The sequence below is a fragment of the Accipiter gentilis genome, chromosome Z (genome assembly GCF_929443795.1).
Source record: "Accipiter gentilis chromosome Z, bAccGen1.1, whole genome shotgun sequence".
Lineage (NCBI taxonomy): Eukaryota > Metazoa > Chordata > Aves > Accipitriformes > Accipitridae > Astur > Astur gentilis.
Genome location: NC_064919.1, coordinates 24,449,435 through 24,521,216, shown reverse-complemented (window position 1 = coordinate 24,521,216; position 71,782 = coordinate 24,449,435). Strand labels below are relative to the sequence as shown.

At 40.8% G+C, this 71,782-nt stretch overlaps 1 protein-coding gene and 1 long non-coding RNA gene across 2 annotated transcripts; one reads left to right on the top strand and one right to left on the bottom strand.

Annotated features, from left to right (window-relative positions):
- Positions 1-15,096: 15,096 nt before the first annotated feature.
- Positions 15,097-22,432, bottom strand: LOC126035859 (uncharacterized). The gene is made up of 3 exons (XR_007505056.1): positions 22,325-22,432; positions 21,639-21,731; positions 15,097-15,483 (listed from the first exon to the last, which is right to left on the bottom strand). It is a non-coding gene; the product is annotated as an uncharacterized LOC126035859 (long non-coding RNA).
- Positions 22,433-22,744: 312 nt separating this feature from the next.
- Positions 22,745-61,322, top strand: YTHDC2 (YTH N6-methyladenosine RNA binding protein C2). Its single transcript, XM_049794877.1, has 30 exons — positions 22,745-23,081; positions 23,486-23,576; positions 28,566-28,762; positions 30,536-30,735; positions 31,345-31,511; positions 33,490-33,592; positions 34,822-34,978; positions 37,788-37,895; positions 39,015-39,163; positions 39,559-39,694; positions 40,049-40,175; positions 41,214-41,279; positions 42,247-42,425; positions 42,600-42,696; positions 42,782-42,869; positions 42,979-43,059; positions 43,992-44,074; positions 45,116-45,221; positions 45,359-45,478; positions 45,834-46,106; positions 46,640-46,766; positions 47,273-47,478; positions 48,012-48,207; positions 49,447-49,556; positions 50,669-50,961; positions 51,392-51,566; positions 52,584-52,787; positions 55,913-56,095; positions 57,309-57,398; positions 57,573-61,322. The coding sequence occupies exons 1-29, from the start codon at positions 22,772-22,774 to the stop codon at positions 57,387-57,389; spliced, it is 4,413 nt and encodes a 1,470-aa protein (XP_049650834.1). The 5' UTR covers positions 22,745-22,771; the 3' UTR covers positions 57,390-57,398; positions 57,573-61,322.
- The last annotated feature ends 10,460 nt before the right edge of the window (positions 61,323-71,782 follow it).

Sequence of the window (71,782 nt, the reverse complement as noted above, 5' to 3'; positions counted from 1 at the left end):
ACTGGCTTGCGCATCCCAAGGATATTCAAAATTCTCAAAAGCTGTTGTAATTAGTCGGAAGGAGAAGAGGGAGGTGAACGGACGGGGGGAGGTATCCCCCCCTAATTTCCCCATGGATTGGGTGTAATTACCAATAAAATCCGACAGAAGGCGCCCAAAGTATGGAAATGATATCACTGCCTCATACAGATACCAGCTTAACCTCATGACCAGTGATGTAATCATTTCATAAGTCGACATTGCCCAGTACAGCAAAATGATAATCCCAATCACTCTCCCAGAGATGAGGTACGCAACTACAGGCAATACATAGAGCATATAAGAGCTTACAAAACGCCACCATGTAAACAAATGAAACAACATTGTGACTAACATCTATATATCTAAGAAATGCGTTTGGCAAATTTGTTTCAACACGCTCTGGCCAGATCTGTCGTTATCTCAACCCTTCGTGCCCCACGTTGGGCGCCAAAAAGGACTGTCGTGGTTTGAACCCAGCCGGTAACAAAGGACCACGCAGCCGCTCGCTCACTCCTCCGCCCCCCTCCGGTGGGATGGGGAGGAGACGGAGGAGAGAAAAGGAAAAGAAACTGGAACCTCGAGGGTTGAGATAAAGGCAGTTTACTGGGACAAACACAAAAGAGATTACAACAACAACAACGGCACTAATGAAAAAAAAGTATACAAAAAGAGTGATGCACAGTGCAACTGCTCACCACCCGGGACCCGACACTCCGCCACTTCCCCCACCGAAAAAACAGAGGCCACCCCCCGCCCGCTCCCCATTTATATACTGGGCAGGATGTCACATGGTATGGAATAGCTCCTTGGCTAGTTCAGGTCAGCTGCCCCGGCTATGCCCCCACCTCCCAGGTTCCTGTAAAAATTAACTCTATCCCAGCTGAACCCAGGACAGGAGCCAGGACGGACCTGTCGATGACTGGTATGTAAGAGGCAGGAGAAGGGTAAGAGCAACCCCTCGCAATTGTGCTTGGTTTATTTTTGCAGCTGCTGAAGGTTGTCAACTGGAGCGATGATTGTATGATGTGAATGTTTGGAAATTTATGTTAAAGATTTTGTGTGGGTGTGTGGAAATGATATGTTGAAATTTATAGGTGTATGCATGTTTGTTAATGTGTGAATGTCTTTACGTATTAATAGGGGTGATTCCCTGCTTTGTATGTGGCCTTGCAACTGGACTATATAATAATTAGCATTCGGCTTGGGTTTTGTTGAAGTGTAAATCTTGTGGGAGAAGGTGGTACTGTACATCTAGCAGATGGAAACCAGACTGCCTTGAGTGTTTCCTCCAAATTCCACACTTATATGATTGGGAAAGAGCTCACTAAGAATCCAAAATAGTGAGATTGGTGTGTAAAGGAAAATTTAATTCCAGAAATTTGGGATGTGTGGGAGGAAAACTGGGGAAGACTATAAAGAAGTGTAAGAAATTATTTGCATGGAAGCTTATGAAAAGGAGAAGCCAAAATCAAACTTAAGAATCATTAGGAGGAGTTATAAAATGGGAAACAATCAAGGGGAAGTATTGAGGAAAAGTCTTCTGGGTTATGTAATTGCCCACTGGAAAGATACTGTTGGGACCAGAGGTGTGGAAAATAAAAAGAACCTTATTAAGTATTGCAATCAATGGTGGTTGTTATATAGGTTAGAAGGTGATGCTAAGTGGCCACTTAATGGGTCAATAGATTATAATACTCTATTACAACTAATGCTGTTTTTAAGGAGAGAAGGAAAATGGGATGAGGTTTCGTATGCAGACATGTTTTTCACCCTCCAAAACCATCCGGAGTGGCAAAGGGACTGTGGAATGGTACCCTCACAGGACCCCATGGTGCTCACAGTTGAGCGAGAAAACAACAAGGAGCTTAGAGGTAAACTGAGGCAGTGTTTTTCGGCATGTAGTATTGGACAAAGATGTACAAAGACAAATAAAATCCGTCAGGTACCAGAACATGATCTAACTGATTTGTTTAGGCCTCCCCCTTGACCACAGGAACAGAATGCAGACTCGGATAGAACTCCAACCCCCTCGGACAGCCCTGTATCTTCCCGAACTAGGAAGAAAACTACCTCAACTGCTTTACAAGCACCTCTCCGAGAGGCGGTGACGCCAGATGGTGGGATGATGTTAATCAAAGTACCCTTTTCTACTGCTGACCTAGGGGAATGGAGAAAGGCTGCAAAAGATTATAGGAGTGATCCAGTAAGTGTAACCAAACATTTCCAATTTATTGTAAAACAGCATAACCCTGACTGGAAGGATATACAGCTATTATTGGATGACTGAGACAGAGAAACAGCTGATTTTAAAAACAGCAGGAAACCTAGCTGAAGATCATTATAAGATTACAGGACAGGACATTAAGGAATATTTCCCTCTCCAAGACCCAAAGTGGGATGTTAATAGATCTGCACATATGGAAAGATTGCAGGGGTATCAGGATTGGATTACAAAAGGAGTGGAGAGGGCAATCCACAAAACTATAAATTGATCAGCTTTATATGCAGTCAAACAGAGTCCTTCCGAGTCTCCATCTGAATTCCTGGATCGATTGAGGGATGTAATGCACCACAGCACACCACTGGATCCTGGGTCAGAGGTAGGAGTACAACAATTGGTCTCCCTGTTTTGGGGTCAATCTACAGGGGATATAAGGCACAAACTTCAGAAATTACGCCCTACAGAGGGTAGGAATTTAGAAATATTATTGGATGAAGCATGGAGAGAGAGTAGGTAGTAACAGAGAAGAAGGATATAGGCAGGGGCAAAGGAAATTAATGGCTGTTATCCAGGAAGAAAGAGGAAGAGGGCCTAGACAAGACTTGCCCTGACTGGGCAAGGATCAATGTGCTTTGTGTAAGAAATTTGTTCATTGGAAAAAGGAATGCCCAAAGAACAAGAAGGAGGATCAGAGGGCTCAAACAGGAAGAACGGTAGCCCATGTGAAGGGAGATTGACGGGAACCTGGGGAATCTACCCTAGCGGATCCACTGGTTATAATTAAGCTAGGGAAAACACAACAAGAGGTAGAATTTTTGGTAGATACGGGGGCAACATACTCAGTTCTGAACCAAGCTTTGATGCCCCTGGGACATGATTATAACATGGTGAAAGGAGCAACTGGCCAAAGTGAAAAGGCATATTTTTGTAAACCTTTAGAATATAAATTTGGAAAAGAGTGGAGCATTCATAAATTTTTATACATGCCCAACTCCCCAAAGGCACTTTTGGGAATGGACTTGTTGGAGCAATTGGGAGCAAAAATTTTATTCGAAAAGGGAGAAATTACTCTGGAGGTAAAAGATCAGCAATATATTCAAATATTGAGCCTAACCTTAACCAGTCTCCTCCTAGAAGGAAACATTAACGAGGACATCTTAAACCAAGTGTACCTGGGGGTATGGGCTACCAATGCACCTGGAAGAGCGAAAAGTGCTCCCCCTGTTGAAGTTAGGATCATGGAAGGCTGAAAGCTGGTAAGAATCAAACAATATCCCCTAAAGAAGGAAGACAGAGAAGGAATCCAGCCAGTGATAGAAAAATTTTTGCAGTTGGGATTACTAAAAGAGTGTGAGTCTGAATTCAATACCCCTATATTACCTGTTCAGAAGCCCAATGGGTCATATCGGGTGGTCCAAGACTTAAGGGCAGTGAATAAGATAACTGAAGATCTTTACCTGGTAGTGGTGAACCCATATACCCTGTTGACTGTATTAACACCTGAATTGACTTGGTTTACTGTTTTAGATTTGAAGGATGCTTTCTGTTGCCTCCCTCTCCCTGAGACCAGCCAAAAATTATTTGCATTTGAATGGGAAAACCCCAAAAGTGGTCGAAGGACCCAGCTCACTTGGACGGTGCTGCCACAAGGATTTAAGAATAGCCCTACCATTTTTGGCAATCAGCTTGCGAAAGACTTAGAATCCTGGGAAACCCCATCTGTGGAGGGAAAGCTGTTGCAGTGTGTGGATGATATCCTGATCGCCACCAAGACAGAGAAAGATTGTATAATATGGATGGTGAGTCTGCTGAATTTCCTGGGACTTCAAGTGTACTGGGTATCCAAGAAGGCGGCACAGGTAATGCAATGCAAAATGAATTATTTGGGATATGAAATTAGTGCGGGACAAAGAACTTTGGGGCAGGCCTGTAAAGAGGCAATATGCCAAACTCAGAGACCTCAGACAGTGAAAGAGTTATGAACTTTTCTGCGAATGATGGGGTGGTGCTGATTGTGGATCTATAATTATGGATTGCTTGTTAAACCACTGTATGCGCTGACAGCCACTGAACAGAAACACCTTGAGTGGAACAAGGAGACCAAACAAGCCTCTGAGCTACTGAAAAAGGCTTTGATGTTGGTCCTGGCCTTAGGACTCCCAGATGTGAGTAAGCCGTTTCTTCTTTACTCCCATGAAAAGTAGGGCATTGCCCTGGGAATATTAGCACAAAACCTGGGCCCATATCAACAGGCAGTTGCCTACCTCTCTAAGCAGTTAGACACGACTGCAAAAGGTTGGCCTGCATGCCTGTGGGTGGTTGCAGCTGTGATACTGAACATACATGAAGCCCGAAAGTTTACTCTGGGCCAGAAAATGACTGTTTTGGTGTCTCATACAGTATCAGCAGTACTGGAAGCAAAGGGTGGACATTGCCTCTCTCCACAAAGATTCCTGAGATATCAAGCTATATTGGTAGAGCAGGATGATGTGGAGAATGTAGTCACTAACGTTGTCAACCCAGCTTCTTTTCTCAGTGGGAACACAGGAGGACCGGTACATCATGACTGTTTGGAAACCATCGAAGCAACATACACAAGCTGCCCAGACCTGAAAGACACCCCCATGGATGTGATGGGTTGACCCTGGCTGAACACCAGGTGCCCACCTAAGCCGTTCTATCACTCCCCCATCCTCAGCTGGATAGGGGAGAGAAAATATAACAAAAGGCTCGCGGGTTGAGATAAGGACAGGAGAGATCATTCACTATTACCGTCACGGGCAAAACAGACTCAGTTTGCAAAATTAACTCAATTTATTACAAATCAACCAAAGCAAGGTAATGAGAAATAAAATGAAATCTCAGAACACCTTCCCACCACCCCTCCGTTCTTCCCAGGCACAACTACCCTCCCGGATTTCACCACCAAGCCCCCCCAGCGGCACAGGGGGACAGGGATGGGGTTTATGGTCATCACATGTTATTTTCTGCTGCTTCACCTCCTCAGGACGAGGGCTGATCACACTCTTCCCCTGCTCCAGCGTGGGGTCCCACCCGCGGGAGACAGTCCTCCACGAACTCCTCCAACGTGGGCCATTCCCACGGGCTGCAGTTCTTCACGAACTGCTCCAGCATGGGTCCATTCCACGGTGTGCAGTCCTTCAGGAGCACACTGCTCCAGCGCGGGTCCCCCACGGGGTCACAAGTCCTGCCAGAAAACCTGCTCCGTGGGCTCCTCTCTCCACAGATCCGCAGGTCCTGCCAGGAGCCTGCTCCAGCGCAGGGTTCCCACGGGGTCACAGCCTCCTTCGGGAACCCACCTGCTCCGGCGTGGGGTCCTCCACGGGCTACAGGTGGAGATCTGCTCCACCGTGGACCTCCCTGGACTGCAAGGGGACAGCCTGCCTCACCAGGGTCTTCACCACGGGCTGCAGGGGAATCTTCGCTCCGGCGCCTGGAGCATCTCCTGCCCCTCCTTCTTCACTGACCTTGGTGTCCGCAGGCTTGTTTCTCTTACCTGTTCTCACTCCTCACTCCGGCGGCAGTTTCTCCCCGTCCCAACTTTTTTTTTCCTTCTTAAAAATGTTATCACAGAGGCGTTACCACTATCACTGATTGGCTCGGCCTTGGCCAGCGGCGGGTCCGTCTTAGAGCCGGCTGGTATGGGCTCGCTCTCTCTTGAACACAGGGGAAGCTTCCAGCAACTTCTTACAGAAGCCACCCCTGTAACCCACCCCCCCCCGCTACCAAAACCTTGCCAAACAAAACCAATACAATGGAAAACGGAGAAACTTGGTTCACAGACGGAAGCAGTTACGTCCTAAATGGTAATCAACATGCGGGATACGTCATCACCACCAGCCAAGAGGTAATAGAATCAGGGGCTTTGCCCACGAACACCTCCACACAGAAGGCAGAAATAATTGCTCTGACCCGTGCCCTGGAATTGGCCCAGGGCAAAGTTGTGAACATTTATACAGACTCAAAATATGCCTTTGGAGTTGTACATGCACATGGAGCAATTTGGAAGGAGAGAGGACTATTGAGTTCTCAAGGGAAAAATACCAAACACGCAGAAGAAATTCTGAAGTTACTGGAAGCTGTCCAGCTCCCTAAGAAAGTAGCAATTATGCATATTAAGGCACACCAGAAAGTGAGCTCAGATTTGGAAAAAGGGAATGAGCTGGCGGACAGAGAGGCAAAACAAGTGGCCAAAACAAAGGTAAAAATAGAAGGGGCTTTAATTCCTGATAGACAAATCTCCCTAAAAGGTAAGCCAGAATATACCAGGGAAGATCAGAAGCTTATTACAGATTTAGAAGGGTCACATAATGAAGAGGAGTGGGCTCATACCCTGCAGGGAAAACTAATCATTCCCTCTTGCTTACTGTGGCATTTGATATGGGAGGAGCATAGGAAAAGACATTGGGGGACAGAGGCTCTGTATAAATATTGGATAAGAGAAATTGTGGCTAGAAATTTATATACCGTGGTGAGACAGGTGAATCAACAATGCAATCTTTGCCTTCAGACTAATCCTAAGAATACCCCCAAACTAGAAATGGGCCAGATTGGAAAAGACAACGGGCCTGGACAACAATGGCAAATTGATTTTACAGAACTTCCAAGAAAAGGGGGGTATCGACATTTATTGGTATTAACTGATACCTTTTCAGGTTGGCCAGAAGCATTCCCAACAAGAACAGCTAAAGCTCGGGAGGTAACTAAAATATTAGTGCAAAAGGTAATACCATGTTTTGGGGTTCCAGCAACCATGTCCTCTGGCAGAGGACCACATTTTGTCTCAAAAATAGTACAACAAATTCACCGCAAATTTGGGTATAGATTAGCAGCTTTATACTCCATATCACCCCAGTTGAGTGGTCAAGTGGAAAAAATGAACCACTTAATCAAACAGCAAATTGTAAAATTGGGACAAGAAGCAAATCTGACATGGCCTCAGTCTCTCCCTTTAGCCCTTTTGCGTATACGAACAAGACCAAGGGTGAGGGAATGACTGAGCCCCTTTGAAATGTTGTATGGACGACCCTATAAAATAGAGAAAGGGGTGTCTGTGCAAGCTGGGGATGAAATTGTGACCTCTTAGATGGTAGCATTGAGTAAGCAGCTCAATAAAATCAGGAAGCATGTGGCTGGGACTCAAGGGAGAGGTTTGGATGGACCTGCACATAATATACAACCTGGGGATTATGTATATATAAAGTCTCTTACAGAAAAGACCCTGGAGCCACAGTGGGAAGGACCATTTCAAGTACTACTCACCTCCTTTACTGCAATCAGAATCAAGGAACAGAACGCTTGGATTCATCACACCAGAGTAAAAAAGACACCCAAAACTCCATGGAAAGTCACCACAAACCCCGATGGACATTTAGTTTTTATGTGGCAATATGGGAAGTTGTGGGGACTCTGTGTAAGGCGTAGGATGAAAACCTGTTTGTCACCGATGCAGCTTATAGTGTTTCCAAAACACAGGGTATTCCTACAGCAAATGGAAAAAGAATAGGTTGCGACGAAAACTCGAGTCCAACAAATATTTTGAAAGAATGCTAGATAGAGAAACAATGCATTAGAAGTACTAGAGTTGGATATAGTAAAAGAATTTACTATTTTCTAGAAAAGGGGGGACTGAGACGGGGAGCCAAAGGAACCTTAGCAGATATAGTAGATGGATGTTGATAGGAACTGTTTAATAATTATCTAGCTTATAGTGAAGTTAAAGAAATTTCAATAGAGGTAGACATGGCCCAAGAGGATGAGAAGTGATGCTTAATGTTTGCATTGTTGAGGCTGGCTGGGGCAGGAGATAGTCCCTGATAAGAAGCAGCAGTCGACCCCACTTTGGGAACTTTGAATTATAATAATATTTTACAGCTGATGTTGTTTTGTAGAAGGCAAAATAAGTGGGATGATATCCCGTAGGTGGATATGTTCTTTGCTTCCAAGAAATGATTATGAAACAAAAAAGAAATGCAAATTGTCAGTATCTGATTCAAACGTGTGAATGAATGACAATATCTCAACTGATAGAGATTGCTTATAAGGTGTATAATAACAAAGAGTTTAAAAAGAAAGAAAAACAAAAAGAGAAACTAAAAGATCAGAAACAAAAGGCTGCTATTTTAGCAGCAGCATTTACTTAAGCACAAACATCCTCCAGGGGAAGGGGTTTCCCGAGAGGACAGGGGTGTGGAAGGGAACAGGGAGGAGGGGAAAACATTGAGAATGGAATCGCTCGCTTTGGGGTTTGACCAATGAGCCATTTGTAAAGAAAGGGGACACTGGAAAAATGGATGTCCAAAGAAAAGACTGACTTGGTCTCCCCCTTCTGCCTCTATCCCTGAGGCTGATTTACTAATGATTGGCACAGAGGATTCTGATTGACGGGGACCAGGGGCTGAGAAGTTTAACTCCCCAGCTGAGCCCCTGGTTCCAGTCAAGCTGGGGAACGAAATTGTTTAGTTTTTGGTAGATACAGGGGCAACTTATTCTGTGTTAAGTAGCTGTAAAGGACCTATGAGTAAGTTCTCTATGTCGGTGGTTGGTGCCACGGGAAAGCGAGAGGTTAGGCCCTTTCTCCAACCTATGATGTGTGAAGTTGGAAATAAAACATTAGCACATGAATTTTTGTATATACTAGAACATTCATTACCTCTATTGGGATGGGACTTACTAAATAAATTGGGAGCACAGATAACTTGAAAAAAACAAAATTCAAGTGCGTATTCCTCAGAGTAAAGCCTGGGGAGCACAAGTTTGTGTTACAGGAACCAATGGAAATCAAGGACATGAAGAATGAACAAGTTGCAATCCCCTCCAAAATAATGGATGCAGTGGTCCCCTCTGTGTGGGCCATGGAGAGGCCTGGAAGAGCTAAATCAGCTGAACCAGTGAAAGTGGAATTAAAACAGGGAGCGAAGCCAGTAAGACATAAACAGTATCCTAAGAAATTGGAAGCTTGCATGGGACTGGAACATACAATAAATAACTTTTTGAAGCATGGACTGCTATGAGAATGCCTATCCAAATATAATACCCTATTCTACCTGTTAAAAAGCCACATTCTCAGGAATATTGTCTAGTACAAGATCTAAGGGCTATTAATCAAACAGAGACTGATGTCCATCCAGTGGTACCAAACTCATACACTCTGCTGAATGCAATAGTCGATTTTAATGTTTATTTTATAGTTCTGGACCTAAAAGATGCCTTTTTCTTTATTCCTCTGGAAGAACAGAGTCAAAACCTGTTTGCTTTTGAGTGGGAGAGTCCTACAATGGGAGGCAAGATGCAGCTATGTTGGACAGTACTTCCCCAAGGATTTAAGAACAGCCCCACCATCTTTGCTAATGTACTGGTGAAGGAACTGGAACAATGGCAAGGTAAGAACTCATTAATTACCTTGCTACAATATATGGATGATATCTTGTTGGGGGCAAGTACTGTTGAGGTGTGTAAAGAAGCAACTATTAGTTTATTGAACTTTTTAGGGCTGGCTGGATATTGAATGTCTCAGAAAAAGGTTCAGACTGCACAGAAAACTGTGACCTATCTTGGTTTTGAAATTTCTCAAGGAGAAAGGAAACTGGGGATTGAGAGGAGGGAAGCGAGCGATTTGTCAGATTGCCCCACCCAAATCAAAAAGAGAGTTAAGAGGATTTCTTGGAATGGCCAGGTGGTGTCGCCATTGGATACCTAACTTTGGATTGATGGCTAAACCTTTGTATGAGGCTAGTAAAGGACCAGGAGAGGTGTTGGAATGGACTCCAGAATGTCGAAAAGGGTTTGACGATATAAAGGTTGCTCTTATGAGGGCCCCTGCACCAGGCCCGTCCAATTTGACAAAGCCGTTTGAGCTTTATGTGCATGAACGAGGGCATCAAGCGATGGGAGTGCTTGGGCAAAATTTAGGGGACTGGAAAAGACCGGTAGCTTACTTTTCAAAACGGCTGGGTAGTGTAAGCTCTGGATGGCCAGGATGCCTTCAGGGCAGTAGCAGCCACAGTGATGATGTTAATCCAGCAGGCACGAAAGTTAACAATGGGACAGAGAATTACTGTTTATGTGCCACATGCAGTTATAGCTGGCTTGGAACAAAAAGGACATCATTGGCTGTCTCTGAGCAGGATGGTACAGTATCAAGCAGTAGTACTTGGACAAGAGGATGTGGTAAGGCGTCATTGTTGCCCTCTCAAGAAGAAGGATTAACACATGATTGTTTACCGACCATCGAGCGAGTATATTCTAGCCGTCCGGATTTAAAGGACTCCCCTCTACCACATCCTGATTGGGAGCTATTCACCGATGGAAGTAGCTTTGTAAATAAAGGGGAACAGAAGGCTGGGTGTGCTGTTGTAACTTGGGAGAAGGAAATAGAAGTGCAACCATTGTCTGTAAATACATCTGCCCAGAAAGCTGAACTGATGGCTTTAACTCAAGCTTTGGAATTATCAGAAGGAAAATGAGTTAACGTATATACTGATTCAAAATATGCCTTTGCTGTGATACTTGCTTGTGGTGCAATTTGGAAAGAAAGAGGATTGTTATGCTCACAAGGGAATCCCATAAAATATGGCAAAGAAATTATGGAACTGCTTGCTGCAGTTAACAAGCCTAAAGAAACAGTAGTTACACATTGCAAAGCCCATCAATCTGGATGTACTGATGTCATTAAAGGAAATAAAAAAGGCTGATGAGGCTGCAAAGAGGGCAGCTTTATGGATAAACATGGCAGCATTAATCCCAGAAAGAGTTTTGAAGATTGAAGTACCTGTATACACTGAAAAGGAAAATAAGCTTGCAGAATTACTAAAATGTAACTAGATTCCAGAAGGAGAGTAGGTAACCTTGAAGGGTCAGTGTATAGTAAGTTTGCCTGTAATGAAGGAGCTAATGGAAAGGACAAGTAAAAGTATGCACATGGGGGTTGAAGCTTTGCCTGAGGCAACCAGATGATAGGCTGTGGGAATTAACATGTTGTTAAAAGCTAAAAGGATTACACAGAAATGTGGCGTTTGTTTAAAGAATAATCCTAAAATTCAGAAAAGTCTCCCGCTAGGAGAGGTAAGAAAAGGTTCTACACCTGGAGATGACTGGCAGATCAATTTTTCTGAGCTACCTAGTTGTAAGGGATATAAATATCTATTGGTGATTGCAGATACTTTTTCAGGATGGCCCGAAACTTTCCTGTGCCACACCAAAAGGGCAAGAGAAGTAGTAAAGGTTTTATTGAAAGAAATAATTCTGAGATTTGGGGTACCAGAGGGATTCTCCTCAGATCGAGGACCACACTTTGTAGCAGAAATAGTCCAAGGGGTATCCAAATTTTTACAAATCAAATGGGACTTGCATACACCATGGAGGCCGCAATCAAGGGGGAAGGTAGAAAGGATCAATCAAACAACGAAGAGACAAATTAGTAAATTGTGTCAGGAAACACACATCAAATGGATTGAAGTTTTACCATTAGCATCATTAAGAATTAGAGTTACTCCAAGGGTCAGAGAAGGGGTTAGCCCTTTTGAGGTCTTGTATGGAAAACCTTAGATAACAAATTTAACAGGAAAAGGCAATCAAGCGTGCCTAAAAGGTGACCAGATACTTTAGTGATTACCTCTTGTCCTTGGCAAGAGTTCCTTCTTCCCTCCACAGGTATATCCAAATAAGAACCCCTGTACCTTTGGATTCGCCTGTGCATTCATTCAAACCAGGAGATCAAGTATATTTGTGAGCTTGGAAAGAAGAGCCACCACGAGCAGAAAAATGGAAAGGACCGTATTTGGTATTGCTGACAGCTCATACCACCGTGAAGCTGGAGGGAATTGACTCATGGATTCACTATACCCGAGTGAAAGCAGCGCCTCCTAAAATGTGGAGAGTTGAGGAAACTGGCTGAAAATACACAGAGATACATGAACTGTACGTGGACTAATATAGAGTCCATCCTGCATTTAGAGTGTACACAAGGGGACGTGTTTTTATATTGTTTTATGGGAATTATTTTAATATTATTTTTGTTCTATTTGTCTACCTTTTTACAACCTAGTAAGGAGAAGAATGTTGTGGTTCGTTTTTCTCACTTTCATGAATCAGGTGAGTCAAGGGAACCAGGAGGGAAATGATAGCCCGTGGGGAAACAGCCTCCATTTGGGGATAATTGTGGAACCAAACCCAGATATTATACAAAGTCCAAAAGGATGACACTTCCACTGGAGTGGAAGAAGTATTTAGATGGTTGACTTCCTGGTTCCCTGATTTAAGTGTACGGGTTAAGAAACTGATAAAAATCTTAATAGTTGCAGTAGTGCTAAACTCTTACATTTAGAACGAGACTTATATGAAGAGTATTCATACAAGTCTCAAAGAGGGGGAAATGCAGTCCTATGTTTGAGTTACGGCCTAACTGCGGTGACACTGCTCAATTTAGGGTTAAACACGATGCATTGTCCTTTAAGGAGGACCATTACTCAATAGTTTCACTATGTAGGCCTGGTTACTTTGTATAAAGATGCAGCCTTTGCCACCAACTACACCCTTGAAGAAGGGACTAAAGACTGATAAAAAGGAAACATCCAGAAGGCATCAAAGGCCAGGTGATTGCCGAAGAAGCATGAACTAGGGGAAGAGTAAAGGCGGCGGGGGGAGATGGCGACCACCGACTCAGTTCAAGACCTGAAGACTTGCACCCCGACTCCTTGAGCATGTGCTGTAGAATAAAAGAACACTGTGCTTTTAATTTGAAGGGGAGAAAACCTTAGCCCAATAGAAACGGTGGCAGATAAGCAACTACCAATAATGATTTGGGGCAAGGACTTTGGAAACTAAGTGGGTGAATCTAAAACTGTGTAAGCTGCTTGCTTGTTTAACTGTAGGGTGAGCTAGCTTTGTGGAATTACCACCTAGCACCCATCTTTGTGCAAATATGAAATAAATAGTGTCTCTCCTCAGTGTGTGACTATTGGGTTCTTGCACACTGGGTGACGAATCTGCTTTTCAGACAACACTTAGGGCTTGTAACTGCTTGATGTTATGGTCAGTGTTCTGGGTGCTGTTACACTTCCCTGTTCTGTGATAGGGTCATCATGGCCACGGGGTTGGCTGGGTGCCTGGGACCTTCAAGGCCAGTAAAGAAGGAGTGGTTGCCCTGGAGCCCAGGAACCTTGAGGCTGGTAGGGAGGGGAAAAAGGAATTTGTTTAGTTTGTCTGCTTGCTTCACAGGACCTTCAGGGCCTGATATCAAGAGGAAAGGAATGAATACGGGACCCCCTTGGTCACCAAGAATGGCCGCTTGCCTTATAAAATGGCATTAGTTATGCTAACCACACTACCAGGGGTCGGGAGCAGGGGGTACCGGTCACACACCCCTATAAAGATGGTGCAATCTAGTGGTCTATTTAACTGAATTAAGCCAATTTGCTATCCACTTTTTTTAGCTGTACTTGGTAGGTAGGCCCTGGACTACACTTCAGTGATGGGACAGCCATGTTCTGCATTTGCCTCAGCCAATAAATAGAAATGGGGCAAGAGGAACAAGTAGCTTCATCTTTCCCCCTTTTTTTTTCCAATATGTGCCAGTATCTCAGGCCACATTTTATAAACACAGTACATTTTAAGAGTTACCAATTACCTAGTTATTCAGACAAGGGTATCGCGACCACAGAAAAATGAGAATATAGCGGGAACAGCTGGGAGGTAGTGCCAAGTCTGGCATGCTTTTGATCTCTCAAAATCCTCGTGTTGTGGTTTAACCCCAGCCAGCAACTAAGTACCACGCAGCCGCTCACTCACTCTCCCCTCGCCCCCAGTGGGATGGGGGAGAAAATCGGGAAAATAAGTAAAACTCGTGGGTTGAGATAAGAACGATTTAATAGAACAGAAAAGAATAAACTAATAATGATAACGATTGCACTAATAAAATGACAACGGTAGTAATAAAAGGATTGGAATGTACAAATGATGCTCAGGGCAATTGCTCACCACCCGCCGACCGACACCCCGCCAGTCCCTGAGCGGCCATTCCCTGCCCCCATTCCCCAGTTCCTATACTAGATGGGACGTCCCATGGTGTGGAATACACCGTTGGCCAGTTTGGGTCAGGTGCCCTGGCTGTGTCCTGTGCCAACTTCTTGTGCCCTGGCTGGGCATGAGAAGCTGAAAAATCCTTGACTATAGTCTAAGCACTACTTAGCAACAACTGAAAACATCAGCGTTATCAACATTCTTGGCATACTGAACTCAAAACATAGCGCCGTTATCAGCTACTATGAAGACAGTTAACTCTATCCCAGCTGAAACCAGGACACCTCAAAATCCCTGAACCCTTTGTGCCTGGCGCACCGTTACTTCTGCCGAACGAAGAAAAGACTTTGTATTCCAAGCAAGCGGTAAATGTCAGGCATTAGGAACACGCTACAAATACTACAGAAAACAGTTTGGGTTTAAAGCAATTAATAAAGTGCAACCGCTTAACGTCCCAAGCTTTTCTTTTGCTTTTTTTTTTACTGCTGTGGAAGCATCACTGTCCGTGGCAGTTTTGCACGCCTGTTTTGTACGCACATGACTCTTCTGTCTGAAAGCAACAAGAATGCACTGCCGTCAGTCGCGACAGCTAAGCGTGACTTGAAAACCGCTGGCTGGCTGATCTGTCCTGCACTGCCAGACTTGATCCTCAGCGCCTCCGGAGCCCAACACATCTTTGCCCACCGGCTGAGCTGCAGCTGGGACTCCTATGGAGAGCGGCCGCTCCCCGGGGGCTGGGGAGCCGGGGGTGGGGGGGGCTGCCTGGGGAGGCACGGCAGGCAGGCGCGTTCGTATCCTGTGACTTGGCACGTGTGTAGCGGGCCAGTACGATGTGGACCCAGGCCCAAGTGTGTACCCCTTGGCCAAACCCGTGCCTCGCCTGCGTAATCTGTGCCCAGCCTATAAAGCAGCCGAGTAAAAATGATTTCCTATGCAAACGTTTTTTTAGTTGGGGAAGTGAACTTAATACGAGTATTTTACTTCCTGCCACATAACTTGCTCACAAAAGGCGTATTTCTGATGTTACTGTAACGTGGATCCATCGGGGGTTAGCTATTTAAATCGCTCCAGCGGCTTAGGCATTCAGACTGAAGATTCTGACATACACAAGGGTCGGAAGCAGTGCCTGTGGTATCAAAGGAGAGATTACCCTTTACTTCCGTAGGCTTCAGATGAGGACCGTCTTCGTTTGTTGGTCTCCACTGTAACAAAATTTAAAGTAACAGACATATAAGGTGAGTTAAAAGAAATATTGTTTCAAAAATCTTCGTGTACAGCAAACTGCATTTGCTACCAACAGAGCCACCATTTACCAGGAAATTGCTAGTTAAATTCTCATCAAAATCCTGATGTCTGGACTCACCGTACTATCCTTCTCACGTTACTTCACTTAGATCCACCTCACATCACAGACCTAGGATTCCAAGCTCCAGCTGCAAATGTAAGTCTTGTGCAGCCTTTACTGTCGAGTTCTTATTGAGCAGAGCTGGCCGAAAAGTCTTAAAATACTGTTTTCAAAAGAAAATAACTTTTCCGGTGAGACAATTTTTTGTGATTTTTTTCTCCTGCTCCAAAATGTGATATGCAAAACAGATATTTTGTCCAAGATTGAAAATAGTTTCACGTAGATAGAATATTAATGCCATTTTTTGAGAAGCCGCCTTTTCAGTCTTCACCTTTATAATGCTCAACCAGCTTGTAAAACTGTTCTGTTTTAAAGAGTGTCCTTTTGCTTGATGATAATGAATCTAAGTGAGAACAGGTTTGCCCCTTTTTCCAAAAATGTCCTAAACCACTCTCCTACTCAATACAGTTTGCTAGGCCTGGATCTTGCATATGGATCCACAATTTGTATCTGCATAGACGACAGAGCACTTAGTTCCTGCATTTCTTTTATGTACATGTAAACAAAGATGTTGAATATTTCCACTGTTGTTTATCAAAGTTTATTTTTTGAATCTCTATCTCTGTTAACAAAATACTACTTTTATTGAAAAAAAGGGGGACACTTGTAAAGATAAATGGGCTTTTTGTAGGCTGTGACTATGAGGTAACCTTGATAACTTCTTATTTCTGCAGACTGCTGATGGCTGCAGTAGTTAAACACCTTCTGTGCTTCAGAAAATTTCTGCAACACAGGTATAACTGTGGTCAAAATGTTTCAGTGAAACAGTATTCTACCAGGAAATGACAATTCAGTGTAAATAAATGTCTCTAGGGAACATACCAGTTCCACTGAATTCCAATTTCGGCAGAGACACAAGCATATGAATGACAGCTACAAAATCCTTCTGCCTTCAGTCTACCCCTCAGCACGTTAAGACAGGGGATCCCTGCAGTTTTCATGCTGCCTTTATGATATGTTCCAGGCATAGTAAAATCTGTTAGTGCAGGATCATTCCACTCTCCCTCCTGCCCTCTATCCTTTGCTCACCCTGGAAACTACAGCTTCTCATTTTAGGAGGGAGGAGTAGTAGAGCGAGTAGCTGGAAGAACTGGGGCATATTCAACCCGGTTGGGAACCCTCCCAGCCCTCATTCTGGATATATTGCTGAACTCTGTAGATGCCTTGGGCTCCACAGGAGGCTGCTGCTCTTTTCCCCTGAAGGTTCAACAACCCAGGCTCTGGACTGCTCTAAATGGGGATCTGAGAGAGGTAGTTCCTCAACGACAAAATAAATTGGAGAACCGTGTAACCTTCAACATCAGTATTTATGGAGTTTCCAAGTTCCACAGGATATTAAAGGAGAAAACTGCAAAGAAGAAAAAGATACTGATGTATAATATTGCTCACCTTTTGCTGCTGCTATGGTAGATTTCTGCCTTAAATTATTGAGCATGCAGGATTTGTGCAGAACTGAAAGTGATTTTGGGTGACAGGTGTTATGGGGTATTCAAGGTAAAGTAAAAATCCCCAGTAAGGTCAGTGGGGGGTCTATACAGACAATATATACTTTGAAACAGCTACGGTGAAACAGATGATGCCCTAACTAAGCCTCTTGTAGCTAATATCCTTTACATTTCAAAGCTAAACCCTAGATACAGCAGAGACAATTGTACTATGTAGTAGTAAGACATACTTAAAAGGGTGATTGTGATAGGGATAGGCAAACCAAAGACAAATATATGATTATTACTAGAGAGAGATTATCTATAAGTAAAGATCATGACATATTCCTGGATTTACAGCTTGGTTTCAAAGCACTAATCTTGAAGGAAAGACCATCAAATAACCCATCAGTGAGGAAACAGTTACATGGCTTCTATTTTGTATCATAAGGTACCATTTTTGACAATGGAAAATATATAAAAAGGAAAGAATATAAAAATGGGCTAATGAAGCCCAAAACAAGCAAAGAAAACTCCTTAAGATCCAACAAAAAGTGCATACCCATCATTAGATTTCATATTGTGAAATCTGTTTGACAAACAGTATCTTATCATAGAAGACAGGGAATTGTGCTACACAATGCAGTTTTATAACTTTTTTCCTAACCAACAAAAAACATATAACAAACAAAACCTAAGCATTTTCCCCTCTCCAAAACAGGGTAGAGGACATAATTTTATTCATAAATTGGAACAGGAGGCAGTGATAAACAGCAATTCTCTCCACTGATCAGAAAAATGTTACTTTACCTTCTAGATTCATATGGTTGTTTTGAATGTTTTATTCAGGGGAAAAAAAAAAAAAAAAAAAAAAAGAAAAAAAGAAAAGAAGCTCCTATTTTGGAACCTAAATAAAATGAAACCTAAGTGAGCCAAAGGATTCAGAAATAGAGGCAAGCTGGGAGTGTGAGTCTGTGAGGATGGCTCCCTGAATTCCTCTGGTTGCCAGGTCCTGGCTCAGAACAACAGTGTGTTTTGTGCATGCAGACACAGCTTCTGTGCCTTTAGACAGACTCAAACGTGAGTAGCCATGGCAGTATTTTTCCAGGACAAAGGCTGCAGACTTAAACTATAGCCTGTCACTTTCTTCTTTACCTTATGGCCAACAAACCTGGATGTTACCAGATGCCCTGCCTCTGAGGCCTCCTACCACCCTTGTCCTGAAACCCTTTGTGAGGCCATGTTTTGGCAGTGAATGAGGGCAGAGAAAAAATTAGTGTAACTTGTAGAAGAGTGGCAATGAAGAAAAGAATTGGTTCCATGAATCCCTAACAGAGGTGTGTGGTTAGATGGATTTTCGAGAGCTAATGAGACACAAACTTAGATCAAAATTTAACCTGGGCTTGATGCATTTTTTAAGTCTTTCCATTATGTAATAAGGACTGTGAGCTCATGCTGCAGCCTTTCTATTTAGTTGAATAGGAGTAGGATTTCTATCTTCTACTCCGTTGCCTATTCTCATTATACTTTGAGGAATTTGGCATCTAAGACTTTCACCCCCTCCTTCATTTTTTGTTTATACTGTTCAAAAGGTTCAAACATTATCTAAGGAAGGACTGAAAGCAGACGGATAGAAGCACACATGTAAATATCTATCTATACACACACTGACACACCATTGCTTAAACTGATCAATAGACTTTTCCCCTTATGCCTCAAAAATAAATAAAAAATAAAGCAAATAAGGGCAATAGAAGAGACAGATGAACAAGAAATTATGTGTCAGTACATAATACAAGGAGTAACATAAATGGGGAGGAGGCGATCAACCATACAGCCTACATCAGCAGCAAAAGTTCTGGGGAACTGGCAGTGTATACAGCTGTGTGCAGTAAAGCAATAGATGCCCATTTGCACCACAGGTAATTTATTAAACAAATACCTCCCATTATAATTTCACATTAGCCATACTTCCCTAAGTATGCGTAAGTATGTATCTCATTTTATGGCATCATTAATAACCGTAACAGCCAATACCTATCTGGATTTCCGAGTTACTATAATGCCTAAAATAAAAACATATCACAATGTCTTTTTTGTAATCAAGGAACTGAAAAAAAAAAGAAATCCCGTGCTCCTTCACTAACTTGCCTTTGCAGAGTAATATTAGCTCATCAGTGATTCTTGCATCCTATTTCAAGAGATAACAAGTCTTACAACACTAAATTCTTCAAAAAAAATTCACAAAAAGACTAATTATTTTGCAGTCAGATCTGACACAGTACACTTACACAGTACCTAATGGATAATTTTGTTTTACAAACTTACTTTGTGGTTCCTTTTCTCTCAGTAGTGGCATCTTTTGTGGAATTTTATAGTATTCACAAGAGAGAAAATATTCTGCAAGGTGAAAGGAAGCCAGCAAAACCTGCTACATAAGTACCTCTGAGAAGGGTAAGATAAAAATGCATAATTGTATTTGAACATGCAGATGTATTTTAGCATAAAACTCTGCTGCCTCTTAATGCTTCTCATAAAAAAAAATATATGGGCATTCAGACATATGGTGATAGAAGGAAATACTTCTTACTCTGGGAGATATTTGTTTTGTGTAAGCCTGAGCCAGAAGGTATTTCTGAGGCCAACCACGAAAAACGATCTTAAAAAGTCTTACGAGTTGTTAATTCTAATAAGAAAATCTACAGCTAGTAATTTTTATTAACAGAAAATGTATAAAGAATATATATAAACCACCATGTGTAAGAACTTGGAAAGAAACAAAGACAAAAGCTGTTCTGTGTGTATGTTTTTCAGAACGATCTGTTGTATGTTCCTGTTGTACTTCTGCATCTAATATGGACCTGAGCTGGAGCTAGAATGCTAGGCTGAGTGAAACTCTGGCTGAATGCAGAAGAGCACTTCCTTTGCTGGTAGACGCGGACCTGTCTGCAAAGGTCTTTTCTCAAAAGCCTGAAGGAAGACATAACTAATGGGAAGCTGGACCTGTGTTACACCACCACGAGACATGCCCTATGCCACGCTAGTGTCAGCACGTTTGGATCCCACGTGCACCAGAAAGTACGTTGCTGCTCCTCCTTCCCAGGGCCATCGCCTGCACATAGGCCAGTTGGAGCTGGAGGGCAACCTCAAAGGCGGTCCAGAATCACCCTTAGTGTTTTTGGAAGTAAATTCACCAAAACAGGAGACCACTTTGCCCAGCTGCCCCAAGACATGGGCTTAAGGCACAATTCTGTCTTCACTTTTTTCCTATGCTCAGTGTGGATTGCAATCAACTAGTTAGCAGGGCACAGCACTTGTTGCAGCATGCAGTATGGGGGTGACAACTCCTTATCAAGAAAATCTTCCTGCTGCTTCACTGTAGCATGGAACTACTCTGTGTTCAGTGGGTTTTGTTACCTAAATGCTGACTCCTCTAATTTGTCTCAGCAGTTTGGGAAGAATGATTCATTGGCTGTTTGAGGTTTTTTTTTAAGGTGTATTTACAGCAAAAATGTATAGCAAGCAGATAGTTTAAATCATGCTCAGTGTGCCAGCACTCCACTCATCTTTACAATGTGTTAAATTCAAACACTATTAGTTTACTGAGTCAGGCTTCCCTTCGTTTTATATTTTATGAGTTCCTGTCTTAAACTCCTGAAGACAGATTAACCTCTAGCATAGTGGTACCAACAGAGTTACATTAGCTGTGAATTCAGGCTGCAACTTTATTTTCCAGCAGGAATATATAAAAATGATTTTTTCTTTCTCCATGTGCATCCTGACTATATGCTTTGAGTCATGTCTTTTTACCTGAGTGACTGCAGCTTCCTGTTTTTTTCACACTTAATAGCATTGGAGAGTCAACCCAGCAATGAAAGAAGCAAGCAATGTATGAAGAAGCTTGTTATGCAGGATGCACTCAGGCTTCATTGCGCTCTTCACGATATAGATGAGACCTAACATAACAGCTAGTTATTATCTCTGTGCGCTGTTGTATACACAAGATTGCAAACTGAGATCAGAATAGGCCCCGAGGAAACCATTTTGCAGAATCACGTGCTTTCCTTGTAGGAAGGCACGATGATGCTGTTAAGACATAGGAATTGGTAAGAGATCTGGGTTCATAATTAAAGATTTCTGATGTGACTCTCTCAAATGAGTTACAATCTATCATTTATTACTGGTGATACTAAGGAAGATAAGAGGATTCCTTATCTTGTTAAACTAAAGGTTTACTTTTTCATAGTAGACGTGATGTGCTCTAACTCGACAGCACTGAATGTCACAGAAACGGCTATAAGGAAACAGCATTAAGTACTTTGGTTGAAAATGTATAGGAAGGTATCTGGATTAAAAAAAAACTGAGAAAGTTTAAAAAACAACCTTACATCAGAGCAAACCTTCAGCTCCAGTGCCACTTCTCAGTGCAGAAATATGCTGAAGTGAGCTTTGTATAGGGCCTTGGCAGAGGTCTCTTAGGAGACATTTTTCAGGCAGCTGCATCAGACAGTGTTTATTTGCTACTTACTCAGTTCTCCGCTTAAGTTCACACGTGAGGAAGTCTGCTCTTCCTCAAAGTATTCTCCTTCTGGCTGAATGCTGTTTCCAAAGTAGCAGCAACCTGCAACAGTTAATCCTGTGTCATGGCCGAGAGTTGGTTTGGTGGTTTTTTTTGGGGTGGTGGGGTGGGGTGGTGGTGTTTGTTTGTTTGTTTGTTTGTTTTTTATATCTTCGGTGCGGCGTCAGCAGGAAAAGACGATCGTTTCAGCCAAAGGCTTATTTACTGACCTAAAGAATGCTCAAGACACCATCAAATCCCCATAATGCTAAATGGCTCAACAATTTGCCTCGGAGTACCACCTTGAAAAATTACTTGCATTTTACAAAATCGAGGGCAAGTAACACTTCACAGTGCAGAGGCCGAGGACTGCAACGATCTCGGCCACCTCCACTGCATGTCACTCAATTCAATTACGTAATTTACGGCCAGACAGGCCCTATCAGTGCTACTTCCCAGTCACTGCCAGCTGTACGCTATTTCAACGATACTTTGCCAGCCTCACGGAAAAAACCCAGGCCCCTTCCGTTCGCAATACCATTTTGTACCTAGCGGACGCCAGCCTGCGGCGTGCACCCCCCCCGCCGTTGCAGAGAGCACTTCTGCCGCCCCCCAGCCGAGGAGGGCAGGTTGCCTTACCCAGCCTTCACGCTCACCCAAGCAACGGCGCTGGCAGCTGCGGCCAACGCGTCACGCCGCCCGCACCACTGACTTGCGCTAAGCGCCCCAAAGGCGTGCGTGGCTGAACACAACCCTGCGGCTGCCTGGGCCCTGGGCCCGGCGCCTCCCCAGCCCCACGAAGAGCCGCCCCCCGCGGGCCTCCGCCACGCCGCTGCCGCCCCCGGCGCTGAGGAGAGGCGCCCAACGGCCGCCGCGGGGGCGGGGCGGGGCGGGGGAAGGCGGCGCGAGCTCGCGCCCTCTCCGCCGCCACGGGAGCCGAGGCGGGGCAGCTCCTCCCACCCCCGCCCCGCCGCGCCCCGCCGCGCCCCGCCTCGCCTCGCCCCGCCCCGCCCCGCGCAGTGACGTCGCGGCGCTGCGGCGGCCCGCTGCCCGCTCCTGCGCCGGCGAGGGCTCCCCACGCCACCGGCACTCGCTGCCGCGCCATGTCGCGGCCCAGTAGCGTCTCGTCGCGGCCCAGTAGCGTCTCGTCGCGGCCCAGTAGCGTCTCGTCGCGGCAGCCTGGCGGGGGCTTGGCCTCGGCCTCCTCCGCGGCCGCGGCCTCGGCCTCCTCCGCCGCGGCCTCCTCCTCCGCGGCCGCGGCCTCGGCCTCCTCCGCCGCCGCCGCGGCCTCCGCCGCCTCCGCCGGCCCCGCGGCGGGCCGCGGCAAGAGGCTGAAGGATATCCGCGTCGACGAGGAGGTGGAGATCGCGGTGAACCTCGCCCTGGAGCGGTTCCGGTACGGAGAGGAGAAAGGTGCGTAGCGGCGGCCCGGCCGCGGGGGAGAAGGGCGCGGGGGGCGCCCCGCCTGGCAGGTGCGCCCGGGCGGGCCCGTGGCGGCGGGGAGCCGGGGCGGCGGCTGTGGGCACCTGGCCTGGGCCGGCGGGGGGAGGCGAGGCCCGGCGTGGGGGGTGGCGGACGTCGAGGCGCGGAGGCTCGCCGCCGGTTCGCCGGCAGAAGCCTCGTCTCTGCCCGAGTGAGGGGGCTTGCTCGCGAGCCCTGCCTGGCTTCCCGCCGTGAAGGTGCGGCCGTGCCGTTAGTCCCGTCGTTGGCGGGAGAGCGTGGTAGGTTTGGGGACCGAGGAACTCGTAACGTCGAGGTGCCGTGTCGAGAATACTGCGCCTCTTGTTGCTATGTTTGCTTTTTTATTGTTGTTCCAGAAATGGAGTTTCCTTCCTCCTTCACTAGCACCGAAAGAGCATTCGTTCACCGGCTGTGTCAGTCTCTCGGACTGGTATCCAAAAGCAAAGGGTAGGTGGGAGTCTGATTTTTATTTATTATTGCCTTTTTTGGGTGCAAGCCGTACTACGGGGTTTCATGACTAGCGCCAAAGTGAGCTGTGTTCCTAGCGTGTCCTGCGCTGTGGCAGGGAATAGGACTGGAGGAAAAGGTTTAAAAAGTAAGGTAAAAATGAGCATCTTTGCGCTTTGCTTTAGGTGCACTTAAACCTGTGACGAGCTTAGTTTGAGGTAGCTTGCCCTCATACTGTTTTGTGGGTGTCATGGCTCCGTAAAAAAGACGTCTCGCCCCAGATCTGTTCTGTTTTTCATGTACTGTTGTGTGCCCAAGGGCTTTTGAATAGAATCTCATACCTTGGCAGATAAAACGTAACCTAGAGTAGCATGTCCGAGAGAGTGCTTTTGTTGAGAAGTGCAGAAGAGGGTTCGTATGCAGGTACGGTGATGTTTCTTTCTCTTACGCTGCTCTGATCTTCTGAAGAGAAAACCCGTGTTCTTTGATGTGATGAGCTTGCATGAAAGCTGAGAATGGGGCTCCCCTGGGAGTGAGTTCAGGTGGCAAATCAACAGGAAAGGGAAAGATACAGGAAAAATGCAGATACGTGGAGTAACGTGTGTGTGTGTGTGGACTGTGTGAACAGCATTTGCTGTTCCTCACTTTTGGTGATACTTCACGAGTCTTGCAAAAATATTGTAAAATGCTGGTTCTCTGATCTATACTTAATTAGGGAGTAAGTGCTATTCAGCACTGATTGTGTTGACTGTGTAGCTTGGTTTCAGCAGATCTTACTCAAGTATAGTGCTGTTCAAGTGACGTTATTCTTCCAGTGTTGTTCCAGCTGTGTAGCTCATTTTTGCTACATTTATTTGCCTGAGACAATAAATTTGTTTGAGCTTGCGGACCTTTGCATCATAGTTTGTGAACATGGAGTGTTAGAAAGCCTTGTCAGATGTCCGCAACTGGTTAGCGGGAACATGCTTGTGTTGTACGGTGCCTGCTCTAAACTGTAACTGGTATGCCTGCTCGAATCCTTGTTGATTCTTTGTAGAGCTTTGCAAGTCTCTCTGAGCAGCTCCCCAGTAGATTCTGTGGTATTTTTGGTCGTTGTTTTCGTAGAACCATGGAATATCTCAGGTTGGAAGAGACCCGTAAGGATCATCGAGTCCAACTCCCTGCTCCCTGCAGGACTACCTAAAACTAAACCATAGGACTAAGAGCATCATCCAGACGCTCCTTGCACTCGGACAGGCTCGGTGCAGTGACCGCTTCCCCGGGGAGCTGTTCCAGTGACAGACCACCCTCTCAGTGAAGAACCTTTTCCTAATGACCAATCTGAATTCCCCTGATGCAGCTTCATTCCATCTCCTCGTATCCTATCGCTGGTCGCCAGAGAGGGGAGATCAGCACCTCCCTTCTGCTAACCCCCCCCCCCGCCCCGGCGTTGAGGACGTTGTAGACTGTGATGAGGTCATCCCTCAGGCTTCTCTTCTCCAGGCTGAACAAGCCAGGTGACCTCAGCCGCTCCTCCTGTCTTGCCCTCGAGGCCTTTCTCCATCTTGGTCGCCCTCCTCTGGACACTGATAATCTTAATGTCCTTCTGATATTGCAGCACCCCAAACTGCACACAGGAGTCGAGGTGGGGCGGCCCCAGTGCAGTGTAGAGTGGGACAATCACCTCCCTCGACCCCCTGTTTTTGTTTTGTGGTGGTGGTTTTTTTTTTTAAATGTGGAGTGTTCATGGTGACATGAAGCTTGGAGAATAGTTGAACTGAAATTTAAATAGATGAGAAAAAGGAAATATTGAGCTGGGAAGACCTAAACTGTATCTTTTTTTTTTAAACTATAATAATGCATTGCACATTAAAGAAACATACATTTCCTTTTAAAATAAATTCAAATGTTCTACTCATGTTTAGTCTCTGCAGGTTTCTTCAGTATTTATGCTTGTAATAACTTTTGAAATGGTTGGTCTTTAAAAGTGTCTTGGTTTAACCCCAGCCAGCAATTAAGCACCACGCAGCCACTCGCTCACATCCCCTTCACTCCCCAGTGGAATGGGGGAGAGAATCGTGACAAGAAGTATAACTCATGGGTTGAGATAAGAACGGTTTAATAGAACAGAAAAGAAGAAACTAATAGTGATAATGATAACACTAATAAAATGACAATAGTAGTAATAAAAGGATTGGAATAAACAAGTGATGCACGATGCAATTGCTTAGCACCTGCTGACCGATGCCCAGTCAGTTCCTGAGCAGCGATCCCCCCCTAGGCCAACTCCCCCCAGTTTATATACTGGGCATGACATCACATGGTATGGAATACCCCTTTGGCCAGTTTGGGTCAGCTGCTCTGGCTGTGTCCCCTCCCAACTTCTTGTGTGCCTCCAGCCTTCTTGCTGGCTGGGCGTCAGAAGCTGAAAAATCCTTGACTTTAGACGAAACGTTATTTAGCAACAACTGAAAGCATCAGTGTGTTATCAACATTCTTCTCATATTTTACTCAAAAATATAGCACTGTACCAGCTGCTAGGAAGACAATTAACTCTATCCCAGCTGAAACCAGGACAAAAAGCTTGATCATGATTGGCTTTCATAACTTATTTTTTTCGCTAGGGTATAATTTTGATGTTGCTATTCATTACTGTATCTGCACTTGTTGCACAGAGTAGAAAAATAAGGGAAGCTATTGCTTGGGCACCGTAGGACAATATTTTGTGTCTTTGGTTTTTTCCTTTGAGTTAAGCTATCTTATGTTGAATACTTACAGAAAACTTACTATAAACTCTTCATAGCTATTATGTTTTCCTCTAGACATTATCAGTGTACTGTGTCAGGTCTGGCTGGGCTTGAGTTGCTGTGCTCTGTACTTGTAGCTGGTAACACTTGTGTTTGATAACACACCAGCACTTGGGCTTCTGCTGAGCACTGCTCGTACAACATCAGGGTTGTCTTTCCAGCTCCTCCCTACCCCCCCCAATTAGGAGCGTTGCCAGCAGGTTGAGGGAGGTGATCCTTCCCCTTTACTCAGCACTGGTGAGGGTACGCCTGGAGTGCTGTGTCCAGTGCTGGGATCACCAGTAGCAGAGAGATGTGGATGTACTGGAGAGAGTTCAGTGAAGGACCAAGAAGATGATGCAGGAACTGAAGCGTCTCTCCTATGAGGACAGGCTGAGAGAACTGGGGCTGTTCAGCCTGGAGAACACAAGGATCGGGATGGATCTTATCAGTGTATATCAACACCTGCAGGGAGGGTGCCAACAGGACGGAGCCAGGCTCTTGTCAGTGGTGCCCCGTGACAGGACCAGCGGCAGTGGGCACAGACTGCAACACAGGAGGTTCCCTCTCAACATCAGAAAACACTTTTTCAATGTCAGGGTGACCGCGTTCTGGCACAGGTTGCCCAGGGAGGTGGTGGAGTCTCTTTCCTTCAAGATATTCAGAAGCTGTCTGGACAAGGTCCTGGGCAACCAGCTCTAGGTGCCCCTGCTTTGTGTAGGGGTTTGGACTAGATGACCTCCAGAGGTCCCTTCCAGTCCCAGTGGTTCTGTGATTTTGTGGTTCTAAGTAGCTCAGATACAAACTAGTGAAGACTGGGAGCATAGTCATGGAAAGCATTGCAGTTTGTTTTTCCAATTCTGCCAACCTTTCCCTTTCCCTGGACGTTCACATTCAAGTACTGTTCCAGCTTCAGAATTTTTGCTGTTCTGAAACGTTGCATTGACCAGGAGCTGAACCCAAGCCAACAACTTAGAAAGCAGCCATGTGGTGGTGGGTTGGCCTTGGCCAACTGCCAGGTGCCCAGCCAGCTTGGTCTGTCACTCCCCCTCCTCAACAGGACGTGGGGAGAAAATAGCATGGGGTCTCTCTCACAGACGGAAGTTCCTTTAGGATAAATGTGCTCCACTGAGGTCTCTTCTGTGGGTTTCGGGGGAATCTCTCCTCCAGCACTTGGAGCACCTCCTCCCCCCTCCTGCTTCACTGACGTTGGTATCTGCAGGGCTGTTTCTCAGATTTTTCTCAGTCCTCCCTCGCAGCTGCTGTGCAGCGTTTTTTCTGTTTCTTAAATACATTATTACAGAGTCACCACCGTCGTGACTGAGAGGCTCAGCTGTGCCCTGTGGTGGGTCTGCTGGAGCGGGCTGTGTCCCATACAGGGCAGCCCGGGCCTCTCCTCACAGAGGCTGCCCTGCCAGCACCTGGGTACCTGCACCCCGTTCATACAGACCACGATAGCACCCCTGCCAGGGACAGGGTGCTGGGCTTGTAGGGTGACCTTCCGTTCTTATCCTGAGAAGTAGTTTTCGAAGTGTTGAGATGTCATTGTAGCCCAGGCACAGGATAGTTCAGTTTCAAACCTATATACAACAGCTCTTCGCGTTTCAGTATCAGACTTCAGTCTGAGAACAAATGCGGTGTTATGATTAAGTGTTTTGGCTCTAATTCTACATTGTAAATCTTTGAAAATGAACATCCCGGGAATCTTAATTTGTTTTAAAGGATTTTATTAAGGCTTGGAATATCACTAGAAGGCTTCTTGTTTGTCTGTTGTGTCTATTTGTTGATTTTTAACCTCTAACTCCCTTGAATTACTCTAGAAATCAGGTTTGTGTCATACCTCTCAGTATTGATTGAGTGATTGATTGATGGAGCTGGCTGTCTTTTGGGAAGCAAATGCCGTGATAGACCTTCAACAGAAAGGTAGCATAACAGCGTTACATTATCGAGGCCTAACTGTAAAGTCGTGCTCAGTGTACTCATCCAAAGTCTGCAGTGCTGCACTACAGTGTGTGAATGTGGTGGTTTGATGGTGGATGTTGTGGATGCTTCTGCTATTTTGGTGTGTGTTATGCTACATAGGACATTATTAGCAATTTTCTAGTTATGACATTATATTTGACAGTAATCTGACGGCCATCTTGAAAAAATTATGGTCAAAGTTGATTACATAGAGGTAAATAAGTTACTTATTCCTAAAATACATTTTTCTTTTTTCTTCCAGGAAAGGAGCAAATCGATACCTGACTGTAAGGAAGAAGGATGTATCAGAACCAACACATGCAGTAATGACTTGCAGCTTGGCTCCCAGTACGAAACATACCATTCGGAGTTTAATTCAGAGATTTCCTGTCACAAATAAAGAACGAACAGAACTTCTGCCAAAGACGGAGCGAGGAAATGCATGTGCTGTTGAATCTGGTATGTTCAGTGTGTCTTCTGATATGAACTTGTCAATCAACACTGCTTAAAAACCCCAAACAATCCAACCACAAAACAAAACCCTTTCTTTTCTGTCTCCTCTCCTGTCCCAGCTGACACCCTCCCCCCCAAAACAAACCCATTAATTTTCTGGTCTTTTAATTGTTAATATAGGGGGGGTTTATAACTAGTGTCATAAGAAACTTAGGCAGTCATGTCACCCACATTCCAATGCCTGCCTTGCACCAAGTTACTTTTGAATCTTCAAGCTAGTTCCAGCCAAGTTTATTTGGAAGCACTTTTCTGAAATGTGAGCTCCTACAATTTCCATGAGGTGAGATTGAAAAGAGAAGTGTTACCATGACTGCTGTATGAGAACACCCTTATGAGAAAATGAGGTTGGCTGTTCTGCTTATAGAAATTCACGTTCTTGGTAAGATAAGTTTATCTTTTGTTTCGTTGTCTTCTAAAATAGATCTGGTCCCTAAGACTACTCTCTGGATTTCTTGATTTCTAGAATATGAAAGAGTTTACTGGAGTACAAACTTCTGATATATTGTGTTTTTTTTTTTTAAACAGTGCTGTCAACAAGATTATTGCTTTAACAGTTATGAGTGTAAGAGTTAAGTTGTGTTTCTGTGCACAAAGCTGGGTGTAGTGCACAGAAAACACTTGTACCAGTATGCCTTGTTTCATTGGATATTCCTGATTTATGATAGTTCATGCTTTAAGTGCTTCCTTTGCTAGTTTTCTTTTTCAGTTGTTTCAGTTGTTTAATAGGATTGTTTAATGAACAGAGGGCAACTGTAATAAAAGTACTGAAAAGCAATTCCTTGGGAATGTAGGGCATATAAACTAATGAATAGTGTAAAATTTATCTTTCTTCACTTCTCCAGAATGGTTTTTGGCTCTTTTAATTTGTGTCTGTCTTGGTAAGACGGTGCTTGTAATTTAATATATTAATCTGATTATCACATTAAATACGTATAATTGAATTTACAGCAAGTTTTTCATTGTTCTGGAAAATAATTATTGAGGAATTATAGAATAGCACTTACTGAAACTGAAGTAGTGTCCTCTGAAGATGTGCAGGTTCTTTGGCTACTTATGCATTGCTTTCTAATACATCACACTGCACTGTGCTGTATGGGTCCAGGGGTCTAGGTACAGCATGGTTCAGTTTGTGTGATTTAAGACAAATCTTACAGACTAGAGCATTAGGTTATGTAAGACTGTCTGAAAGGAGGTCATAAAAGATCAGAGAGGATGAGAAAGAAGGTGGATGAATCACAGTAGAGGTACCTTTTTCTCAGAAGACCTGCTTGTCAGTTTGGAATAACTTAAAGGTTTAACCGTACAGTGAATATTTCTAGACAAACTGTGGAGGTGTGAATGTGCGGACATGATACAAAGGCCAAGCAAATACGCCAGGCTGCTTTTCTGGGATTTAGTTTCTATTCTGTTTTTGCTCTTCGTGACCTTTTTTGGCTTTGAGCAGTGCAGTGGGATGGTCTGTTTTTGTTCAAAATATCCATTCTGTTTTTGTTCAAAATATCCATGAAAGTAGTAACTCATTTGAACAATATTTATTTCAAGCACCCTAACAGGATGCATTACTATGAATATGGCTTTTAAACGTGTGATGGGTTTGTCACTTTATCTATAGGGATGCATATAAAGTTAGGAATGTTCATTTTTACGTATGATTTTAAATAAATTTTTTAGTATTAGTTTTCTTTTGTATCTAAGTAAATTGTTAACTTCTCTTCACAGAAAACAGAGATGTGAACAAGGCAAGTGGACGGCTTAACAATGGTATCCCCCAGGTTCCAGTGAAAAGAGGGGAATCGGAGTTTGATTCCTTCAGGCAATCCCTACCAGTTTTTGAGAAACAGGAAGAAATTATCAAAATAATAAAGGACAATAAAGTTGTTTTGGTTGTAGGAGAGACTGGATCAGGAAAAACTACTCAAGTAAGTTTATTTAATGAAATAAAAAAGATAACAGTATTTATAAAAAACACGCCAAATTTGTAATACTTGTGTAGTAAGGGATTTCTTTATGCTAGTTTTAAGGCTTTTGTTTTCCTGTATAGTCAAAAGTCTTGTGTTCTAGTTCACTTTCTTGCTTTTGAAATACTGAGCCAGCAGATACTTACTAAAAGCATGAATGTTTCTGCATGATTTTCTGGTAGATACTAGGGTTTTTTTTAAATGATATAAAATATTGCAGGGAGAGTAGCTATGATTCTGAATAGCCCTTTTCCTTCTAAAGCTAGCTCTCTTAGTTTCTAGAGTAGAATATTATTGTGTTGTAAATGAAATATTACCTGCAGGGTTTTTTTATAGATTTCTCTGAAGTAAGAGAAGCTTCAACTTTTTCTTTCTGAAACAGATTAAAATTGAAATCGGAAATTTATTTTTGCTGCCTTCCTGCCCCTTCAAGTACGTTTGCAATGCTAATCCCATTGTGAATCCTTTTGCAACCTATGTAATATTGAGAGGCAGTTAAATTGTTTCACCATGGTAAAAAAGAGATGACTTTATCAAACTAAAAAGTAAATTTAAACCACTTCTTTACAGATCCCTCAGTTCCTTCTTGACGAATGTTACAAAAACAGAACTCCGTGTCGTATATTTTGCACTCAGCCAAGACGTTTGGCAGCTGTTGGTGTGGCTGAAAGAGTGGCAGCAGAAAGAAGAGAAAAGGTTGGCCAGACAGTTGGTTACCAGATCCGATTAGAAAGCAGGTACTAATGATATTTCTTAAAGTCAGTTGATCTTGTTTAGGTACTTTAGTCTTCTGTACATTTAAACTACAGTATACTTGAGATACAGCCTAGTAAAAAGCTCAGTATGTAAAGTATGGATAGGATATGTTATTTCAAGTCATGGAATATTGAAGGGTGAAAAGGACGGTTTTCATCCTGTATTTGGCAGTTTCATGTAGTAAGTTGTCTTATACAAGTGAATTGCAGGTACTTTCTCGTGAATTCTTTTTGTGTGTGTGTGGCATTTCTTGCCTTACTTTCAGATCAAGTCTATGCTTTCTTCTCTTTTTTTTCTCCCTACTTTTAACATGTATAGATCCGAAAGTTCTGCAAGCTTTGCAGATAAGTAGGAAGACCAGCATGCTGTGACAAATGCAATATAGTGAGAGTTGGTAGGGGACATAAAAGGAAAAAAAAGCAAAATTTGAAAGTGAACGATGAAGTTGAGCATTATTTACCAATCTAGTTTGGGTTAAATTTATTCTGTTTCAGCTTTTATGTTTAAAGCATGAACTGATACGAAAATAGAGATTTCTAGGTCACCTGGGAAATTTGTCCCTCAAGCAGAGCAGGAATGGGTGAAAGTCTGAAGACTGTGTGGTTTCTAGATTCTTTGAACTGTGTAGATAGTGGGATTTCGAGGAGTGGGCAGCACTTGGGATGTGGGTGAGAGGAAGACAGCAAAAGGTATAGTTGGTTACGTTGCTTGTGTGGATGAAGATATCACATAGCTAATGAAAACGAACGCACTTGAACAGCAAAGCCAAGTTAAAGAAGAATTTGAATATGCGTACAGAAACTGCTAAGGCTGTTAAGGGATTAAAAGAGCTGGTAACAATGAATTGCAAATAAAGTGGATGGTTACTGTGTGGAAGTATTATGCTGTCTGAAGAAGAACGAAGTATAGGTCAGATCAAAATGGAAGAATTACTGGAAGCAGTGCAAAAAATCCTGCTTAAGAAGAATCAATAGATTCATTCAAGAGAAAGAGCGAAAGGGAGACATGACAGTATTTCCAACTCTGGGCAGAAAAGATGTGGATTGGAGGGGTTTAGACAGGAGGAATAACACAGGAGTCTAATTTTTGAGGTTTTATTAACTATTGGACAGCAATGATGATTTCTAGAAGGCTGCTGAAGAAGAGAGAAGAGTAAAGATGGGTAAAGCAAAGCATTTCCATCTTGGATATGTTCCTTGAATTGAATATGTAGGAGGAGTGTTGAAAGTAGTGATGAATTCCAAACTTGGAAAGAAATACACATATGATAACTAGGGAGCTCATGTCTTCTTGAAAAGAACTGTAGAGTACGATACAAAGGAACTTTTCAGTACTTCGGGTGCCAGTGCTGGAGAAGGTAGTGGTAATTGGTAACAAATTTAATTTCCCCAAGTTGAGTCTGTTTTGCCTCTGTTGATAATGGGTGAGTGATCTTTCCCTGTCCTTATCTCTACCCATGAGCCTTTCATTATATTTTCTCTCCCCTGTGCAGCTGAGGACAGGAGTGATAGAGCGACTTTGGTGGGCACCTGGCGTCCAGCCAGGGTCAATCCACCACATATAGGCACATACAAAGACTACATCCAAGCATGTGCTGAAGAATTGGAACCTGTTTTTCCAAAGCAGTCCACACTGAATTTTCCAGTAAATTAAACAATGTGGAGAGGTTCTCGACGTTCTGTTTCACTTACTTTGTTATTTATATAAATTTTGAATCTCACTTTGTTAATTAATCCATTGTCTGAAGTTTTGAAGTGTAAGCATTAAGATTCCTTAGGAACTCTCTGGGAATAGTCTTAGTTTAAAAACAAATAGTATGCATAAATTCTTTGGTGAGAGAACTATAATTCCACTTCTGGTGAGCAGCTGTTCAATCCTTTAATTTTCAGTAAGTAGTGGAAAGGTAGCAGCATTTAAAAGGTGCAAAATACTGAAGTATCTTTATGAACTGTTCAACAGGGTTTCTCCAAAGACACTGCTAACGTTTTGCACTAATGGCATACTGCTTCGCACGCTAATGGTAGGAGACAGCGCTCTATCAACTGTGACACATATTATTGTGGTAAGAATCCTTGTATTTCATGTGACGTGGAGCAGCGTGTATTGTTAACTGGAAGAGGAGATCCTAGTTTTCTTTATTAATTTGCTGAGCATTTAAGGTGTTTTGTTTGGTTGCAATCTGAATTAACATTAAAGACTTACTGAGTCTTCATTGTAGCATATACGTTTGGGTTTTGTTTTTGTTTTTTTTTTTTTTTTTTTTTTTTTTTTTTTAGAAGTACCTTATTTTAGGTTCATGCTAATAATTTTGGAATCACGATGCAGTTGTGGAGGACAGAGCTCTAAATTTTTCTGAACTTTTTCTGTCAGAAAGCAGAAGAGCCTTAGGGAGGCTTATGTAGATATGATTCAATGCGAGTGTGTCAATTTCTTGTATCATGTACTTGTTTTAGCAGTACCAGGTTTGCAGTTTGTTTGCCCAGATGTTTTCAAGATAATGAGTAGTCTAATTTTCAGCAAATTATTTAAGTGCGTTTGTTTATGATTATGTGAATATTGCTACTGTGGAGTTTGATAAGGCAGCAGAACCAGAATGTTAACTGCAAGATTAATTTCTCCACTGCTGAAGACAGAAAAATTCATGATAACTTTAGGTGCCTGCCTGTTTATCAAAATGGAAAAAGTGTGAGATTTATACATTCTTGACTTCAGCCTAAAAATGTTGTATTTGGGTCCCTGCTTCATAAGTTCATAATATAAACCAAAACAGAACACACCAACGAAGATGTTTAATCAGTCGTGTGCCTTAATTGATGATAAGGTTTGTGCATGACTTAATGGATGTAAGCAATCTAATTTTTTTCTAATTATGTGGTATCATGCATTTCTTTAAATGTTCATCAATTGTGAAGTGTGAATTTATTAGAGTAAGATGTGTAGGATTTGCAGTTTCTGTCATTATCTTGAAAATGAGATTAAAATATGAGAATTAGAAAAGTTTCAGAAGTTCACTTTAACCTCTGAAATGAAGGTATATGTGGCTTGTGCATTACCAGTGCAGTCTGCTCTGATGTCTTTAGAAAACTTTTTGAAATATTTTTTTGACTTTTGGGTGCTTTTTAAAAAAATCTTACTTAAACTAGACTTACACATTTTAATGCATCTGTAAGATAACCACAGATTATGTATGTTAGTTTTTAGAGAAGTTCATGTTTGTGAAAAGTTAGGATATTGGACCTGTGATGTTTATCTGTTGGTTTTTTTTTGTTTTTTTTTTTCCTTTTGTTATAGGATGAAGTACATGAGAGGGATAGGTTCAGTGACTTCTTGTTAATAAAACTCAGAGATGTGTTGCGAAAACAGACTAATCTAAAACTAATTATTTCTAGTGCTGCCCTAGATGCAAATCTCTTTATTAGGTATTTTGGAAGTTGCCCAGTAATACACAGTAAGTATTTACGTAAACTCTTAAATCTGAGTATACCTGCCCTAGGACTTAAAGATCTTATTAAACTGTAGCATACAATTCTGAGTAAGGGAATATGATAAATACACTGAGAATTATAGCAGTGCTTGTTCTTTGTTCATTTTTGTTGTTTCTTAACTGCCTGCACCTACTTCAGAGGGAAGTGTTTTTATCACAGGGAGTTGTCTAAGTGCAGGGAAGTCCTGGCCCCCACCATGTTCAATTCAAGAAGCAGGAAAAAAGTTCTTAAAGTGCTGATGTCCATGGTGATAATAGACCTGTCCTGGTTTCAGCTGGGATAGAGTTAACTGTCTTCCTAGTAGCTGGTACAGTGCTATATTTTGAGTTCAGTATGCGAAGAATGTTGATAACACACTGATGTTTTCAGTTGTTGCTCAGTAGTGTTTAGACTATAGTCAAGGATTTTTCAGCTTCTCATGCCCAGCCAGGGCACAAGAAATTGGCACAGGACACAGCCAGGGCACCTGACCCAAACTGGCCAACGGTGTATTCCATACCATGGGACATCCCATCTAGTTTAGGAACTGGGAAGTGGGGGCAGGGAATTGCGGCTCAGGGACTGGCGGGATGTTGGTCGGCGGGTGGTGAGCAATTGCCCTGAGCATCATTTGTACATTCCAATCCTTTTATTACTGCCGTTGTCATTTTATTAGTGTTATCGTTATCATTATTAGTTGTTTCTTTTCTGTTCTATTAAACTGTTCTTATCTCAACCCAGGAGTTTTATTTTTTTTCCCCTGATTTTCTTCCCCATCCAGTGGGATGGGGGGGAGTGAGTGAGCGTCTGCGTGGTGCTTAGTTGCTGGCTGGGCTTAAACCACGACAGACCCTAGGATCTACAAGAGTGTGATATGTATTAATTCATTCCAGTAGATTCTAGTTCTTCAGGCTCACAGAGATTGCTACTTATTACTGGATAAAATACAGATGACCGCACCTTGTCACTTTAGAAATACAGTCCTAGGCAAATTGGGTTTTCATGTTTTAATTGCATGATTCTTTATTTTAAAGGAAATTATTAGCTGTTAATCTAGGTAAACAATGAGAAAAGGCATGGCAATTTACGTTAATTTAAGTTCAGACTCAGTAATCTGCACAAATGCAAAGAAAAGTTGTCATCATTGCTGTTTTAATTTCATTTGACTGTTCTTTAGTAGAGGTAAAACATGGAACTGTGGGAGATGCTCCCCCCCCCTTCACCCTCCTGGCTTGTAAATTTTCTGCATGGGTGAGCTCCTCTGGCACCTTGCAGTGCTCTTCCTTTTTCAACAGTGATGTCTAAGTAGAAGTGTTTTGAAAAGAAGCTTTTAAGAGAAATGCTTTATTTTCAAAACAATCAAGTAGACCGTCTGTACATCAGCCTTTTTTTAAGAAGCTCAACAGTCCCAGGACATGGGCAGGATCACTTTCTTTAGAATCTTTTCTACAAATCATCAGTTTATTTTAGTGAATGTTCCTGAAAAAGAAATCTCTTTTTCCAGATAGAAGTGTTTATTTCAAGTTCCCAGTTCTGAATTTCTGCCTAATAAAATAAGGCTTGCAGCTTGTTGGAGGCAGGAATCTGGAAATTACATGATTTCAGTGTTTTCCAGATTTTATTTGCAGAGGGGAAGCCTCAGTTGCAATTGTTATGTGGCTTTCCAGTTTACTCTTCTTGTACCTTTCTGTTCATTTAGATCAATGTGGTTATTCAGGAAATTCTGGTGACAAACTCTTTCTCCAGTTTACCTCAGTGGTTATACTGTTAATGCACATACTAGTCTTCACAGGCTAATCACAATTGAAAAGACACTCCTTTTTCAATTTTTGAGAATTTCAGAATTAAAAGAAGAGAGTTTAGATACTTCAGCTGTTAATGTAATGAGAAAGGTTTGATCCTCCTTCAATAGTATTGCTGACAGAATCCTGACCACAGAAACCAACCGTTTGTAGTTGTGGGTTTCTGTAGTACACAGAGTTTGTGATCAGTGTTGGAAGGCTTCCTCCACGACAGCTTCTAGAAGTATGTGAATTGCAGCTTGTTCTTTCTGAAGAAAAGTCCTAGGTGATTTAAACTCAGGTATGGCAAATGTCTGCTAAGGGACTAGAAATTAAAATCTAGATATTTTAATTCTTCCTCTGAAAAAGCATCCTTTAATGTCCATAAATAAGGTCCAGAAAACAGTGATATTGAAAAAGACATCACAGTAAATGATCTCTTTTATCTGGAAGCATTCAGTAAAGAAAGCCAAATTTGGCTGAAGTGATTGAGGAAATTGAGAGAAGTCCATCTCATTGTATACTTCTTGGGGAAAAAAGTAGTGTAATACAAAGGTAACAGTCTGCTTGTGGGATCTTGCACTAAAGCTGTATTAATTGCTGTTATATTTTGTAATACAGGTGGCAATCTTACACAGTAAATTCTTTTTGTAACCCTAACCAAAAATGGCTATTTTCTTTTTCTCATTTTGATAAAATTGCAATTAACTGTCAATCTTGCGAGCATCTCTTGCTATAACACTTAATAGAATTGAAGAGGTTAATGAGAAACAAGGTACCCTGCTGGCATTTCCCTTTTGAAATGTTTTGTTTTGTGGCGCAGTAATCTTAAGTATATAAACTCCAGTGAGGGTGCTCTTAAAAGACTTTACAAGGAAAGTGATAATTCCTTAAATCAGGCCCTAATAATGCTTAGTTCACTTTTTGTGTCTACAAAAATGCTTTTAAAAATTAAGATTATAAATGAAGCTAGGGAATATCTAATATTTTTATGAATTATTTATACTTTCAGTACAAGGAAGACCTTTCGAAGTTAAAGAGATGTTTTTGGAGGACATTTTACGAAGCACTGGGTATACAAACAAAGAGATGATAAAGTACAAAAAAGAGAAGCAGCGAGGTTGGTGGACTTTTTAATTTTTAGGGTTGGCAATGAGTCTCATTGATTGAACAACTAAATAGGATGATTCTCTGTTAAAATTCCAAAATCATAATATTGAATGAGACATGACTAGATGACAGCAAGTATCTTTAAGCTCTCAGTGTTTACATTATTGAAGTAGATTACATAACTTTTAAAAAATATTTTCACTTTCTTTCAGTGACTGCATTCTTTTTTCTTTTAGTTGATAAATGGAATATTTTTCCTAATTATTACAGAGTAGAATTGCATATAACTGGGGGCTTTGCCCACTTGAAAACTATATAAGCAGAAGATACTCTGTGCTGACTTTTGGGTGCAAATTAAAGTGCAGCCATTAAAGAGGGCAGGATTTTGTACATCTTGCACAGAGGTGTTTCCTATTAGTAACATTTTTCACTGCATTCTTCAGACGTGGATGTATTTAACATATATACATAGCCCAAAAGCATTAAAACACTTGATCTTAATAGAGTTGTTTTTCAATTAATTAAGTAGATACATTATTTGAGAAGTTTTCCTTTCAACTGAAAGTAATGATCCTAGTGTGTATTTAGAAAAAAAAAAAGGGGGGGCGAGGGGTCAAAACCTAAAGCTGTAACGTACAATCCTAACTGTATATTTATGATGGTGCTTAGCTCTGATCATTGTGGATAGAAAAGTTCAGTTCAGGCACTGGTGTCTTCTACTGTTTCTGCTACTTGTGTATAAAAATTAGTTGTTACATGCAGCAACTGTATCACTTTAGTATTTCACTTCTGGAGAGAGATCTGGACTTAGAATTTGTGTAGAAAATACTTAGGAAGCTCATTTGCATGCAGTGGGTTGGAATACTGGAGACTTTGGGGATTAAGCACCCAAATGGTATTTTTTACTTTGTTCTTAGGGCAAATGTTTGCAATGGTTAAGGCAATTAAGGGCACTTTGGGTGCCCTTAATCATGGAATTTATATTGGACTCGTAACAGCGTTCTAGATTAAATAAAAGAGATTGAATAGGTAAAACTTTGTGACTTGATATAACTATATTTTGTAACTGAAAACAATGGATAATTAAGACTACTGTAAAACTATTTTGGAAATACTTTATGCATTCTAGAAGAAAAACAGCAAAGCACTCTTACTGAGTGGTGTTCTGCTCAAGAAAATAATAGCAAAGTGGAATCTCGGAGACAAAGATCTGTCCCAAGTGCAACTGAAGAGTATAATCTGTTGGATGATAGTGGTGATGCAGTATTTAATCAACTGGTATGTTTTTCCTTTTGTTGGAAGAGATGTTAAAATCTGCATTGAATTATTACTACCCATTTAAAAATTGTTTTCTAAAGATATTACTTCTGTAGAACTTCTAGAAGGATATTAACGTGTTTTAAAACAATTTAATTTTTTATTAGCATGAACTACTCTAGCTAAAGTATGCTTTTCAATTATGATGGTTGTACAAAACTTTTGTTTAGATCAAATGGCTAGACTGCCATTGTTTAAAGCACTTGCGTATGATAAATGCTTTAACTGATACCTGTATGCTGTATTTCTGGTTGTTGCTTGGAAAACCTAACTGTTCAAATTCTTCATGTCTAATGTATGAGAGTAAAGACAACTCTTTAAGAGATTCATCTTTCAGTACTGGTTTTTCTCTTCAGACTGAAAAAGATGCGAATTGCCTTGAACCATGGCTAATAAAAGAGATGGATTCTTGTCTTTCTGACATCTGGTTGCATAAAGATATTGATGCCTTTGCTCAAGTGTTCCATCTCATTTTAACCGAAAATGTCAGCGGTAAGTTTCTCATCTTATTACATAAGAAAAAAACAACCATGAAATGACTTGAATTTCTGTGGGTACTTTATCTCCAGTTTCAAATGTTGTTACCTTTCAATTCTGATGCCTATTGAAAAAAACTAATAGGGTTAGTAGAATTAATGAGTTTCGTAGTTATTTGTTGTTGTACTTGCTTTGAGGTGTTGACAGATTTTTTGTTTCTAAAATAGTGTTAAATTCACATGAACTGACTGGTGGCATGAAGTGAGGAAACAAATTCTCTTTGGGCTGGGTTTTGAAAGTCATCTACATTTAGATGAAAAAAATAGCATGTATTGGTTTTGCTGATGGTTTTTTTTTTTAACTTCTCAGTTGATTACAGGCACAGTGAAACCAGTGCAACTGCACTAATGATTGCTTCAGGGAGAGGATTTCTGAGTCAAGTAGAACAACTGATCAGTATGGGAGCAAGTATCCACTGCAAATCATCCAATGGCTGGTAAAAACAGAACAGATAAACCGAAAGATTTATTTGTCAATATACAAATGAGAAAGAAATTTAGAAATTCTAAACTAATTTGCTAAATTTATGAGACTACTGTAAGCCCTAGTAGATTCTGAGAGTCTAAACAGTTTCTAACTGCTGTTTATCACATTGTATTCTGTAAATTCTAAATTAAATTAGAAATTAAACAGTTTCAAATATAAGATATACACTCTTGGTTTCAATGAGTCTGATTTAACACACTGGTTAGAAGAAAAAATCAGGTCTTCCTCACTGGGTTGACTGAATTAGACCCCAGAAGTTTGGTGATTCTTATTTTAAGAGAGTAACCTATATTGGGTTTAAAAATAGTGTATTACAGGTACAAAGATCTTTGCTGTGTTATATCAGTAAATACACTGTATTATTTAAAAATATTCATCAGTCCGTAAAACCTTAGAATTTTGTGGCCATAAATTGTATCTTCATATAAACAGGGAACTATAGTAAATAATTGTAGTATGAGATATTTGGTACTACCACTTGAAAAACTTAGGAAGGAATGCAGTTGAGAAGGAAAACACAGTGAACTGCATTGTGTGGAGGCCAACTTCCCTAAGACATCAGAAAGCCCAATGTTTTCACAATGTTTGGAGAAAAATGTCTGGGATGTGACTTCTCAGAATGATTTTAAAGGGGCTAGTAACGGGTAGTGCAAAAAGGCATGGCTTATCTCTGCTTATTGGTGTGTGGTTTTTGAAGGAATGGCACATTCTTCCTCCTTGTTTCCTTCTGCATGTTTCCATGTACTTCTGTGTAAAACTGGGTCTTTCTTGGTAATGAATTGCAGTTATCTAAAAATCATATAGCTATTACACCTGTGTATGCACTTTAAAATGGAAAATTGCAGATCCAGCAGTAACAGCACTGATTAAACAATAATGCAGAAATTGATAGAAAAGTGCAGTGTCAGTTGTCGTCTCATCTAATGTGCTATTCATATGTATCTTTTGAAGTGAGAAATTAATAAAGATTTTTATGCAATCCTTTCAGGATGGCTTTGGACTGGGCTAAGCGCTTTGGACAGACAGAGGTTGTTGACCTGTTGGAGTCCTACAGGTAAGCTATAACTATTTTGCAGAAACGGTTGTATAACATGGTGAAGGGAAATTGATGTTTTGTCTTATTTTAATCAGAACAGTTTTTACCTTTTTCTGCTTTAAAATCTGGCCTGTATAGCAACATCTATTTGAGAATAGGAATATTTTGAAAATGGAGTTATGTAAAAAAACCAAAAGTTCGTTTTGTATTCAGTATCATAGTGATTGTGTCTGGAGAACTCCTAGGATATAGTTCTAGTGGTGTAGGACTTCTTTTATGTTATTAGCATTTATCACCTTTATATGGACATTCCTATCATGATTATATATCTAGGCAGGATGTGATGATAGTGGCAAATAAATATGCAGAGGAAATACTGATTCTATATCATGTACCATTTTAATTTCAGGTGCTTATTTTGGAAACCAATCTATTGTGTGCTTTTATCTGTATATTGTTGATACATGATAGGCATATTAAAGAAACTTTATATGAGCAATATGTACACTAAGCCATTCAAGAATTGTTTTTTATTAACTTACAGTTATCATAGTTTAGTTACAGTTTTGTAGAGACCTATATTATTATAATTTCTCTTAGTGTAGTTTCTGTTAGTGTAGTACCTGCTTAACTGTTATGGTAGGGAAGTTTTTGGAAGATAGAATTATTTTAAATATTTTTCCTTTAACAGATAAACAAATGTTGTCTTTATACTTTGAGTTCTGTCACACTTGCTTATGGTTGTGTTTCAATGAAGTATAATGAAATTAAAGTTAACGCTAAAAATTGAAGTTGCATGCTTTGCTGGGTTAACACTTAAATCAGTGAACAGTAATAGTATTGTGGAGATGCTGTTCTGCTCAACTTTAAAATTAAAATTTGAGATGAGTAGGCTTGTTGGTCTTGATCTAAATTTGAATCAATTGCTGAGTACAAACCCAAAGCAAACAAGTTCAACTCTGGCCTGTGTATTTGTATGTTTCAGCGCTTCAGTGGAATTTGGAAATCTGGATGAAAGTTCCCTCGTCCAAACAAGTGGTAGTGACCTCAGTGCAGAAGACAGAGAACTGTTGAATGCTTATCATCACAGTTTTGATGATGAAAAAGTAGATCTGGACCTGATTATGCACTTACTTTATAGCATCTGTCATAGTTGTGATGGTGGTAGGTATATACAGACACTCCCAATAAATTGCTGTGTATTCAGCTTCTGATGAATGGTGCTCTTTTTTCAGTAATAGCAAATAGGTAAAACCTTCCGAGTGCTAGTATATGCAGTACTGACTTATATTTGAAGTGAATTTTCTGTTCAAGTCTGCAAACGAACTTCTTTTTTAGGAGCGATTTTAGTATTTCTTCCTGGATATGATGAGATAGTTAGCCTGAGGGACCGTATTCTTTTTGATGACAAGAGATTTGCTGATAATGCTCACAGGTAAAACCTCTAGTTTCTATGGTCGTCTTGAGTTCTTATTGTTTCTTTTAAAGATCCTTAAAATGTGCTCTTTGTCTTGCATTAGATACCAAGTTTTCATGCTTCATTCAAATATGCAGACTTTGGATCAGAAGAAGGTGCTTAAAAGTCCACCTTCTGGCGTCCGCAAAATAGCAAGTATCAGAGGACTTCATCAGATACTATATTGATCTATTTTGTCTTTGTCTTTACAGTTACTATAGTGGTTTTGTTGTGTTTTTTTTTTTTTTTTTTAAATTGCAGATTCTTTCTACTAATGTTGCAGAAACCAGCATAACAGTCAATGATGTTGTATTTGTTATTGACTCAGGCAAGATGAAAGAGGTATGATTGGCTTAAACTGTCTTTGGGAAGTAAAATTCCTAGTGTTATTTTAAAATACATAATATATAAATTTTGGAGAACTTTTTCTTTTTTTATAGCAGGCTGAGAGCTAGTGCATGTCAAGCGACAAAACATACTGGGAAGTTTTGACATCCAGTTGTTTTATGATAAATAATGTAAATAGCTGTTTAAAAACCCGGTTAAAGCTATTGCAGGTTGATATATTGATATATCTGTCTTATTTTTTTTTTAAATTTAGTATTTCTGTTTGATTTTTTAAAACAAGTCCATCAGTTTAGACTGCCATCTTCCTGAGACTGAGAGAACACTGGGAGTTCCCTTTGTCCTTCTATTGGATCTAGCCCAAGTCTAATCCATTAAGTTTTTAAGCATTGTTTTTAATGTATTGAATGCCCATTCCCTACTTACTTGTTTAAGAAAATTGAGATAACATAATGAGGAAGTTTAAGACCTAGTCTATGGCTTAGAAAATAAAATTGGATTTCATAGGAGATACGCACACCAAATTTCTGAAGTTCTCATGGTAATACAGTTTTTTTGTAATTTTGCATCAAATGTAGGAAAATAAAGGTGTAATTTCCAAGTAAGACAGAGAGGAAAACTTTATTCAATGTGACATATTTTTGCTTGGTTTGGGATACAACAAAACACAATCCATGTCTTTTATTGACTTACAATTACCTATTGACTAGAAAACTTTAATTTAGAAAACTGTGTAGCACAAAGGTATTGCAAAGGAGGTAGCATAAATTCACTTGAAACTAAGTACTTTTGAACATACCTTTGCGCCAGAAGCTGCTGGTGCTTTTTTTTTTTTTTCAGAGTTCTGGTGATGATCTAAATCATTAGTAACTTTTATTTCATGTACTGTATTCAATCTTGTTTTTATGTTCCTTGCTTTGCTTTTATAGAAGTCTTTTGATGCACTGAGTTGTGTTACAATGCTAAAAATGGTGTGGATTTCAAAAGCCAGTGCTATCCAGAGAAAAGGCAGGTAATAAATGCTTTGTACTGAATTTTACTTTGCAGATAGCCAACATCCTCTAGGTTAAGGATAAACTACACACTGTAGTAGCAGCCACACTGCGTAATGTTACTAGCCTAGTCCAGTATGGTGTTGGGCAATGGCCAGTGCTAATTCTCTGCGGAAGAGTAAGGGTCAGCATGTATTTCCTTGGAGTCATGTCCCAAGTTGTAGAAAAGTGACACTCAGGAATTTCCCAAAGCTTACATTAGGTCTAGGTTGTTTTCCCCCCATGAACTTGTTCTCCTTCCTCTCTCTCCCATGTAGCACCAGCAGCTACGGTGTCCAATGAGGTGTTTCACAACTTACCTGTGGGCAAAGCGCTGCCTATTGCTAGTTTTTAATTGATTCCCCTTCATCCCTGTATTAGAAGAGACATTGAGAGTAATTCCTTATTCACCTTCTCCAAACTATTCATGACTTAACAGGCCTTCATCATATTCTTCCCAACACTGGGTGAGGGCTAAGAGGATATGTAGCAACAAACACCTATGTTTTGTGGTACGATACTGGCATTAATCTGCAGGAATTTGAGCGTGAATGTGAGCATTTGCTGTCTCCATCCCCTCACTCAAAGTTGTTTGGTCTTCATTCTACCTTTTACTCCCAGAGTAACTTCCAACTGTTCGGGGGATTTGAAAAGGAAGAAATGAAGGTTACGACTTACATTCCTTACAGCAAAGGACAGTTGAGATTTGGATTGATCTTAGGTTAGCAAAAAACCCACATCACTTTATTTTTAGATAGGCCTTATTTTTGTTTCTCCAGATCTTTCAGTGTTGGGGTAAAATTCTAGTAACAAATCTCCATACTACGAAAAATAACCCATGTACTGCAAAACTCTCACCTTGTGTGGAACTTACACTTAATGACAAAATTATCTTTTTCTTAGACCTGCTTCTACATTTCCATTCTAAGTTTGTGTGTGTGGTTTTGTTGGGGTTTTTTGTTTGGTTGGGTTTTTTTTAAGAAATTCTAATTTTCAACAACTTCCCATATTTTATTTTCAAGGGCTGGGCGCTGTCAGCCGGGAGTCTGTTTTCATCTCTTCAGCAGGCTCCGATTTCAGAATATGTTGGAATTTCAGACTCCAGAACTTCTGAGAATGCCACTTCAGGTGCATGTTCAGTTAGAAATTATAACTTTTAAAAAATGTATTACCATCAAACCATACTATTAACTCCAAAAAAGTGTGTGGTGGGTTGGTTTTTTTCCCCAATCTTAACAGTCTTTTTTTTGCTTTTTAACTTGCAGGAGCTTTGTTTACACACAAAACTTCTGGCTCCGATTAACTGTCCAATTGTTGACTTTCTTATGAAAGCTCCTGATCCTCCACCAGCTTTAATTGTGAGAAATGCTGTGCAAATGCTGAAGGTCAGCAGGGGAATAGGTTTAGATGGGAATTGTATTTGATTCTATATTTGTGGTTTGCAACATATTTACTGAGTTTTGTTTGTGCTGAGACTGTTGTTTAGTTACTTAAGGATGCTTTGAGTTTTTGCATGTTATCTATTTTAATGTTGTGTGTGTGGATATATTTTTCTGTGTTAAGGGAAGAGATTGCTTAAAAATCTCGTCTCAAACTGTTAAGAGTTTGACTTGCTTTCTTAGTGTTTGGGAACAAGTCTAGTTAATACTTAGCATTCACATCCTTCCTGCTTTTATTGTAAATTAATTTTGTCCACTTCTCCCTCCATCCCCCCCCCCCTTTTTTTTTCTTTTTAAACAGACAATAGATGCGATGGACCCTTGGGAAGATCTCACTGAACTTGGTTATCATCTCACTGAATTACCAGTAGAGCCACACCTTGGTAAAATGGTGTTGTGTGCTGTTGTTTTGAAGTGCCTGGATCCTATTCTTACTATTGCTTGCACTCTTGCATATCGAGACCCTTTTGTCCTACCTACACTGGCCTCTCAAAAGCGTGCAGCCATGCTGTGTAGAAAACGTTTTACTGCAGGAACATTTAGTGACCATATGGTGCTTCTCAGGGCTTTCCAGGTATTATTTCATCTTCAGAAAGAGTACTAATCACAATAGATCACATATCAAAGTAAATGATGTACCAATCAAGTTGGAAGTAGAATGATAGGCTATGATTAAGTCCTTAGAGAAGAAACTTTATTTTTGCCTAGTGGCTTTCTTGTGTATTGGATTCATAAATTTGTGAGGAACACTTCTTACAGATTTTTTGTTTATATATTCAAACCTGGTTAAATTCCGAATGTTCCAACAAGGTGCCACTTTATAACCTGAGACACTGATAACTTAAAATAATGATCTTAACATAATGATCTTTAAAATAATATAATGATCTTATAATAACATAATGATCATTATGTTAATTTAGAGAATGGGTGAAGAATCTAGTGCTTAACCAGGAAAAAAAATATCTGGTTTGATACATTTTCTTTCTTTCAGAATGATTTTTGCCTTCGTTTTATTGATGTACACGTAATTTTTTTTAAAAAAGTGCATTTTTAAACTTTAGCTAATTAAATTAATAGGCAAATGTAAAAAAATATTCTTTACAGGCATGGCAGAAGGCGCGCAGTGATGGCTGGGAGAGAGCGTTCTGTGAAAAGAACTTCCTGTCTCAAGCAAGGATGGAGATCATTATAGGAATGAGAACACAGTTGCTTGGCCAGCTTAGGGCCTCAGGTAAGTAACTTGCAAAAAATTTTGACGTAGTTTTGGAGTCAAATAGTATGCCTAGTACAAGTGTATACAAATTGTAACAAGAACAGCATTCACTGGTGTAATTTTCCTTCCTTAATTTGAAACAGACTAGTACACAGGGGTACGGGGCATGGCGCAGATGCTGGAGTGAGGAAGTATGGCTAGGGAACAGCTGATCTAAATGAAAGTGCCCTGGTTGTTCCATATGCCACTGGCTTTCAGTGTGAGATATATTTCCTTGGATTTTTACGTTCTAATAAATTATTTCCATAGGAAGTGTCTTCATGTTATAAAAAGTAATTCCGTGTTAGTATAAAACTTTATCAGGAAGGATATAACGGTTTCTTCTTTGTGCTGTTAAGGTTGGCAGTGGGGAAAATTGTAACAAATTTGTGGCTTATTTCACTTTTTTTTTTTCCAAATTCCTTTTTGAGAGGCAGAAAAGTAGATCTTAAAACAAGTATGTTTTTGTCCTCTTCTTTCTTCAGGTTTTGTTAGAAGCAGAGGAGGAGTCGATATTAGAGATGTTAATACTAATTCTGAAAACTGGGCTGTAGTTAAAGCTGCCTTAGTGGCTGGGATGTATCCCAATCTAGTGCATGTAGACAGAGAAAGCCTGGTTTTGACTGGACCAAAGGAGAAGAAAGTGCGATTTCATCCTACCTCTGTTCTTAGTCAACCTCAGTATAAAAAGGTAAAATCACTCTGAATTTATAGCTCCCCAAAAAGAGTGCTATATCAAATGTCTCTTCGTAGTTGTCAGTACTTTAAAAGCAGCATGTGCATTAAACACTACGTTTGTAGAACACATTTCTCCTGGCAGTTGATAAAACAAAGAATTGGAGTTGGTTTATTTTTCCAATATTATTACATCAAAACTTACTTCAGTTAATCCTTCTTCTAGGTGGAATAAAACAAAATGATATAAAAAACTAGTTATGAAACTATTTTAAAAAGGTAACAATCTCTCTGCTCATAATAGCAGGAAGAAGTTCTGCTCTGGAACTTCTTTTTTTTTTTTTTTAGATCCTTTTTTTAAACAAAATATTTTTTTTCAAGGTGATGAGATAATTGTAAGTCTGCTTGAATTCTCTCTCACTTTTTAAATTGTGTATAAATTTATGCATATATATTTATTTCTACATATATAAACCAAGAAATATGTTAAGATTTATTTTAGTTACAAGTAGAGGGTAAAATAGCCTAGTCTTATTTGCTCTTGCACAGATTCCCCCAGCAAATGGGCAAGCTGCAGCCATTCAGGCACTCCCTACAGACTGGCTTATATATGATGAAATGACGAGAGCTCACAGGATAGCAAATATCAGATGCTGTTCTGTTGTAACACCTGTCACTGTGTCACTCTTCTGTGGACCAGCTAGATTACCAAGTAATGCTTTGCAGGAGCCTTCATCCTTTCGAGGTATAGTAGGGTTTGGATTTGCAATGTTTCCGTTGGTATACACTAGTATGTGATATGCAAGGCTTATTTTTCAAGAATATTTAATACATATATTAGCTAATTCTTAAAATGACAGAGCTATAGTTCCTATAGCTGTTCAAGAATAGTTTATAGGCTCTGTAATAAATGTCTCAGTTTTGTGAATCCTTGTAGATTCATATCCATAAATTACACTTACATAGTTCTGAACTCCCAGAAATTATAGTTTGTAATGAAATAAAAAATGCAAACAAAATGTCTGATGACAATACTAATGCTGAGAAGTGTAGTATTCATGTTTTTTCTAAGGACTAGTTTATTTGATACTTTGAATCAGATTATTCAAACTAAATAATAATTTAGAAACTATCAATGTGGCAGTCAGTCACATTGCTTCCAGCTGAAACATGCATTTTAAAGATTATTTTCTACTGATAATTTCTAATGACAATTAGCTGTACTATTAACTAAAGTAATAGGAAATATATAGAAATTTCCTTTTTTTTAAAAAATTTTTTATTTAAATGGAGTGCTGTAGGAATAGAAGCAAAAATAATCTATCCTGCTGCCAGTTCTCTAGAAATATTAGTTTGAATCAAAGAGTCCAAGTTCAGGACATGGTTTAGTGGGCATGGTGGTGGGTTGATGGTTGGACTCGATGATCTTTAAGTTCTTTTCCAACCTAAACGATTCTATGATTCTGTGATTACTTTTGAAGCTTTCTTGTTATGCTCTTAAACTGTTACCCTTGAAATAGTGCTTATGCTGATTGAATTGCACTTAAAAAAAAAATTAGAATCCTACTTAATCGGCATATGTATATGTAATTTTTTTTTTTCTTAATGGGTCTTTAAATCTGCTGTTTTACTGGGAAATAAGCACAGAGCAATGTGTGGGTTTGCAAACAGCGTCATGCAAAAGCTTGACAATGGCTTGTTGATACTGATGAAGGTACACGAGTGAGTCGGATCACACCAATACAGGTACTTACATAGCAGGGGCCTCAGCAGGTCTGGGTACTTGAGTTCTGCTAACTGAAGCAAAGACTTTTCACTGAGGTGTATGTGCTGAAAATAAAAAGTGGTTTTACAAATGTTTACATTCAAAAATAAAATTTAGAAGGAAAATGAGTTCATTGCTGGTAATACAGTAGTGTTCAGGTTTTTGTATGTAAGCGGAAATAATATAGAAATGTTAATGCACCTTTTATATTTAATTCAGGGGATGGGGTATCTAATGATAACAGTGATAGTGAGATGGAGGACAAAACAATGGCTAATCTGGCACTACTGAAGTTAGATGAATGGCTCCATCTCAAACTGGACCCTGAAGTAAGTAGTGTATCACTTAAATGCTTGTTTCTTGCAGAAGGATATTTATGTCATATCTTCCCCCAAAGACTTCTGAAACATTTGGGTAACCAAGATTTTTCTGTAAGACTGGCTGTCACAGTCCATTTGGGTCTCAAATTTACAGGACAACATACTCTGTGATTTAACCTTTATTTCCTGAGCTCATTAAGAAGTACAACAAATAGAGGGGCTCAATTCCCTTTTGTCCAGAGTGGTCTTATAACCTGAATTCACTTATCATTCAAGTAGCAAGGTTCATAACTTAAAACTCTCAATTTGTGCACCTATGAGCAAAAAGAAAAAAAGAATTAGTTACCTAGCTGACGGTGAGAGTGCTCATCCTTCTGCCTCTGTCATGGTGCGGGTGTCCCCTGTATCTCACTGGGAAGCAGGAAAGCCTCAGCAGTCCAGCTGCTGTTGCATCCACTTCAAAAGCTTTTTGGGTAAGCTGATGTTTTGTACCTTCCAGCTTGGAGGTTTTTTCCATTTCCATAAGTTAGCAGATTCTGATGAAACTGCTAGACAAAAGACAATGGCTGCAGGAGACAGCAAGCTGCAGGTGATAGTGGCTGCATAATGGCCCTTCAGCTGTTTCTGGCTGCCTGTCCTGCCTATGTGGTGCTCTTGCTTTGACCTAATGGCACTGCTACCAGCACACATCAAGCCTTAGCATGAGCTGGGTTAGCCAAAATCTGAGCAGGGGTTGAGTGAACCATGGCAATGGCATATTGTGTATTTCCTTCTCCGAGAGGTTTACTGAAATTGGATCAAAATGGAGCACTGAATTGAGAGGAAGGGCATAAAGCATGAGAAGTTTGGGTTTTTTAAGTTAAAGTTTTAAGCTTGGTGCAGAGCTAGATGACATAAAACGTTTTAAAAATGATCTTGCACTTTGAGGAAAGAAAAGATAGCTTAACAGCTTAGTTTAAATGCGGGGTTTTCTCCCCCTCCCTGGCACTTTAGTCTTGCCTTTCAGTTTGGACCCTGTTCATTTTAGAATGCCAGAAGCTGCCTGATAGGAAAGACGTAGGGTACCCTTATCTGTCTGATCTATTTTTTTTAGTCTTTAACAGAACTGAAATTCATTACAGGCTGCTGGTTTGTTGTTGCAACTCAGACAGAAGTGGCACAGCTTATTTCTGCGTCGTATGCGAGCTCCTTCTAAACCGTGGTCTCAAGTTGATGAAATAACTGTAAGAGCAATTGTAACTGTTTTAAGTACTGAAGAACAGTCTGCAGGTTTGCAGCAGCCTTCAGGAATTGGTCAGAGACCAAGACCTATGACTTGTGGAGAACTTCCTTTTGCGTCTACATGGAAGTCACCCAACAGTAGAAAAAGCTCAGCAGAAACTGAATTCTCTGATGACTCCTCTAATGCTGAAAAGTAAGCTTTTGAGATCTTCAGAGACTGTACGTTGTAATTTATTTAGCTATAAAAGCATCACTTGAATTTCTGCTAGTAATAAAAAGGAAGAAACAATAGAAATACAGCTGAAAGAATTTATACTGTCCTATGGTGCATTGTAGTTATGACTTCATTGAGAAGTATTTCATATGTGTGCCTGCTGTTTGAGAGAGCAGTCAGGATATTGTCCGTGAATTGTGATCTCTGGGAAGAAGTAGCAGAAGAGGTTTAACTCTAGCATTCAAAAACAATGCATGATCAGTATTTTTTTTTAGTTAGTGTTCAATGTGTTTTGGAATTACCGTAATATATATATATAGTCATGCAATAGGCTGATATGTAGATATAAATTGTTCTGTGACCATTTATGAAACTCCTGGTATGTCCTGTATTTACCTTTACTTTTTAGAGTCCTAATGAAATCTACACCTCCCACACTTCACCAGCCAAAGAAGTACAAAGAAAAGAACACTGTGCACTCCAAACGAACTTCGGACGACAGGTCAGATCAATCATCAGTGAAGTCTACAGACAGCAGTAGCTATCCTAGCCCCTGTGCTAGTCCTTCTCCAATATCTGGAAAGGTAGAGTTCTTGTAAACAAATCGCCTCTTCAAAATTAATAGAATTTCAGGAATAAATTTGCTGATTCCTTTCAGCAATTATCGGGTATTATATTGATGAATTAAGATCCTAACTTAGATTTTCATTTTTAACAGCTGCATAGTACTTAATTCTTTCTGGAACTTAAAAACTAGACTAAATATCCTTGTTATGCTGGTTTAATACAGTAAAAATACTATTCTTTGCAGGCTGCTGAGGTAAAGCTATCCAAAGTAGAAAAGAAAGGGCTGGTTTTTTTTTTTTTAAACCTGATATAATAACCAGTGAAGGTGTGTTAATTTTTCTTAGTTTTTTCTGAATTAGTGTATAGTACATGCCTTCCTCTGTTTCAGTAATAGCATACATTGATGCTGATTCTCTTTTAAGTTTAGTGTTATCTGCCGCGTTATGGCTGCTTGCTTTTTTTAATGATGGTTATTTTAACAACGCACACATTTTTAATGAGGTTACTGGCAAAATTCTCCGTGTACTTGAATAGTAAACTGCAGTAATACTAAACAGATCACTAAGAGGAAACCCCATTGTTTCTCTAGGCACAGACTCATTGGAGGATTTAATAATTCCTCTTAAGTCTTTTAGTTTTTAAATTCAACCAATGTAAAAGGGAGAAAACCTATGTTTCCAGAAGGTGGAAATGTGAGTAGAGTGCTTCAGGCTAGAATGATTACTTCTGTGTCATCTGAAGGTGTGTCAGACTTCAAAGAATTGTAACCATTTAGGCCTCTTCTGCTATACTTCCTTGCTGCTCCTCATGAAACAATTATTGTTTTGCAAAGTGCTTAAAAAATGTAAAATAAATGTGAAATACATTTTAAAACCAATTCAGACAGTACCAGCTGATAGATGCTGTGTTTCTTGTAGAATCTGAGGGAGGAGGGTGGGAACGCAGTGAAGGGATTTCTGTCTTCATGTGTGCAAAACTCTAGAACTAAAGCCTGGTTTATTTTATTATAGCTTAATTAAATTTAATTTTTCCAGGGTTCCAAATCTCCTTCACCAAGACCAAATATGCCGTTTCGGTACTTTATAATGAAAAGTAGCAATGTGCAAAACATTGATATTTCTCAGCAGAAGGGTATATGGTCTACTACGCCAAGTAATGAACGAAAACTAAATAGAGCCTTTTGTGAGAGCAGCACTGTTTACTTAATATTTTCTGTTCAAGGGTCTGGACACTTTCAGGTGAGTCCTTAGTTAATACTAAATATTACCTTTGGTTACTGGTTTAGGAGAGCGCAGCAAATGACTATGTGTAGTATGGAGGTTTTTGCTTATGGCTACTGACCTTGTAATAAGTAGAGTAGCAAGCAAATGTATCTGGTTGCGGAGAAAAGAGTACTTCGTTCTTCTCTGAAGTATGCTCAAAGGCTATGACTGAATTGCCTAACATCTTGAGTCAGAATAATGTTTTTACCCTACATTAATCCTTGCCTCAAAAGAGGTTTTGTTACACGGCTTTGATTTAGCAGCAATTTAGGTTTTATTAATATTTTTGAGATTAGATCACAAGATTAGGTCGTGTGACTTTAACGGTATTTAATTATGAGCCAATTTAACAGAGTGATTCATTGAGATTTGCAAATTAAAGATCCAAAAATGGCAAGGATTACCCAAAATTTACAGCAGGGTTGGAGGTTAAATAAAATCACACATGCACAGACAGATAAAACAGTTCTGAACCAAATCACACACACACTCTTGAGTTTCACTTCTGACTTTTATGTGCTGGCTTTCATCAACGGGTGGTAGTAAACTTCACAAAATCTGGCTTTTAAGTCCTCGTGAAGTTGTAGACAATGATCTTCAATCCTTGCAAAATCTACCCTGAGAGGCGTCCCAGCTCAGGGGAGATACTGGTAACACAGCCTGCTGCATTCCCAGAGAGCTCCAAGGGTCTCTTCTTGGATCGGTGTTTATAGGGTCCTGAGATGATTGGCTTTGGTCATTGTTTTACATTCTGGCCACAATTCGTGCTGAGTCATCCTGATGTACCATTCAGGGAGCAGATGGCCCAGGTGTGGCCAGGAGGTGCCTGGCACCCATAAGTTGCTGCACAGGCAACCGAGATAACAGCTCAATGGGAGGTTTTCAAAGCATGCATGGCTGATCTTGAAGTCTCAGAGTGGCAGGGCAGACAGCTGCACCACCACAACCCTTTTAAAAAAACAACAAAACAAACAAACAAATCGAGATAAAGCAGGAGATTGCTACTCTTTTCTCTGCATGCCAGAGTAAATATTTTAAGTGAACAAGCAGTTCTAATTGAGTCACAGCTTCCTAAAGCCAGGGAACTCATAGATGTCTTTATTACAAATTTTAATAAAATCTGTTTTGCCTGAACTGTAGTTTCTAAAAGTTGGGAAGCTGGAAAGTCATGGCCATGATTGTTCCAGAGCTGTGTCTTGACTTCAAGTTTAGCAAGGTATTTGTCAACAGTTTATTGACAAATTTGTAGCCAATTTGAAGTTAAAGGTGACCTGGTAGTGCAAAATTGCAGGTTAGCTGTGTTGTAGAGCAGGCTAAACTCAGATTATCCAGGTAAAGGAAGTTCAACTTGCCTCTTCATATATAAACTATTCATTAAAGTGAGCTAAACTTAAAATCTAATGAACCAGCCCGAATACAGCTGTCTTGGAGATACCACTAAAGTATTATGGTGAGATAGACATAATGGCAGTCTGGCAGATGCAGATGTAATATTGGAAAGTAATTTTCAGCATGCCAGTTGATACTGAAAGTGGGCTGTTGTATTGGTGCTCTTAGACAAGGAAGCTGGGCGGGGAGGACATGCTGAAGTCAGGAGTATAGGTGGTTGATGTTGTCTTGCCCTTCCAGTTTTGGCAACACACTGGACATTCATGGGAATGTGAGATTAACACCGCTATTAATATTCTCTTGTACCAAATGTCTTTTTACTTTCCACCTTTATTTCTCCTCTGTTCCTTTGATTAACTTCCATTAAGCTTGAGCTATCTAGGACTGCATGCCTTATAACAGTAGTGTGTGCTCGTAAGTTATATATTGCACTGCATCTCTTGAACTCCTAAGTCATAACTGACATAAATTTGCCTGAATGGTTGATAAATTGCGTGTGTAGTTTGTTTTTTGTTTGGTGCATGGGCAAGTAGGGGTGTTCTTAAATAAATTACAAGCAATCTGGGATTTGGGGTTTCTTTCATTTTCTTTCTGAATACTTGTTGTGTTGGAATTTCTTCCAGCTTCATTGAAGAAGGAAATGAAAGCAACTTTGACTTCCTTCTTTGAAGAACAGCTACGCTCTTTTAATTCTATGTGAACATTGTTAATATAGGGGGAACATGGGAAATAAGGGATGGATTTCTGCAAAAATCTACAGCTAACAAGGAATAGCTAATGGACTGTTATGTAGTAGAACATTCATCTTGATTCCCTTACACTTCAAATGGTTTTACAACACCTTTTCAAACTGTTACAAAGCTTAAAAAAAAGCTATTAATGTTAATTGTGAGAAATTGAGAGACATTCTCTGTGGTCAAACTCTAGAAGGCATATTTGAAGTGGAAAAACAAATGCTACTTTGACGTGCGGAAAACAGACTCCACAATCAGTGAGATTGTAAAGTAGGTATGTTCATTCAGTGCTGGGCAGCACGGGGGGCGGTAGTCCCACCAAAGATGTGTGCGCCTGACTCAGCAGTTTGCCTCAAGTTTATACAGTCAGGTATTACATATTCACAATATGCCTATACATATGCATGACCTATCCCCGCTTCATATTAAAATTAGCTCTGAGAGGTCATTTCCATAGTCTCCTCTCAACTGTGCCTGTGCAGTGCCTCTTGATGGTGGTTGCAGAGATGAAGATAGATGACTCCTCTTCGTCACCGCTAGTAACCTCCTTCCTTGCGCAGGCTCAGTGATTTCTTGGTATTCACCCAAGCTGCAAGACCAGTCTTAGCTGGCTCTTGGGGCCTGCTCCTGCTTCTTATCAAGGATTGTCTCTACCTCATTGGCTGGTTCTTGGGACCAGCTCTTCTTATCAAGGACTGTTTTTACCTCAGCTAATTTCAACAATGTAAGCACTAAACATCATCTTTCATCCCCCTTTATTATGTCTACTGAGATTCTTTTGACTCCCCATGTCTCAACTTCTTTTAACTTTATAGATGTGAACATCTTAAAAGATTGAGCTGTATGGGCGAGAGTGTGTGAATCACTTTGAAACAAATTTGAAAGTTCTGTATGAAGTCCAGTCTTTTATTGAATTCCAGCATAAGCAGATATGATCTAGTTATATCTTTTCCTTTCATATTTCAATTTTTAATCCAGGGTTTTGCTAGAATGGCTTCAGAGATAGGGTGCGAGAAAAGTCAAGACTGGGGATCTTCTGGCTTTGGAGGTGTATTTAAGGTGGAGTGGATCCAAAAAGAAAGCATTCCTTTTCATTTTGCACACCATTTGCTCAACCCTTGGAATGACAATAAGAAAGTACAAATAAGCAGAGATGGCCAGGTAAAGTTACTCTCTTCTAAAGTAATCTTTTCTTGGTAGAGCTGTGTATTGTTCATTAGCTTGTTTAGCCTCAGCATTTATCTCAACTGTCCTTATATATTTGTTAATATGAATCACAGTTCATTGATGCACATTGTACATTCTGCTAATGCATTGATGTTGAAGTAATGGAGGCTTTTTGATAAAATTAAACCAGTTTCTTGCTTAATACATGTTTTTAAAAAAGATATAAAGCTGGATGCTTCCAAAAATACAAGCATTTTGGAATTTGTAATTTTGGTTCTGGAGATTTGTTCCCTGTTTGGTTTAGATTTGTTCCCCAAGATAGTCTGTCATACCCAAATAACTGTTCGTAATTATAGCTTTGAGTTTCCTGTAAAGACTGAACAAGAGTCTTGAGATTTAAAGTAGAATAAAGCTTAGGACAGTTCTCTGACGTGTTAAGGCTAAATGCAGCTAAAGAAGGCTGGAAGAGAATTGGCGCAGGAGTTCTCTCTGGCAGTTTCTGCATTCTCCCCAGTCTCCTCCCAAAGTATTTCCTTGATACGAGATTCTAGAGCTAAACTTTTTCTGTCATCTTCTCACTGCTTCCCCAAAACTTCTCCAGTTTCAAGGATGAGGAAAGAAACATACTGTAAGAACAAGGAAAGGAACGTAGCACATGGACTTAACAGTGCTTCTGTTGTAAATGGCTCTTAAGACTCAAAGGGTCTTAATGATCTTAAAAACAACTGGTTTATATTAATGTCTACGACTCCACCAAGAGCCGCGGTTTTACCTGACCTGCCTTTCCATGTTGTCCACCACACTTGGTGGAATTAAACTTAGAAGATGTGGAGAATAATGAACTTTAGTTAATAAGTAAGTGACCTGTGGAAGGTACAAAGTATATGGTGTGTATGTTCTTGTATATGGTGGTGGCGTGTTCACTCGGAATTCTCTTCTTAACTGACATCTTGCTGTGAATGAAAAAACCCCAACCAACCTGTAGGCCAGGGTTGCTTATGAAAGTGTTTATCTCCTCTTGAGCCCTAAGAAAAAAACCTTCCTGTGTGGGGAGTTCTGATGTATGTCTCAGTAGCAAAGGAATGAGCTTTCGGAGAGACTGAAAGCAATCACCAGTAACTTCATCTAACAATTTTGCTATAAATAGTTTCTGTATGTTCAATAGTAGCAATGCAACTAACTTCTTTAATTTCCTGCTCATTTCTAGGAGCTGGAACCACAAGTTGGAGAGCAGTTGCTACAGCTTTGGGACTGTATTCCTTTGGCAGCAAAAAACTCAACTGATTGAGTGTGTCAGGTAATGCTATAGAGGTAGTTATTTCATGCATTACTGCTGTTTTTATGATAGAGGAAAAACTGTTTATTTACAGTGTATCATTACCATGCTGTCTTCTCTTTGTAGTTTGTGAAAGAACAGGTACACTTAGTACTAAATATTTTCTTCCTTTTGTTTTGTTTTGGTTTTTTTTAGCTGTGGTTGTGGAAACATCAGCTGTAACCACTAGAACCAGCAGCGTGCCTACAATATAAAGATGGGGAAGAAGGTGGTGCAACAAGTTTCTGAAGTTGGTAGTCATGCTGTGCAGCTAGCAGTAGAAAAATAAGAAGGAAGTATGGGATTGTGTTGGTTTCGGTATTTCCTTGTCTTAACAAATGTCATAACGTTATTCACCAGCCTGGTTCTGACTGAATTAATTTTTTACAGTAGTGTGCAGTTGATAGTTAAAAACATGGTTAAGTTCAAAACTAAGTTTGAAGCAATGGACCACATAAAAGTTTTGTGCGTTTAAAATAGCACAGCAGACAGTTTAAATATACAGTTTACATTTAAAGCTTTCTCAACACAGTAAAATGTATGAGTGAAACCAGTGTAATGTTAATTAATCAATCAATCTTGCAGTTTGTGTAAAAGAAATAAATTGAGAATAGATGTCTCCAAATATATTGGAAGATTCCATAAGTATTTGTTGAACTTCTATATGCACAGTGTGAGAGGACAGGATATATTCATACGAACAACTGGGTAGCTGGAGAATGTAAAATTCTAATTTAAATACATAAGTGAAAGGAACATGAGACTTTTGAGAGTGGATTGATCCAGCAGTGTTTCCAGTTTCAGTTATTTTTCACCTTTAAAAGGTACTCACGCTTTGGCAAGGTGAAGCAGTCTTTCAGAGGCCTGCTTCCAAATGGTACTCTAATAGTTCACTAACTTGGGCATTATTACAAGATTTTTATTTCTTTAAAAAAACCCAACAAAAAACCAGTACAACTTTCTTCATGTTTTAATGTGTTCTTCATGCTTTCTTTCTATACCTCTTGTTTCAATTTCTTTCTTCTTCTTCTATACTATTGTTTTGTTTTATTGGGCTTCTCCTTAGTAGTTAATGTACTGTGCGGCTGGTATAAATGCAGTCTGCTCACTGTCAGCGCTATGTTTGTTGTCATTGTTAGATTACACCAAGCTTTTTCTGCTTTGGAGCCTGTAATTTTTCATGTCTGCTAAGAATATTTGCACAGTTCAGAGTACCCTGTGTATTCATTCTCACATTCTGTGTAGTCACTTCTGTACATTAACAGTTGGTTATGCCTTTGTAAAACTAACTGGGTCCTTGTAAGGCTAGTGTTGCCTAATACAGTATTTCTGGAGATGGTGCATACAGCAGAGCTATGAAGCTTGTGTTGCCTTACACAATACTTCCAGGCCCCTGCCCACAAAGAAATGTGGGGTGGTATGGGTACAGGATTCCCAGGCCCCATGCGCACCAAGAACAGAGCTGAAACAGGGGGAGCAGAAGTGGGGTGTAATGTTTGGTTAACAAGCCAAATAGTGCTTCTGTGGCTTGATAATAAAAAGGACAGTCCAGCCAAGGAATTTGCATTCCCCAAGGTCCTTGGTTGGTCTGGGTCACTTGCCTGCCTGAGAGCCACGGTCATATAAGTCTTTGCCCGGCTCTTAGGTCTAGCCCAGTCTTGGTGAATTACTTGACTTGCTGTTGCTATGACCCAGATTATAGTACTACTGATCTGTATTTTTTCCTGTGCTGTTATTTAGAGAGAAACTATCCCTGAAGCTGTTGGTCTGGTGTCTGTTACCATATCCTGAACCTGTAACTTGACAGGGCTGCCATAAGCCTTTACACTGGTGTTGGAAGTGAGATACGGTATACTGCATCTTGATTAGCCCTGACCCTGTAGTGAGTGCCTTAGTTGATTATTTTGGTACATTGCCCTGCCCACGGATGTCAGATTCTACTTTGGTTAGAGAAAGTCAGACAGAAACAGAAAGGGAGAGTTACCCTGATTATGTCTCTTAGCTTATTGCCTTAGAAATACTTAGCAGTGTTTGAAAGCAGCCCAAGGTGGCTGCCTATGAAAAGAACTGGCCCACACCCAGTAGGACACTGGGGCTGCAATAGAGGAGAAGGCTCTAGCCCCTGCCTGTGTTAAAAGCTGTAGGGCTAATATAGAGAAACTAGAGCAACATATAGTCTCCCATGTGGCAGTATCTGTCTGGGAGAAAATTGACCATCATCTGGAAGCTGCAGAAAAGGGAATTTCTTTATATAGAGACCCAGAAGACAGGGATGATACTTGATCTGATTCAGATTCATACCATGCCGTGTCAAATTCCTGAAAATTTTCTAATCCCACCAGTCATTACAATGGAGTATGATACTACTAGAGGTATGACAGGTGCCTCTACGTGCTCTTCTACATGTGCGCAGACCTAGTCAAACTAAGCAAGTGCTATCACAGATCTGTTACTGCGGATTATTTAACCTGGCTTGCAAATATGTTACATGATGAGGGGGCACACCATCTGAGTTTCAGGCTGGAAAGCCTGGGGACTCACTTTGGGGTCTGGGATGCAACTATAGCTTCTAGCAGGAAGTCTTCAGGGCAGCACTAGCCTGTATTCAGAGAACTACCCTGAAATGACTGAGGACCCCTGGCTATTCCCTGGGTCAGACCCACAGGTTTGAAATTGAGCATTGGTAGGCTGGTTATTAGTCACTCTTTAGGAGTAGCCCCTGTGGCAGAGGAAGACCTATGTGGACATTGTCCCGTTTGGCCCACTAGTGCCGACTAGTGGTCCTGGTCAGAAAGGGTCCTGGTCCACTCGGAGCCCATTTAAAGTCATTAGGCACTGGCCTTACAGGCAGAGCACCAAGGCCTACGTGGGCCCAGCTCTTACAAAAGGTAGTTTCTGCTGTGCCCATTCATACCTCGTGTCCAGGTAGTTAAAAATGCCCCTAAGCTTGTGTGAAGCAGCACAGGAGCTGATGATGTATTGAGGTGCTTTTAAGTACCCTTGAAACTGTCTTCTTCCATGATTTGTCAATGTTTTCATGGCAATCAGACTTCATACAGTTAGTTTCATTTTAGCAGATATTTTAGCAAGTTTTTTAAAACAAGGTTCAAGTGATTTTGCTTGTTTCACATGTCTTTGCTTTAATGATTTAAATGCTGACAGAAGTAGGACAAATCCATGTTGACAGCGTGGACAGTTACTCAGTGTGATCTTTTTGGTTCTAATAAGCTGAGAATTTACTGTGCTGTTATACTCTGTTTTCCTTTCCTCTTTGTATTTTCTGCTTTCTCTCCTTTTCTCATGAAGTTGTATGTAACTTCATGGATGTGCATTCAGGATTGCTGTTAGCATCTGAACTCAGGAAAGACCTTATCAGGGATGAGTAGTGGCAAGAGAACAGACCTAGGGGACTTTTCTGGAAGCCCCTGAAACATCAAAAGTTCATCTGTAAGGAGATAATTATGCTGGTTTTTAAATTACGATTTAAAAAAAACCAACACCCAAACAGCTTACCTCTGATCTCTCTAATTGTGTGATCAGTGGCCACAGTGTATCAGCACTTTCTAGTGATTTCCGAGACCAACTTTACAAGACAGCCAACCAGTAGTTGCTGCTGCTCATCCTTTGGACTTCATTCAGCAACAATAACAGATGTTCTGTAAAACTGAAGGTAAATGCTTTTTCCGTGAACAGCAATACTGCAACTTGTCTATGCCACAGTCTGCAAGGAGCTTCATATAGTATATTTTATATCTATAGTAGATTTAAGTGTTTTAATAATTGAATTACAAAAGAGGTTATTTTGAGTGAAGGAACACAGATTAATGTGATGCACATTAATCTTGTTCAGCTGTGTAAAGTCATTTGCAGAAATACTTTATTTCTAAATAAAAGTACATGTGCTTTTATCCCTTCTTCAGTGTGCTGTCATTGCCTTTTTCATACAAAATGAACAACTGGTTCTTGGTAATACCATAATAATACATGTTTCTGAATTGTAACTTTCAATCAATCAGCATAAATCGAGTGAGTCTGGCTGAATGTCTACAATAAAATATTCCACTCTTGACACTCAGAGGAAAGTGACCTTGTTTTCTCAGGTAAACTCCTTTTATTTTCTGCATTGTCATCTATACAAATTTTGCTAGGTTTCATCCAGTGCAGATAATGGTGTCTTTATGGCCAGATATTACTTCAGTTAAACTCATGCAAAATGTCTGTATGGTTATTTCACTATGCAGCAATGAATTTTCTGATAGTTCTTCCCACAGAATCCTCTGCTCTGGTTTCATGGTATATCTGTAAAACCACCACTTTGAATGTTTTGGAAAAGTGCTCTTTTGAGCCATCAAGCACATTCCGGTTTCCTGATCCTGCGTATTGACATTCTTTGTTTTCGCTCTGCTCTTTGTATCCCCTGGGGTCTCCAAAGAGAGAGTTATCTTGGCAGCCAGTCTGTGGAAGAGCTCCAGTGCTGCAGCTCTGTACCAGGATTCTTCATAATGACTGAATATGATTATACCTGAGGTGAAAACTAAAGCAGCATGAAGGGCAAGGAGGTAAATCTATTTGAAAGATACCAGGGCAGCAACAGCACACAATTCACAGAATCCTTGTACCTATGACGACAAATGGGACAAATGGCCCATCACCATCTTCTGTGCAACAGTAAAAATCCCAGCTTAGAGGCTGTCAGCCAGGAGTCTATTTACTCTGCTGTAGAGTAGATTAAGTTCTTGCAAGCTAGACAGTTGTCCATAAACATGAGAGTGAGGAGGAAGGGAACAGAAACAGGGTTATGGATGACAGCCACAGGTTTGCAAAGTTTGTTCATAGGTGAGCCAAGCTTATCTGAGCAGTGCTGATTCAGGGCAGCTCCAGTCATGTTCTTCAAGACAGTAGGTAAGAGCTTTGGCAGTGGCTCATTCGAGAAAATGCTGAGGTGTGCTGCTGGCCTTATCAGGAACAGATTTCTGAAAATAAGGTAAAGGTGGCAAGCTGTTTTGCCACAGGCAGAATTTAGTTCCTTTCTCTAGGAACTAAAGAAAGTTTGTTAAATATTTTTTTGTTAACGTTAAATATTTAGTTTGTTAAATATTTTGTATTGCTTATTTGTTGTAACTATTTCTTCCAATATTTGCCTTTTTGCTTTTTTTTTTGCCATTATTGAACTAGTATAATTTCCGCTCTACCATCACAACATCTACAAAGACATTTGCTCTAGTGCTTGTGGCTTGAATTTCTGCTGTGGTATTTTTTGCAGCTTCCATTTTAAATGCCTGATGCTGGCTATAGTCAAAATGAAATCATAGCTCACACCTGGCAGGCCAAGTTCTCTGGGTTTTGGTTGGATCAGTTCATAGTTACCCCTAGGTGCTTTGTCTTTAAAGTGAATTAGAGTGGTTTCTGCAGCGACTCAATTTTTTTTTCTTTTTTCTTTTCTATTTTTTTTCCTGTGGAGCTGAAGTGATTGTTCCAGAGCAGCCGCTTTCTAAATGTGTTCTGTCGCAGCTTTTACTATCTGAATAATAACAGTTTGTCTCCTGTTGCTCTACATCATTCTACTCACACTTAGCTGCACTGTTTCCTCCCCTGCTTTCAGCCATCATTGCTGCTGTCTTGCTGCTATCTTTGTTGCATCTTTTAACAGGTAGCACAGTGCAGAAAGTAGGTGATGCTGCTCTGGATTAAAAACTTTATTTCTTGTTATGATTCTTTTGGCAGATTTTGAAAGAGTGTCACCTAAAATGAAAGTATAAGTCTGGGTTTAAAGACAATTCTCAGGAAAGCAGACTGAAGGAGTACCTTGCATCACGTTAGAGAATAAAGAGTCTTGAAAATACTAAACCCCATGGCACATAACTGAATCAGGCAATTCAGAGGGGAGGCTGTATTTTTATTCATGTCAAGTCCAGAAGTGGTTTTAAAGCTGACTGCATACCATGTCGGTGTGAAATTACTATTTTTTGCCTTGTGTTGTATAACGCACAGTTCTGAAATTCACAGCCTGATCTTGTAGCTTTGCTTATATAAGTGGGCATATTGCATTTGGTACTGTTGATGTATGAGCAAAGGTTGTAGCCCGAGGCTCTTAAATAGTATACCACTTTGTTCTATCTATAGGGAATATCTGGTGAAGCCTAGCAGCAATCAAATAAGATTAAGGAACTAAACACAGTTGCCAAAACTGCTCCTATATGAGGATGTTCTGGCCGCTAGCAGAAACTGAAAGTGAAGTTGTGTGACGTGTAAAACAGATTGAGTATCTCGTGCTCTTGTAAAACATCTTAATCTTTTTAAAAGCAAGCTGTGCAGAAAAGGGTACCGAGTCACTGTCGGCTGACAAGCTGGCTGTGACTTTTAGCTTATAGTGCGTCCTTGTCAAAATAAAAGTACAAACCTTCCTTTTTTTGATTGTTTTCATGGCTCTGTTCAGTTTAAGGCATTCTTTTTGTACTCCTGCTTTTTGTATTAGTTTAAGGGCAGTTAGTAATGAAATCTGTCTTGCAACTTGTCAAGGGTAGCATTTCAGTGGCTGCTGCTTTCAGCAACTTAGCCACTAAGTTTTAATGTGCCCTAAAAGCTTATTAGAGTGATGTGTCATTGCTGTCAGAGAATGACTGTGCTCTATCCACAGCTTTTGTACAAAAGAGGGTTATACCTCTCATTCTAGAACAAGCCTAGGGACTTGATAAGAAGTACCAATCTAGGAGGGAGAGAAAAGAGAAAAGAAGGGCCACAGGGCACCTTACAAACAGGATGCATCCAAGAGACTCATGAACTGATGCTCTAGCTTATTTTCCTGGTTACCTACATCAGTTGAATTGAACTAATTAATGTATATGTAGCATAGATTGCATGTGTGAATTTCTCTGGGTCCTCTGTCTTCACAGGCACTGTGCAAATATGTTACAAAGGACCATGACCCAGCCTGGACATTAGAGGACTGCAGTAGCCATGTTTATATTGCTCTTTAGCCTGATGTTGAGGTATAGCTTAGCTACTTTGTTCTGCTTTCATTCCTCTTTAGTGCATTGAAGCTGGGTGAGGTCAGAAAGTGTTTAAAAACCATGCCATTGTGCATGTACCCAAGGGAGGTACGTAGAGTCTGCTATTTTGTTTTCTAGTACTCAAGTTCAAAAACTGCAGAAAATGTGCTTTTGTCAGAATTGAAACTGAGAGGGAACATAACCGTTTTAATTAAAAAGTTGGGACAATTTTGATTGAAGTCAGAGATCACAGGCACCCTGTTTTAACACTCCTAGAATATTGCTGGAAATGGGACCAAAGGAGACTTTAAATTCCGAGACATAAAATCAGTAAGTGGTGGAGCTCATATGTATTGAGGTTTGGTTTAATTGATGGCGGTCCACTCAGTAATGAATCAAACCAACAACAGATGCTGTCAGGCTTTGGTAAATGTGGACACAAAGAGTTATAGGAAGTATCTGTGGATTGAAAGGTCACACCAGTCTGTGTAAAGTCGAAGAATAGAAGTGAATAAAGTAGCTCTGTTACAATCCTATGTACACCTATACTAAATTTTTTTAGGTGCCAGGTTTCTTGAACTCTGAACACGTCAAAGGTATTGAATTATTTGTAATATCAGTGGTGAGACACCAGATGGGTAGGGGTGATACTGGAAGACGTATGTACCTTGAAGGAATTTAAACACCGGTGTCATGAAAAATAGGGTTCTGAACAATCCTTCAGAGCGAAGCTAGGTGGTGCAGTTGGCTAGCATACGAGTTCATCTGCTTGGGACTGTTTTAAAACAAAACCTAGATTTATCAGCAGGTGCAAATGAAATGACCTCTCCCCAGGAAGAGCAGTCAATTATGGTAAGGAATTTGTATAGTAGCCTGTTGCTTTATATCTGACATAATCATCCATGAGTTTTCAGTTCTCTAAAGAGGAGGAGGACAAGAGGTACTAGGCTGCAGGTAGATATTAAAAGATATGTCTTAAAAGTTGTTTTTTAAGTACTCCCCCCACCCCCCCCCCACCCCCCGTTGAAAGCAGACCTTATGAGACCAGGGCAAGAAGGATATGTTAGTTATTAAAGACTTTAAATAATACTCTTCTTGTGTAAACATTACTTCTGTGGAACACTACTTACCTGCAAGAAATTACAGACATGAGGATGGTTTTTCAAAGTAAAAAGGTCAGCTCATGACAGGGTTCAGGATCCAGCTCCCAGCCCTGGTGTGGCTTCTCTCTGTGAGTGACCTTGTATAACTTGATAAAGTGTTCAACTTGCTTATAACTTCCCAGCCTCTTAGTGAGCTATTTATCTGCATTGCTTGTTAGGAGCTTTCTAGATAATGCTTATGAGGTGCCTCTTACTGAAATTCTGTGTATAAAAATGGCCTAAGGTTTGTTTATTAGCTCTTGGTCCCTCAGCACATGTAAAATGCAACTCCTCACCCACCTGAAGTGCAGACATCAGTAGGCTTCTCTGTAACACCCTGAGCTCTGCTCCTTGCTATTCTGTTGTCCTTGATTGCTAGCAACAAAATTTTTCTAGAGCAATTTTCTTTTACTCTGCTTGAGCTGTAAACTTAAGGGCCATCTCATAAAAGCGCAGGAGCAGGCAATTCCAAAGTGTCGGAAGACAAGGAAGTGGGGCACAAGGCCGGCTGGGCTGAGCAGGGATCTTCTGCTAGAACTTAAGTGGAAAAGGAAGGTGTATGGACATTGGAAGCAAGGCCAGGCAGTGTGGCAGGATTACAGGATGCTGTTTGCCACTGTAGGGAGAAAATTCGTGTGGCCATAGCTTGAGTAGAATTCAAGCTGGCCAGCACTATGAAGGACAACAAAAAGAACTTTTTAAAGTATGTTAACCGCAAAAGGAGGATGAGAGATAACATTGGTCTGTTGATTGACGAGGTCAGTTGCCTCACAAATAGGGACATAGACAAAGCAGAGACATTTAATGCCGCCTTCGCCTATGTCTTTAACACTGATGATGGGCTCTGGGACCCTGGAATCCTGTGTTGGAAGACCATGATGAGGGGAATGATGAACTCCCAGCCAACCCTGAACTTGTTTGAGACTTGCTGCTCCAGCTGGATGTGCATATATCTATGGGGCCTGGTGGGATTCATCCCAGGGTACTTGAAAGAGCTGTCCGATGCTGTCGTGGGACCTCTCTCCATTATTTTTCAATGGTCTTGGGAGTCTGGAGAGCCCCCAGTTAACTGAAAGCTGGCAAATGTTGTCCCAGTTTTCAAGAAAGGCAAGAAGAAAGACCCTGGTAATTATAGGCCTGTCAGTCTTACTGCAGTGCCTTGTAAAATTACAGAGAAGGTTGTTCTGGGAGGTACCGAAAACCACTTCAGAGACAATGTGGTTATTGGTCATAGGCAGCATGGGTTCATGAGCAGAAAGTCCTTAATTTCTTAATTTCTTTTTATGACTCATCTAGCTGACCAAGGGAAACCAGTAGATGTGGGGGTTTTTGATTTTAGCAAAGCTGTTGATACTGTCTCTCACAGTATCCTTCTAGGCAAAATGTCCAGCATACAGCTAAACAAGTCCATTATATGATGGGTGAGCAATTGGCTGATGGGTCAGGCTCAAAGGGTCATAGTAAATGGGCTGACGTCAGGCTGGCAGCCAGTCACCAGTGGGGTTCCGCGGGGCTCAATTTTAGGCCAGTGCTTTTTAATGTTTCTATAAATGATCTGGATACAGGAATCAAATGTACATTAAGTAAGTTTGCTGACAATACTAAACCAAGGGGAGCTGTGGACTCCCTCAAGGGTAGAGAGGCCTTACAGAGAGATCTGGGTAGACTACAGAGCTGGGCAATCACCAACTGTATGAACTTTAAAAAGAGCATGTGCCAGATTCTCCACCTGGGATGAGGTAATCCTGGTTATATGTACAAATTGGGGGACAAGAGGCTGGAGAGCAGGGTTTGGGTTGATGGCAAGTTGCATATGAGTCAAGAGTGCACCCTGGTATGCAAAAGGGCCGACTGTGTCCTGGGGTGCATCAAGCACAGTCCAGCCAGCCGGTCGAGGGAGGTGATTGTCCCACTCTACACTGCACTGGGGCGGCCCCACCTCGACTCCTGTGTGCAGTTTGGGGCGCTGCAATTTCAGAAGGACATTAAGATTATCAGTGTCCAGAGGAGGGCGACCAAGATGGAGAAAGGCCTCGAGGGCAAGACAGGAGGAGCGGCTGAGGTCACCTGGCTTGTTCAGCCTGGAGAAGAGAAGCCTGAGGGGTGACCTCATCACAGTCTACAACGTCCTCAACGCCGGGGCGGGGGGAGGGGGGGGGGGGGGTAGCAGAAGGGAGGTGCTGATCTCCCCTCTCTGGCGACCAGCGATAGGATACGAGGAGATGGAATGAAGCTGCATCAGGGGAATTCAGATTGGTCATTAGGAAAAGGTTCTTCACTGAGAGGGTGGTCTGTCACTGGAACAGCTCCCCGCGGAAGCGGTCACTGCACCGAGCCTGTCCGAGTGCAAGGAGCGTCTGGATGATGCTCTTAGTCCTATGGTTTAGTTTTAGGTAGTCCTGCAGGGAGCAGGGAGTTGGACTCGATGATCCTTACAGTCTCTTCCAACTCAAGATATTCTATTATTCTATGATTTTCTCACTTCTCTTTTTTTGTGTTACTTCTGTAGGGTGTTAGTAAGAAGATCATTAAGAAGAGGCAAGATCAGTTCTGTGTGCATTGGAAAGCTATCCACATTTCTGCTCTCAGTGACGGCTATAAACAGGCAGAAGAGAGACAAGAAAGTTCAGTAGTCTTGTACTTGCTTGAGACTTTCAATAGTATATGCTGGTACTATTTGCAGTAATGTTAAAACATGAACAACAAAAAAAGTATAGTGCACAACACTAAAGGCTCCAGACCAACACCACTGGGTGTTTCTTTTTGGACCTTAACTCTGGCACAGCATCATTAGAAAGTTAGTTTAGACCTAAAACAGGCTACTGCAGGACCTGGTGCAGTCACTACAAAGGCTACCAAGGATATGAATGGCTCACTGAATCAGAAAGAAGGAGAGGAAGAAGATATCTAAAGATCTAAAAGAAAAGGAAGGTTTAAGCTTTAAAGAAAAAAAGAGTAAAAAGTTTTTAAAGAATTTATACATGTTTTAATCTTGAATCCAGAACTGAATAGTCATTTGCACCATGTAGTGCTGTTTAAAATCCATCCTTGTCTCCTATTTTTTTTCCTTGGGATAGATTTATTACAACTTTAGTACTCAATTTATATAAAAATGGTGAAGACAGCCTGCAAGAACCCTGTACTTGGACAACAACAAAATTCTTGGTACGTTACCACTTCTCTCTGCCAGTCAAGGTGCAATCCTTTCAGAAACAGGCCTTCCCAAGAAGAAGCTGTGCCCTGCAGATTCTACGCGAATTCACTGTCTGGTTGAGACAGCAGACAGCTGGAAGTCAAAGGCAGTTTTTAGCTGCACTGCAACCGTTCTCTCTTGAAATCGGCTGTAGGAAAACTGGCGCTCTTAGTGAGAATATCTTCTGTCAGTTTTCCTTAACAGAGGGTTTTATGTGAGTTAGTTGTTGAGAATGCTGGAAGTAAAAAATGGGGAGTATCTAATGTGAATGAGAAATGAAGACAAGAGCCTCCAGATTCAAGAAAGGAAAAAGAATGCATTTACTTAGTAGTAACTCCAACATAGCAGGCTAAAAAAAAAAAAAAAAAAAAAAAGTTTTAATTGGATGTGTACAAAATTTCTGTAGAAAAAATAAAAACAAATCACCAAGTTAGGTATCTGACCTGCTATTCTGCCCCCAAGTGTGGTAAGTACTAAGAATAAAAATTTTTGTATTAGTTTTTAGCATAAGTGAGAGTGCAAAAAAGACTTTGTGATTAATCTATTTTAAAAAAATTACAGGAGATCAACTGAATGCATTTTTTACAGTTATCATATGAAATATTTCTGCATTTTGTGCACAGATAAAAATATATAGGTTCTCCACTGCTGTAGTCTTGCCAGGACTGCTCATAACCTCTTCATTGTTTTGACTCATACTTGAACTGTGTTTAATGTGAGCCATAGAGGACACCTGACAGTGTGCATTTTATGAATTCCCATGAATTGTGAAAGCTCAGAAGGGTTCAGCCTTCATCTGTTGCTGGACTTTGGCTGTGGATGTGATAGCATATGTCCATACCTTTCATGTGGTTTGCTCAGATTTTTATGGTTTTAATATTTTGTACCTTCTATGAGAACTGGTTTGCTGCTAGATAATTGTATAAGTGAGATTTGATAAATGATCATATATTAACATTATGGTTGAAACAATAGACAAAGGATAGTCGGGGAGATAATTACAAAAGTGTAGTCAAGTGATTAACTAGTAATTATTCGTAAGTTTTGCAGTTCTTTGCTCTTATGACTAGATGTTCCTGTACGCTAGATGAGAGCAATGTTGAAACTGACCGCATGTGATTGAAACTGCGTTAAGCTTCAAGATCAAAGAACAGAGACAAGAATAAAGACTTCAAGGACAGCCAACAAGAACTTCAAATGGGTCGGTGGTTGTAAAAGCAGTCCTTTGACTCAAATGGATCCTTCATTGCGCATGATCAGATATAGGCAGTACTATGCTAATCAGTTATAATCATTTTTATGTACATCTATACTAATCTGATTACTATGTAATTCATTATTCTATATAACCTGTTTGTGCTAAAGCTGTGGTATGCACACTACATAGAATTATCCCCTGTGCATCCAGCACTGCAATAAAGAATGCCTGCTTTCTAAAACTCCAAAATAAGTCTTACAGAGTTTCTTTGACTGGCTTTTTGGTATCAGATGTGTTCAAAAAGTAGACAGTTTCTAGTGTGCAAGTCTTGCTCTACAGGTGAAGAAAACAGCTACTACACAATGAAGGGAAATGACAACTGAACATCTCTGTTGAGGACTCCTGATTTGCTCTCTTCCCCTGCTGCTTCTGAAGACTCAGAAACCTTGACCTCCATCACTCGTTTTGCCACTTCACTGGACATGCAATCGCTTTTGGCTTTTGATGAATATTCAAAATGACACCATCTGTCACCCTGTCATCTCTAAGGGCAGAAGCAGGTTGACTCTCCAAAGATTTCCTCTTCTCTTTTTTTAAAGGAAAGTTGAATAATGATCCTTATCATCAGGGAAAACCACAAAGTGACATCTGCAGAACAGTAATTTAAAAAAAACATGCTATGTATTGGGATGTAGAGGAGGCACTGGAGCTGTTTCTGACTGGCATTTCTGAAGCCTTCTCATTCCCTGAATTGGGATGGGAGGGAAATGGCAGCTCGTTATATGGAGAATGTTTTTTTTTGGCATTTATTTTAAAAAAAGGCTGTACTGTTACTATCATTTGTGCTACTATGTTATTTGTCTCTGTCCCTTCTTCATGGGTGCTGGTCTCTTCTGTCAGGTGGCTGGAGATAGGATGAGAGGAAATGGCCTCAAGTTGAGGCAAGGGAGATTTAGGTTAGGTATTAGGCAAAATTTCTTTAGAGAGGGTTGTCAGACACTGGAATAGGCTGCCCAGGGAGGTGGTTGAGTCACCATCCCTGGAGGTATTCAAAAAGCAACTAGATAGGGTACTTCAGGACATGGTTTAGTGGGGATGGTTGATGGTTGGACTTGATGATCTTGAAGGTCTTTTCCAACCTAAGTGATTCTATGATCCTGTGATTATCTTGGGTAACTTGCCATTTTATCTTGATCTGACTGCAGGAATATGGTGAGGAGGATCTTCCCCCTCAAATGGGGACCGAGGGTGGCAACTCTTTTCCTTATGATTTTGCTGAAATGCATCAGCTCTAATATTGAAATCAGAGGAAGAAATTGTTATCCTTCTTACAAACACGTGCTTTATACACCATGGGCCAGGAGACTGACCTTATGTTGGACTTAGAGTTTGGTTGTGAAAAATTAAGGTGCTAGTCATGTTCCCTCTTACTGCAACCCACATGGCATTTGGAAGGAACGTGATTACAAGGACCCTTATGCCCTAAGAAATTAATTTCTTTCGTTGGAAGGTGGAATGTGCCTTTTCCTTCCTAGGTCTGACACTGGCTGATGTATTGAAGGGAGAGAGAAAATTTGTACTAAGTTTTCAGCCTCTGAGTGTTCCCATTGTACTCTGCTTGGCACTAACTGCAGATTTTGTGGACCGGTATCTTTCTCTAACCTCCCTCCTTCCCTCCTTCCCTCCTTCCTCTGTATGAAGCATTGTGTAAGGAAACAATAGGTAAAAGCTTTTGTATTGACCTGGCCTGAGATGGCTCTCCAGCAAATTGTTCTACAGTGTTCTGGAACATTGTCTCAGGGATCTGTGGGGCAACTAGAATATATCTATTTACTGTTTCATTT

Coding starts and splice junctions, on each gene's coding strand:
- YTHDC2 (XM_049794877.1), top strand. CDS start 22,772: ATGTCGCGGCCCAGTAGCGTCTCGTCGCGGCCCAGTAGCGTCTCGTCG. Junction 39,695..40,048: donor TTTAACCGAAAATGTCAGCG/GTAAGTTTCTCA, acceptor TTAACTTCTCAG/TTGATTACAGGCACAGTGAA. Junction 45,222..45,358: donor TTCTGAGAATGCCACTTCAG/GTGCATGTTCAG, acceptor TTTAACTTGCAG/GAGCTTTGTTTACACACAAA.